The sequence below is a fragment of the Oncorhynchus nerka genome, linkage group LG21, assembly GCF_034236695.1.
Source record: "Oncorhynchus nerka isolate Pitt River linkage group LG21, Oner_Uvic_2.0, whole genome shotgun sequence".
NCBI classification, from domain to species: Eukaryota; Metazoa; Chordata; class Actinopteri; order Salmoniformes; family Salmonidae; genus Oncorhynchus; species Oncorhynchus nerka.
The window spans coordinates 30,028,911-30,100,999 of record NC_088416.1 but is presented as its reverse complement, the minus strand read 5'-3'; the positions used below and the strand labels follow the sequence as shown (position 1 = coordinate 30,100,999).

The 72,089-nt window shown below is 42.8% G+C and overlaps 3 protein-coding genes and 1 pseudogene across 4 annotated transcripts in view; 1 reads left to right on the top strand and 3 right to left on the bottom strand.

Moving 5' to 3' along the window:
• Window positions 1-12,506: 12,506 nt before the first annotated feature.
• Window positions 12,507-18,545, top strand: LOC115103509 (epithelial membrane protein 2-like). The gene is made up of 5 exons (XM_065006562.1): window positions 12,507-12,614; window positions 15,215-15,297; window positions 15,836-15,938; window positions 16,762-16,902; window positions 16,995-18,545. Exons 2-5 carry the CDS (start codon window positions 15,220-15,222, stop codon window positions 17,156-17,158), a joined length of 486 nt encoding a protein of 161 aa, XP_064862634.1. The 5' UTR covers window positions 12,507-12,614; window positions 15,215-15,219; the 3' UTR covers window positions 17,159-18,545.
• Window positions 18,546-18,816: 271 nt separating this feature from the next.
• Window positions 18,817-22,076, bottom strand: LOC115103508 (germ cell-specific gene 1-like protein; annotated as a pseudogene).
• Window positions 22,077-28,594: 6,518 nt separating this feature from the next.
• LOC115104275 (transcription factor 20-like) lies at window positions 28,595-55,415 on the bottom strand. Of its 2 annotated transcripts, none has more exons than XM_029625638.2 (6): window positions 54,921-55,415; window positions 33,681-42,178; window positions 33,422-33,515; window positions 33,176-33,239; window positions 32,851-32,951; window positions 28,595-31,129 (listed from the first exon to the last, which is right to left on the bottom strand). In XM_029625638.2, exons 2-6 carry the CDS (start codon window positions 41,043-41,045, stop codon window positions 31,113-31,115), a joined length of 7,641 nt encoding a protein of 2,546 aa, XP_029481498.2. In that variant the 5' UTR covers window positions 41,046-42,178; window positions 54,921-55,415; the 3' UTR covers window positions 28,595-31,112. The 2 variants fall into 2 exon arrangements, with proteins under 2 accessions (XP_029481498.2, XP_029481499.2); XM_029625639.2 differs by having other exon boundaries at window positions 33,190-33,239.
• Window positions 55,416-68,019: 12,604 nt separating this feature from the next.
• Window positions 68,020-72,089, bottom strand: part of LOC115103507 (glutamate receptor ionotropic, NMDA 2B-like) — a 73,771-nt gene continuing 69,701 nt past the window's right edge. The window contains 2 exon segments of the mRNA XM_065006561.1: window positions 68,020-70,811; window positions 70,814-72,089. The exon segment at window positions 70,814-72,089 is cut by the window's right edge and continues 381 nt beyond it. Coding sequence (XP_064862633.1) covers window positions 70,141-70,811; window positions 70,814-72,089 — 1,947 coding nt within the window. The 3' untranslated portion in view covers window positions 68,020-70,140.

The following is a 72,089-nucleotide window of genomic DNA, read 5'->3' as shown; positions in this document are numbered from 1 at the left end:
CTGGATGGCCAGATGCTGGAGTAGAGGTTGAAGAGGATGCAGGCGGAGCAGTGGGGAGGACAGTAACAGGGTTTTGTTCTTGTTGAGGGTTGCTGATGGGTGATTTGAGATGGAGGTAGTACAACGGGGGGAAGTTTAGAAAGAGAAGAGGTTGGGTTGCAGCACGGGCAACAGAGGTTGAACTGGTAGACAGACTCTGGGCTGTGTGTGAATTGGAGGGCTGTTGTTGTGGAGGCCATTTCAGGTGACCATGAGGGTGTGACTTTCCACTTTGATCAGGAGACGACGCAGGGGGAGATGGGACAACTGGAGGTTGTTCGTCCATGGGTCTAGAGGGATTGTTGGTCTGGAGACCGATTCTGTGTTTCTGGATCAGTGGAGGCTTGTAAGGAAAATTAAGAGTGTATTGGTAGAATGGGATCTCTGTTAAGGTGGGAGATGTGTTAGGGGAAGTGATAGGTTTCAAAGGTTGAAGATGAATAAAAGGGTCATTCACAGGGTGATGGGATCTCTTGACTTCACCACTGGGTGTTTGTGGGGTGTAGTAGTGAGGATAGGGTGGAGGGTGAGGCACATGAGGAACAGGAGTTCTACGGTGTGTTTGTGAACTGCTAACAGGGAGAGTAGAGTCAGAGGCAGGGCTATCAGGCTGAGGAAGTTGGGTGGGTTATAGGGAGGCACTTTGGGGTGGTCAGGTAGTAGTGTGGAAACACAGGGTGAGGGGTGTGAGGGGCAGGTGGTTCAACCTGAGGACCATTGGTGGAAGTACCCATCTTGGCACCAGGACTGGGCCCTTGAGGTGGCTCAAGCTTTTGGTGGTGGACCATCCTTGATACACTCAGGAAACATTAGAGTATGAAAACCCCAGCAGCGTTGCAGTTCTTTTTTTAATTTCACCTTTATTTAACCAGGTAGGCCAGTTGAGAACAAGTTCTCATTTACAACTGCGACCTGGCCAAGATAAAGGAAAGCAGTGCAACACAAACAACAGAGTTACACATGGAATAAACAAAAGTACAGTCAACAATAGAGAAAAGTCTATATACGGTGTCTGGCAATAAATAGGCCATAGTAGCGAAGTAATTACAATTTAGCAAATTAACACTGGAGTGATCGATGTGCACATGATGTGCATCTTGACCAACCGGTGCGCTTGGCACCTACTACCATACCCCGTTCAAAGGCACTGCAATCTTTTGTCTTGCCCATTCAACCCTCTGAACGGCACACATACACAATCCATGTCTCAAGGCCTAAAAGGGAGCTTTCACCTGGTCAGTCTCATGGAAAGAGCAGGTGTTCCTAATGTTTTGTTCACTCAGTGTAAAACACAACCTTATTAAGCAAAGAAATTGGTTTAGCAAATTTGATGTAAAAGCAAAAAGGACAGTCAAGTAGCCCCGAGTCATCATTTCCATCCCACGTCATAGCGCAATAGGAGTGCCACGGCTCACCTTTGATGTGATCCCACAGGCAGTGAAGGGTGCAGATATGAGCAGCTCTCCATGTTGCCTGTCAATACTGTAGCCACACTGCAGGGCCAGGGAAAGCAGTGGCGTCCATTTTCCTCGAACTGCAGGGGGAAACCAACACAGCTCACATACAGACCTGACAGTATCCCTATAGACTCATGATAGCATTAGAAATATAGTTACAGAAACATTGGATTCAGTCCAAATTATGCCTCTAAATCTGTCTGTTCAGCAGCCATAGTGTGCAGGCGGATTACAATTGTGATAAATTATACTATATAACTCCACACTTACCCTGGACTCTGAGCTCCTCTTTGGCTCCATGAACTTGCAGTCTGACAGTCATTCCCTGAGACGAGCAGCAGAGTGAGGAGGGGGCCAGGGCCTGAGACACTGGGCAGGACATCTTCACAGGGGTCCCTCTCCAGATCAGAGGCAACACATAACTACCATCCTGTCAGCAGCACCGCAGGCCATAGGTAAGGAGTGAATAACGGTGTGTGAAGAACAATAGAAAAAGCTTTTATGTTGACAGAGTGACAGTCACAGAACAGTTTTCGGAGAATGGATTGCGACTATGGACATCAAGTTACTTTTAAGGGGAGAGGGGGGTGAGTGCTACTTTACCTCTTCTTGCTTGATGTGACAGGCATTATAAGGTACCACAAACATCAGGTCTCGCCATGTCGACTCGACAGAGTAGCCACATGCAGAGGGTAGTTGGGCCAAGGTGACAGCAGAGGCATTCGCTAAAGGCAAGAGGACAAATGAATAGAATAGCCTAGTTATGCATCATTCACACCCACACACCTTGTGGTCAGACTTAGGCTCCTTTTAGTCCATTATTGGGCTAACTTTACTCCTTATAGTCCAAGGACCTTACATGTTTTGTTAAAGGCGAATTGGCTCTGGAAGCCAAAATAGTCAAATACTCCATCTAAAAAGTGAATCAATTCTCAATTGCAGTATGTTTCTAGAAACATAAATCCCTCTACTTTCATATCACATCAAAAATCATTTCACAAATGAAATGACTGTACACTGTTTTTAACACAGTTGCAGCCAATAGTATTTTTTTAGTGACGACTCAAGTTTGTGGCGTCCGTTTTCCATTTACACAAAGGTGTTCAGAGACGCAGATAGCTAATTAGCTAAATAGTCCACTGTCTTCCGTGTGATTCTGTACGTAAATCCGCGACACTCCATGTAATATGATATGCTACGTTTCGTATGGTGTGTATTCATTTGTATAAAAAAAATGGCTAATTTCAGCTAGTCTAGGGATTAAGGTTAAAGTTAAGTAACCTTCTGTCTTGTGTAACCATACCAAACTAATTTGAGTGTCCCAGATTTACTCTTACTATGTCACGTCTAGGCTGGGGAACCCTAACGCTATAAAAAGGTGTGTATCAATTTAAGTTTTTGTTTTTATAAATGATGTCTTGCTGATATGAAAGATAAGGAAGGTCCTTATGCTTATAATACCCTAACCCAAGCGATGTGTGTTACTGTTCAGACCGAGCGTCAGGGCTCTTTAAAAAAACTCCGCTGTACAGAAGACACCTTTATCCAATGACTAATGTGTAACGGAACTGAGAGTCATGATCAACGGGATAGGTCACTGTCCGAATTACATCTGTCTACTAGCAGATGTAGGGCTCTTCTCCCTCTGAAAGTGAGGGTCATAGTCTCATCTCCACATTCTACCTCTGGCTCCGTTCTCAACCAGCTCTCTGCTTTCGCTATCTCACCTCGAACTCGGATCTTTCCTGTACGCACTCCTAAAACAGACATAACATTAGCCTATTATGCATACTTTGAGAAAGGAAATACGTGGCTAGTCAAACTAAACGGGATAGGTTGAATGGTAGAATAGCCTACATGACAAACAGAGCCCACTTATAGCTTACCTGGAGTTACTGAATCTGAGTGGTTCTCATCGTTTCCTGTGATGGAAAACTTTTCACGATGTAAATTCTGAATTTTTCCTTGATTGCAATCGCTATTACTGTATGATTTAAATGGCAAATCTTCCGAATGCTTCTCCTCGTGTTGTTTGGCATGGTACTTGCCGTTCTTATCGTTGAATACCACCATTCTAGGTTGAAAACGCATCCGTTTTCTACCCGAAACTCGTGAGAATGTAAAGTAGGAGGATACCGTACACTTTTTGTTTAAAATACATTGCCAATATGATTGTTTCTCAACGTGCATCAACACACTGGGACGAGGCAAACGGGAAATGTATATACCACATGTATTCACGTATTCAAGTAGTCTTAATTGGCAATTATTCTCAACAATGGCATGCCGATTCCAATTATGCTTGTCAGTTCTACATGGATATATAATTTCAGGCTTGCTATATAATTTACCATAATACAAATCAAGTTGACACTTAATCACAATTACGTTAGAGATGACACGCTCTCTTCTCTCCACAAGAGGGTGGCATTGTCATATGCAAGTCAAAGCACACATTGAATTATCAAATCCCCCCGAGGAGCCTCTGACCATTCTACCTTTACCCTGGTATGGCCAAGTAACCTTACGCAGTTCCTAGAACTTTGCTTTGTTATTATGGTAGGAAAATAAACCATAATCTGCTGTAGCACAAGAACATCAGCAATTGTTGAGAGGTGAACCTGACCCTAACCAAGTTTCACTTTTGAATGTATGGGTTAGGGAACCTGCTTTTGTACCAACCCACATGATGTAATACTATAGTATACTATGGTATGAATAATGTAGTATTACTATATTTATACACTATAGTATTCACCGTAGTGTTTTAGCAGAGTAGTGTATTATTTACTGTACTGTATTGTTTTTGTATCTTTGACATACAAGTGGGGTCTTTGTATATATATAGTAAGCACTACACAATCGAAGGATACTACAGTGTGAGGTGTAGTATACAAGACAATTATATAGTAAGTACTACATATGATCAAGGGATACTACAGTGTGGAGTATATTATTCTACAGTATACTATAACATTCTATAGTAAGCACTACACGATTGAGGGATACTACAGTGTGGAAAATAGTGTTCTATAGAATTGTATAGTAAGTACTATAGTAAACTGTAGTCTTTTTTTGTGTGGGAACTGCCCTGAAATCTTTTGTATTGAATGTAAACAGTTGTTGGAACAACCAAAACAACGAGTCGCTACATTTCTTATCGGTTTTCTGTTACTACATTGGGCTTCATGTCCCTTAAAGCTATGCCATCTAGCAAATGTGTGCATCATAGGGATTTTATTTAGCGTTTCCTTTGTAATATCATCACTATAACCATTGCTATTATTGTCATAGTGACACTGTGTCACCACATGACAACATCAATGTTGATCATTATCAACCGAACAGGACAGTGGCATGAATTGTACAGACAGCAGTAGGCCTAAGAGTGACTGAAAAACAAAAACACTGTACTTTCCTCTTTTATCAGGCATACTAACTATTGTAATATTCAAGGACCCGTAAGTAACAGGGAATTCATTGAAACTGAGCATAATGTACACTAACTGAACCACACTATTCAATAGGCTACATGAAGAGGAGTGTACAGGGGAGGAGAGGGGGTTGATGGGCGAGGCAGAGTGATGACTCATATTGTGAGTTGCCTAGCTACCAACAGTCAGGAGTTGTTTTCTTTTCAACGTTTCAAAGCAAAAAATATGTATGTCTGGATTTCATTGAGAGAAAAGAGGGAGCGGGGTGGTAAACGAGGGCCGAGCAGGAAAAGGAGGAGGGACTAAACAGTCAGAGAAGGAGGAGGAGGAGGGACTAAACAGTCAGAGAAGGAGGAGGAGGAGGGACTAAACAGTCAGAGAAGGAGGAGGAGGGACTAAACAGTCAGAGAAGGAGGAGGAGGGACTAAACAGTCAGAGAAGGAGGAGGAGGGACTAAACAGTCAGAGAAGGAGGAGGAGGGACTAAACAGTCAGAGAAGGAGGAGGAGGAGGGACTAAACAGTCAGAGAAGGAGGAGGAGGAGGGACTAAACAGTCAGAGAAGGAGGAGGAGGGACTAAACAGTCAGAGAAGGAGGAGGAGAAGGGACTAAACAGTCAGAGAAGGAGGAGGAGAAGGGACTAAACAGTCAGAGAAGGAGGAGGAGGGACTAAACAGTCAGAGAAGGAGGAGGAGAAGGGACTAAACAGTCAGAGAAGGAGGAGGAGGGACTAAACAGTCAGAGAAGGAGGAGGAGAAGGGACTAAACAGTCAGAGAAGGAGGAGGAGGAGGGACTAAACAGTCAGAGAATGAGGAGGAGGAGGGACTAAACAGTCAGAGAAGGAGGAGGAGGAGGGACTAAACAGTCAGAGAAGGAGGAGGAGGAGGGACTAAACAGTCAGAGAAGGAGGAAAAGGAGGGACTAAACAGTCAGAGAAGGAGGAGGAGGAGGGACTAAACAGTCAGAGAAGGAGGAGGAGGAGGGACTAAACAGTCAGAGAAGGAGGAAAAGGAGGGACTAAACAGTCAGAGAACTAGGAAAAGGAGGGACTAAACAGTCAGAGAAGGAGGAAAAGGAGGGACTAAACAGTCAGAGAAGGAGGAAAAGGAGGGACTAAACAGTCAGAGAAGGAGGAAAAGGAGGGACTAAACAGTCAGAGAAGGAGGAAAAGGAGGGACTAAACAGTCAGAGGAGGAAAAGGAGGGACTAAACAGTCAGAGAAGGAGGAGGAGGAGGGACTAAACAGTCAGAGAAGGAGGAGGAGAAGGGACTAAACAGTCAGAGAAGGAGGAAAAGGAGGGACTAAACAGTCAGAGAAGGAGAAGGGACTAAACAGTCAGAGAAGGAGGAGGAGGGACTAAACAGTCAGAGAAGGAGGAGGAGAAGGGACTAAACAGTCAGAGAAGGAGGAGGAGGGACTAAACAGTCAGAGAAGGAGGAGGAGAAGGGACTAAACAGTCAGAGAAGGAGGAGGAGGGACTAAACAGTCAGAGAAGGAGGAGGAGAAGGGACTAAACAGTCAGAGAAGGAGGAGGAGGGACTAAACAGTCAGAGAAGGAGGAGGAGAAGGGACTAAACAGTCAGAGAAGGAGGAGGAGGAAGGACTAAACAGTCAGAGAAGGAGGAGGAGAAGGGACTAAACAGTCAGAGAAGGAGGAGAGGAAGGGACTAAACAGTCAGAGAAGGAGGAGGAGAAGGGACTAAACAGTCAGAGAAGGAGGAGGAGGAGGGACTAAACAGTCAGAGAAGGAGGAGGAGAAGGGACTAAACAGTCAGAGAAGGAGGAGGAGGAGGGACTAAACAGTCAGAGAAGGAGGAGGAGAAGGGACTAAACAGTCAGAGAAGGAGGAAAAGGAGGGACTAAACAGTCAGAGAAGGAGGAGGAGAAGGGACTAAACAGTCAGAGAAGGAGGAGGAGGGACTAAACAATCAGAGAAGGAGGAGGAGAAGGGACTAAACAGTCAGAGAAGGAGGAGGAGGGACTAAACAGTCAGAGAAGGAGGAGGAGAAGGGACTAAACAGTCAGAGAAGGAGGAGGAGGGACTAAACAGTCAGAGAAGGAGGAGGAGAAGGGACTAAACAGTCAGAGAAGGAGGAGGAGGAGGGACTAAACAGTCAGAGAAGGAGGAGAGGAAGGGACTAAACAGTCAGAGAAGGAGGAGGAGGAGGGACTAAACAGTCAGAGAAGGAGGAGGAGGAGGGACTAAACAGTCAGAGGAGGAAAAGGAGGGACTAAACAGTCAGAGAAGGAGGAGGAGGAGGGACTAAACAGTCAGAGAAGGAGGAAAAGGAGGGACTAAACAGTCAGAGAAGGAGGAGGAGAAGGCACTAAACAGTCAGAGAAGGAGGAGGAGAAGGGACTAAACAGTCAGAGAAGGAGGAGGAGAAGGGACTAAACAGTCAGAGAAGGAGGAAAAGGAGGGACTAAACAGTCAGAGAAGGAGGAGGAGAAGGGACTAAACAGTCAGAGAAGGAGGAGGAGGGACTAAACAGTCAGAGAAGGAGGAGGAGAAGGGACTAAACAGTCAGAGAAGGAGGAGGAGAAGGGACTAAACAGTCAGAGAAGGAGGAGGAGGAGGGACTAAACAGTCAGAGAAGGAGGAGGAGGAGGGACTAAACAGTCAGAGAAGGAGGAGGAGGAGGGACTAAACAGTCAGAGAAGGAGGAGGAGGAGGGACTAAACAGTCAGAGAAGGAGGAGGAGAAGGGTAGATCATGTGCAAACTAAGTGAAATGTAGCAATGTGAAATCTAAAAAAAGAAGTGACAGAGAGGGAGTGGATCAAGAATAAAACCCTGACCAGTCACCACGGAAACGGGCGGCTCCACAAAATATCAGGATTTCTTTTGTATTGAATGTAAACAGTTGTTGGAACAACCAAAACAACTAGTCGCTACATTTCTTATCTGTTTTCTGTTACTACATTGTGCTTCATGTCCCTTAAAGCTATGCCTGACAGTTTACTTTTTCTTCTTAAAAAACAACAACAACAGACTGCTTTAAGACCTGTTGGAATTCGCCTTGCAGGGACCCACGTGAAAAAAATACTATAGTATTCTATCGTATAAATACTATAATATTCACTGTAGTGTTTTTGCAGACTTTACTGTAGTATTCACTGTAGTGTACCTTTATTTAACAAAGTAAGCCAGTTAAGAACAAATACTGATTTACAACGACGGCCTACTGGGGAACAGTGGGTTAACTGCCTTGTTCGGGGGCAGAACGACAGATTTTTACCTTGTCAGCTCGAGGAATCGATCCAGTTAACTATAGTATAAATACTGTAGTTAAAGAAAATGGTAGTATAAACTATGGTTATTTATGTAGTGCTTTTGTGGATTGTAGTATACAGTAGTATTTACTGTAGTGTTTTTGCGGACTGTGGTATACTGTAGTATTTACTGTAGTGTTTTTGCGGACTGTGGTATACTGTAGTATTTACTGTAGTGTTTTTGCGGACTGTGGTATACTGTAGTATTTACTGTAGTGTTTTGCGGACTGTGGTATACTGTAGTATTTACTGTAGTGTTTTTGCGGACTGTGGTATACTGTAGTATTTACTGTAGTGTTTTGCGGACTGTGGTATACTGTAGTATTTACTGTAGTGTTTTTGCGGACTGTGGTATACTGTAGTATTTACTGTAGTGTTTTTGCGGACTGTGGTATACTGTAGTATTTACTGTAGTGTTTTTGCGGACTGTGGTATACTGTAGTATTTACTGTAGTGTTTTTGCGGACTGTGGTATACTGTAGTATTTACTGTAGTGTTTTTGCGGACTGTGGTATACTGTAGTATTTACTGTAGTGTTTTTGCGGATTGTAGTATGTATTGTAGTGTTTTTGCGGACTGTGGTATACTGTAGTATTTACTGTAGTGTTTTTGCGGACTGTGGTATACTGTAGTATTTACTGTAGTGTTTTTGCGGACTGTGGTATACTGTAGTATTTACTGTAGTGTTTTTGCAGACATTACTGTAGTATTTAGCTTACTATAGTGTTTTTGTTTTATTATCTTAGACGTGGAGGCTTTTTCCTTCAGGAAACCTACTGGAGAAATACTAAAAGATCACATTTTCCATAACCTTTAAATAGTAGGACTGGGGTCTGAACGGATAGCTCAGAACTTCTACTCTTTTATATAACCTGTAGGTAACACAATACTGTATGTGGTCTAAATGTAAAAATGTAATGTAATACTTGGCATGTAGGTTTCTCACTTATTTTTTTGCGGGCATTACTGTAATATATACTACAGTGTTTTTTTGGGGGGGATAATATTGAGTATTTACTATAGTATTCTACAGTATACTTCAACATTATATAGTAAGTACTACACATTATCGAGGGATACTACAGTTATAGTATTGTATTCTACAGTAAAATACAGTTTACTATCATTCTATAGAAGGTACTGTAGTATTCTATAGGAAAATGTAGTATTTTTTTAAACGTGGGGAGCATTGAGAAACCCCAGACGAATCTAAAGGAACCACAGACTGCCACAGTTTTGCCATTACAGGCCTCAACTGATCACTGTCCCCATCATCCCCAGGGAAATCAGAGTGTTATGCAAAAGTAGATATAATCTCATGAAACCAAAATGATAATGACAGAGCAAATCAAATGTCATTCTCATTCTGGTCACGTAAAGGGTAACACAAATCACAGGATGTCCATGTACTCTGCATAATGATATCATTTAGTTTCGAGGCTTACATAAAATCACATTGATGTGTATGTCCTAGGACCTAGTCCAACTCCACCTGTTTCTGGCTGACCTATGACGGCACCTGGCTGACCTGAATGTTGCTCCACCTTAATTAGGCTCATACGTCTCTTACTTTGGCTGGCTTTCCAGTGGCTTACCAGGTTTTACCACATAATCACAGACCCCTACTACTTTACACTTTCCTCTTGAATCTCTCTGCCCAAATATTGTCCCTGGGATCTCTAATGGAGGGAGTGACCAGATTTAGCAGCCCTCACTACACTAATATGGGTGGTAGCTGCACCTGGGCAGTTTCAAGGGGCTTGATCTTGCTTGTGAATTACTTGTGCATTACAGAGAATAATGTATGTGGAAGGAGCATGCCACAACATGGAGATCATGGGAGTAGTATCCTTCAACTGGCAGCAATGTTCCCTCTAAGCTGTGAGCGCGTGTGCGGGCGTGCAGCTCCCCGGGACTGCCATGCAGAAGAAATATCAGCGTGCAGAGAAGCACGAGATTAAACTTCCCTCAACTTTCTAGAGTTTCCCCCCTTAGTTAACACTATAACACTATACATTAGCTGCTACTGTAGGCTGAACAACAGAACACCCATTACCATGTTAAAATGTTATGTGATGCCTTTTCTCCATTGTTTTTGATGGTAGGCTACTTTGGTAGGCCTACATTATGATCAAATAGCCACAGTAGCCTACTTGACCACTGTTAGTTCTAACTTAAAGCGGGTACATCCTCGGTGTTCACAGTAAACGCACCCGGGAGTGGCACAGAATTTTCACAAATTTCAAGTTTGCGTTCAACAGATCTGAAATTTGCTCAGTGATGAAAAAACATGAGAGGGAACATTGACTGGCAGGCATAGAATTAGACAGTCCATTTGCCCCTTTGATCCAGGTGCTATTCCCTGTAGGATAGGGAGCTCCTTTCACCTCCCACTGTGTGTGTGTGTGTGTGGCATTAATCTGAGGGCCAGAAGGGTGTGATCGTGTGTGTGTGTGTTACAACGGCACCATGACATCAGTGTGTACCTTACCTGTATAGGAAACCAGTCAAGCGACAAGTGGGAGTGAAGGGATGAGTGAGATCCCAATAGCCTCATCCCAATTAGTCAACACTGGGTAGGGAGAGAGTTTCAACACACTGTTTTTGATACAGGCTATTATCTGTTCTGACTCATTAAACAGTTTTCTTTAAAAATTACCCAGCAAATCCCCTACATAGCCTAGCTGTCTTTCTAAATGTAAACCTAGCAATCAGACCTCCAGGACAGTCATGTTGCCGTAGACAGACTCAGACAGGCAGAGACCGGGGAGAATGACACAGTTAACCACAGCAGATCATTTGACCATTGTAAAGCGACGTGCTTATGGTCTTACTCCCTTTGGCACGTGGACACTGGAACTGTTTCACACGGCCGTGTGGAAATACTCTGTCAGTGAGCGGCCCTGGGAGCTCCTCCGCGTTGAGTCACAAGCGGCGTGGTCTTTCTCAACACTCCCAGAAGTACCGGCAGACACTCAGCCCTCCATGGAATGAGTTTGACACCCCTGCTTTAAGGGCTCTGGTTTTTCCAGTTTTGATTAAGGAAGGGAAACGAAGGGCTGATTGTTGATGAAACGATCCCATTGGTCCTCTCAAAAGCTACACAGGCAAGTTAGTTGTTCATTTCACTGGGGTCCCGCCCAGCTCGGGACCAGCTTCCATAGGCAGGCAGAGGCAGCAGAGATATATAGTAGGCCACACTGTACCCAAGCTAGCTTACCTCACCTGTCAGGTAGGTGGGGCCGATACACCCTGGAAAGAGGCAGGCTAGACAACATTTCTAAATTCCCTCTCTGCCTTTTTCTATATTTGAGGCCCAGTATTTGAGTTGCCTGTCTCCCTAGGGGCTAGGGTGTATCCTATTGGATTTGTGACAGTCACAGCCATAGTGTTAGGTGTGGGGAGTCCCCAGTACATCTTTAGAGGTTACTCCGCATTCCATGACTTTGACCCAAGTGAGGAATCGGGTTTGTGGAATCGTATCCACCAATAACCCAGTATGTGACGTGCCCATTGGATAATACTTTGAGGTCTGAGAGTCACTTGGCCAAACATGTCTGAAACCCCATCATTACCCTGTGACATCACCTGAGGCTGCTGAAGCACTCTGTATGTAGCACATTACCTCAGCAGAGGTCATCAGAAGTAGGTTTCTTTCACCCTACGTATATTGTCAGACTATGGTCCTAGATAGTGCACTATATCTATCAATCAAGTGTGAATATGAGTTGTAGTTGTGGGAAACTGGTTTCTCTCACTCAGGCTATGACTTGCACTTGTTACCTCCTCCTCTCCCTCCCTCCCTTCCAACCAACTACATTCCTTCATTCTGACTATCCTCCCGGAGAGAGAGCTTTGGAGGGGGAATGGAGAGAGGGGGTGGGGATCAGGCAGAAACACTACACCCACCACGTCAGTGTGTGGAGATACAACAGCAACAATGTGGTCGCTCTGGCTACTACTGAGTCTCCATGGCAGCAGGGATTTGAATTCATGACAATATTTTGGGAGTTCCCCAAACATCAGTGGGTGAGTCAGTGTGCTTCCTCTGAGTACTCATGGATATAATGGCCTAAATAGACAGAGTGACAAAGACATAGCTAGAACATTAAAAACAAATACTCCACCACAAAGTTGTTGAAATAGTGGCTTTTGGGTAATTGCATGCATGTGAGACAGAGAGGGGAGGGGGGGAGAGACACAGAGAGAGAGCGAGAGAGAGAGAGACAGAGAGAGGGGAGAGAGAGAGACAGAGAGAGAGGGGTGTGGACTCGAGGAAAAGAGGGAGGGAAGTGGGTGGAGGTGTGGTTGTGAGTGTTTGTGCGTTCCTTGGCGGCGAGGGCTGAGTCTGACATTTGGAACGTAGAGAGCAGAAGGAATTGGGCTTCAACAGAAAGGCTACCATCAAAAAGTAAGTTGAAAATGTGTGTTCTCCTTCAGAACTCTCAACTCTTTGACGTTCTCTTCATGTGTTTTTTAAATGATAATAGCCTACATAATAGCCTATATGCCTGCCTTCTATTTTATTACTCTCAAGACTAATACAATTGCACACAGTCAGTAGAGGAGTGAATTAATTAGAATTGTAGCTAGCACGTCTTTTGTAATGCAAGTGATACTGGTAGTTTATTCCTTTGCCAGGTAAGTTCAGTGTGGGTGTGTTCAGGTAATTGATCAGGTAGTTGGTTCTGAAACAAACATTACAAGGTGGAAATTGAAATGCACTGCAATTCTGAAACTTTAAGTATACATTTAATTAAAGTTCCTAATGCACACGCTTTAGCCCATGAAACCTGTCCTGTCATTTCTGGTAGGTAGCTGAGTGCATGATGGAACTATGCTCCATCCTAGAAGGTAGCTGAGTGCATGATGGAACTATGCTCCATCCTAGAAGGTAGCTGAGTGCATGATGGAACTATGCTCCATCCTAGAAGGTAGCTGAGTGCATGATGGAACTATGCGCCATCCTAGAAGGTAGCTGAGTGCATGATGGAACTATGCTCCATCCTAGAAGGCAGGGAGTTTGTCATGAATTCAGTGTTTACTCTCTGTGACTCTGGCAAACTGCTGAGGTTAGATAGGGTGTACTTTGTATTTCCTTCACATAACAGAACAGCAGCTGTCAGCTCAGACAGTCAGAGGTTTAATTGTCTAAGACTAGCTTGAGTTCCCTCTTCATTTGTCCCTTCAGCACTTAGATGAGAAGCTCTCGTATGAGAAATTACACAGACCATATTTTGTGTTCTCAAATATTTACACACAGTTGAGCTAACTAAGAAGTACTTGTTCCCAATTACAGTCATTTTGATGTGTACGTGGGCGGGAAACAACTAGGGGTGGGTCGGTGTGGATGTAGATCACATGTCTGGACCCAACCCAGACCAGCCCTTTATCCCAGAGAGGTTCCCTGCATTCCAGATGGCCTCTCGCCTCACTCTGTCCACACCCACCAGATCCCGAGCCGCTCTATTGCCAGTAGTAGGGGTGGGAAGGAACTCGAAAGTGTATCCGTGAGTTGTTCTCACAATATGATTGTATTTAGGAAAAACAAGCATCAAGCAATCTCGCCTTCTCTCTACTGAGAATGGCCATTCAAAAAGTCATTCATTTTTTTTTTATTGTTTATGGTCTTTACTGAATAAATAAATCAAATAATGGCCATTGTAATTGGTGAATTGAGATTGTTTATGAATATTTTGAGTTGAGCTGCCTAGCTAATCTGAACTGGTTAAGGCAGGTGTTCTCAAAGTGGGGTCATTCAAACCCACTAGCAATGGATTGCAGTGGGTTCGCAACCACATCTCAAAATATATATATTTAAAACATAAATTGTATGATATGAATATTACTAACAACAACAGATGTAAAAAATAAAACAATGTCCAAGGGATCTGTGGAGTAAGTTTAGGGGTTGTAATAAAACACAATGCAATATTATTAATCTACAATATGTTCTTAACTCCGGGTGACATGGGCCTGGGAAGCTCACAGGGATATTGGTATCCACAATAGTTTTACATAAATGCAGTGTAATTCAATCTTTAAAACTGCAAAGTTCTCTCTCTGCCACATGACAAAATCTGTAGAACTGCAGGAAATTAGCTTGGAAACGGCAACATTTTCTCTCAGATGGCAAGAGACGAGCCTTTAAAATGTTCCTTCCAAGGGCCCAAAACTTGGTTTGGGCCCTAGGAAGGGCCACACACTGCCGTAGTCATGGCAATACTCCTTGTATGCTATTATTATCTAACTTGAGTTGTGTTCTGATTATGGGGGGGGGGGGGGGGGTTACATGATGAATTTACTATCACAAAAGGGGTCCCCGGCCCCATAAAGTTTAAGAACCCCTGGGTTAAGGTGTGTGTTTATTTGGGGGAGGTGGGGCAGGCAGGGGAGTAGGTATTTTGTGCAGTTATTTTAAGGAGTGGCGGTTTGTTGCAAGCTACAAACAAGTTACAACTCGTCTCCTGCCGACACTTCCCCCTTTATCCCTCTGATTTTCTCGCTCTCTGTTTCCCAGGCCTATCACTACCTCACTTGACCAATCACTATGTCCTATCTCAAATCTCTTCCTCTGAATCCTTTAGATTCATTTTTTATCACGCCTCCCTCCATTTCTGTTAGTGTGTGTGGCTATAACCCATCAAGAGTTATGAAGCCGCGCCCTGGAGGGGTGCAGACTCAGGCCTTCCATCATTAATGACTGCCTGGTTCAAAGTGCTGAAGCCAAGCCTCACAGTGCAGCCTTTGTCAACATCCATATCTAATAGTATTTAATGAGAAAAATACATGAGATTTAAAGCAACTTTCAATAAACCAAAGGACACTGTACAGCAAGAGTACAAAACAATAGAGTATCTGATTCCTGTCACTCATGTTAAGCCCTGTGACAGTGTCTGTGTCCCTCAGTCTCCCTTTATTTGATATGGTATAGAACAGGGAAGTGTTTGACCAACTTTTAACCAAAAATATATATATTTTCTCCCCTCCCTTGTTCTGTCTTTCTCTCAGTCATCATGTTGGTTCTTCTAGCCGGAATCTTCCTCCTTCACCTCACCAGCATCATCCTCCTCCTAGTGGCAACTATCGACAATGTAAGTAATCCCCTACTGCTCATCCTCCACTTAGTTCTCTTCATGTTGACATAGCCCTGTGGAGCTACACATGAGTGCATGTCTCTTTCACTATGTCTGTGGAGTGTTGAATCAAAAGATGAAAGCATGCTATGTTAGCCCTCATCGGCTCAGGCCTTTGGTGCTGTTCTGTCAGTGTTCCACTTTGGTATTCTGGACTACATTTCTGAGCTCACTCTCACCCCTGAAAGAAGATGGGTGACAAACAGGTTGGCCAGTGTTTCATCACTCTGAGTGTGTGTGTGTACCTGTGTGTTATCGTCAACATTGAGGCTGCATAACCATGCACTTTCTCCTGTGTGGGATTCCAGTGAGTGTTTAAAGGCCTGTTGTAGTGAGAGGCACATACCTGGCTGCTGTGGTATGCTGCTATGTTCTACCGATGTACCTTCAACCCATTGACTGTTATCCCTGTTCCTGGACTTCCAAATGCATGTGACCACACAACACATGAACCTGTGGATGTCCATTGACTATCTCTCCTCTCTGTCCTGTCCAGGCCTGGTGGATGACAAAAACGGTGTCCACTGATGTGTGGGCCAGGTGGATACTGACCAATGGAACCTGGAGCTCCAACGATCTCCCCGGCCAGTACCCTCAAGGTAAGCCTGGGCCATACTGAACCGCTGGGCTAAAATGTAAGGAAACATTCTCTGTGGAAAAAAAACAGCACTGCAGGAAATTAGCATTGCTCCTGGATATACAGTATATGTAAATATCATCCTACATGTGAATTAAATGTTTTCTTTATGTCTCAATTCACCCCAAGATATACATTTTTGCAGCACAGAAACAGGAACAGTGTAGTTTATCCAGGATGTGGGTTTACTGCGCTGGAGGTTTGGTTGAATTCAGGGTAGAGCTCCATAACAACTGTCAGACTAAGCCTGCCATCTAACCTGTCTCTGTGTGTCTGTCAGTGTGAAGCATGATTGATCAGTAAAGCACTCTATTGCCCAACGAGGGAGAACAATGCCATTTTCTCATAGAGGAAACTGAACAGGGTGTGGCAGGATCAGAGACATGGTTGGGGCTGGTGGGGAGGTTCAGATTTGCTTGAGTACATACACTGAAAGTGCATTACAAATACATTGAGTCTGTGTGTAGACCTTTAGTGAATGTGTGGTCAAAAGTATGTATGTAGCAATATTGTAACTCTCATAAAGTGTTTTATTTGATTGCTGAGAAACCCTTTTACAACCTATGAAATGAACTCGTCTTAAATCCTCTCATAAATATTCTTTAGCACACAATGTTCCACATTAAAATACTTTCATTGTGTCTCTAAAAAAACAGAACTGCCCCTTTCACCTCTGCATTCCAGAGCGTGACACAACACTGTTTTGTTAATATGGTGTTGATTTCTGGGTGTGTCTGTTCTGTAAATAGTCCTTACTCAGTGTCTGTCTCTGTCTCCCTCTACAGAATACCTCCAGGCAGTGCAGGCTAGCTCCATTCTGGCCTGCATATTCTCTTCCCTTGGCCTGTTTGTGTTTGTGGGACAGCTCTTCACTCTGTCAAAGGGACAGAGATTCACCTTCTCTGGCATCTTCCAGCTCCTAGCCTGTACGTATTGCCCTAAACACTTTCAATCTTCAACCTGTTAAACAACTAGTTCTGTCTTTGCTTGATGTTTGTCCCTCCCTGCCTCCCTCCAGGCCTGTGCATCATGATCGCTGCCTCCATCTACACAGACATCTTTCACAAGAATGAATCGGATGGTTGGTATGGCCACTCCTTCATTCTGGCCTGGATCTCCTTTGCGTTCACCTTCATCTCCAGTATAATCTACTTTGTCCTGCGAAAGAAGACCGCAAACTAGAAGCAGAAGACTAGCCCAAACCCAAGGGACAGGCTCAATATCTTACGATCTGATTGTTTTTTGTACAATTAGGTATGGATATGAGTGTGGGATACAAAAGGGGAGAGTTATCCACAGATTTCTGGCTTGAATTTTGATTCATGTATCTCTTTTGGTTCCCTGAAGTGTGTCTAAACATATTGTAATAACTTACCTGTCCTGCCCACAGTTATAACTTACCTGTCCTGCCCACAGTTATAACTTACCTGTTCTGCCCACAGTTATAACTTACCTGTCATGCCCACAGTTATAACTTACCTGTCCTGCCCACAGTTATAACTTACCTGTCCTGCCCACATAGTAATAACCTACCTGTCCTGCCCACATAGTAATAACCTACCTGTCCTGGCCACATAGTAATAACCTACCTGTCCTGGCCACATAGTAATAACCTACCTGTCCTGCCAACATAGTAATAACCTACCTGTCCTGCCCACATAGTAATAACCTACCTGTCCTGCCCACATAGTAATAACCTACCTGTCCTGCCCACATATTAATAACATACCTGTCCTGCCCACATAGTAATAACCTACCTGTCCTGGCCACATAGTAATAACCTACCTGTCCTGCCAACATAGTAATAACCTACCTGTCCTGGCCACATAGTAATAACCTACCTGTCCTGCCCACAAGTCCATGTTTAGTTTTCAATATAAAGTGGGACAACATTTTCAAAGTGAATGAAACTTTTACATCCCTCATATTTGTTGAAGGTATAGGGGAGTCAGAGAGTATAGACTGACAGTATCTCATTATTTCAGAATCATAGTCCTGAACTATTCTTGCTTACATTTGATTTATTTCTCAATTAGGCTCATAATAAAACAAGGCCAAAACTCTCAAAACCAGAAGAATGAATTGACTAGTGCCGCAAACAGAATCCAATTTGAGAAACTGTCAACGATCATTACCCCATTTGACTTACAGCCCTACTGTAGTGTGCTGAATAAGACAAAAATATGATGTATTTGCCAATGTCCATACATTGAATGGAACATTAGTACTAACCTCACTGCTAAATGGACCACTCCCCTTTTTAGTTATGTCATTATTTTTGCCAATTATTTTATGCTTTGTACCATTAGTCTTATTGTGTAGGTTAACTTCCGTCTGTCTGAATCAACCCCCCCCCCCCAGACACACCCATGGACTGACAGACAGACAGACGGATAGATCTTGAGTGCCTTGAAATCTGACAGAGCACATTTGCTCGTTGCACATTGAGATATGTGTAAATATGAACATGTTTGGTTACACATTGTGCTTTGTATGTCTAATGCAATTTTATTTTTGTTACTATTATCAGTATGATAATAATTTGTATTAAAACCTGATTTAAATCTCATTTCTCCTGTCAATGCTAAACAATTCAATATTAATCATATAATTGGCGAAGGAGGACAGATTGCAGGAAGATGAATGATACCTAGTCACTGGTAGAGGGGCACCACAGTGAAACTGACAGAAGGCAAACTAGTCTGTGAATGAAATCATTTTTCACATTTTCACAAAGTTTTATTTACAGCATGGATACAAGTTTGGACAGAGAGCTTCAGACTACACAGAGAGCTTCAGACTACACAGAGAGCTTCAGACTACACAGAGAGCTTCAGACTACTTCACACTGATTTGCTCTGTCAAAATCCAAATGCATGTTGGCTCATAGGTAAGTATCACACACATACAGTCAAAGTGGGCTGTACTCCTCATCTGAGTACTCCCTCCCCTCTTCCTCCATCTCTCTGCCCCTGTCCTCTGAGTAGTACTGGGGTGTGTAACTGTGGACGGACAGGGGTAGAGTGATGGAGGGAGAGGGGAGGGAGTGGCGGTGATAGGGGGACAGGGGAGCAGGGTGGGACGGGGGAGGTGGGAAGTATTCAGGGTGGGGGAGTGTGTAGCAGTGGGGAGGGAGAGGGAGTGGATGAGTGGACGGGGTGATGAGGTTGGGGGTGGCGAAGGGGAGTCATAGTAGGGTGACAGGGGTGAGAGTTCTGGGGATGGTGGGGACATACAGGGGTGAGGGGGCGGAGGGCAGTAGTAGGGGGCCGGGGCTAGCAGGGGCTCTATGTCAGGGAATCGAGGGGGGTACAGGCGGGCTTTGCGCCTACGCTCCATTACAGTCTTCTTGGTGTAGTTGTTGAGGGTGGAGACTCCTGACAACATGCAGCAGGTAAAGGCCAGCCATGCCACACTAAGACAGAAACAGAGTAGAGAGACAGAAGCAGCAAGGAGGATTGTGTTAATCTGAACCCATGTGTGGAAGCCTACAAACATATTTCATACCCTTATCTTACTAAAACACAACTGCTACAAGGCATATGTGATATTGCAATATATTTGAGATGGACAGAGGTCTTTAACAGGAGCCCAGGCCTCATGAGAGTCATTGAGATATCTCTCTTATTTAAAGGGGAAAATGTAAACACTTTGAGACCAAAGAATCAAGAGAGCACACTGAAGATCAGAGAATAAGTAGTGGTACAGTAGTAAACAGTGTGTGTGTGCAGACTCACTAAAAGCCCCAGGAGTAGCCATAGCTGTGTGGTTTGAAGTCCTCTGGACCCATAGAGGCAGTAGTCTGAAACACCTGCATGAACATCATGTGAGCCACCATTCCCAGTAACCCTAAGAGAATTAAACAGACATTGAAAGCTTTTATGTGGATTCCATCAGAGGGACATTTTTATTTCTCATACAAGCACTGATTTCATTAATAGCTTTATTAAAGATAGTTTTACTTGCAATGACTGTGATGTGTGGTTGTCTTACCTACGTTAGTTGGGACGCACTGGTTGTAAGTTGCTCTGCATAAGAGCTTCTGTTATAACAGGTTTTCCCAAACTCGGTTCTGGGGCCATCCCCCGGGTGCACGTTTTGGTGTTTGCACTACACTGATGACTCAAATCATTAAAGCTCGATGACTAGTCGGTTACTTGAATCAGCTGTAGTGACGACGACTCAGAACCGAGTTTGGGAAACCCTACGCTAATTGATTAAAAAAAGATAGAATCTAAATTCAAATGTGTACCTCCTAATATAGTGAAGACTGCAGAGTAGGCATTGAGGAGCTGTCCCCAGATCTGTGAGGGCCAAAAGGCATCCAGACACAACTGAAGAGACAGCAGCACACAGCTGATACACAGCAGCCCAACATACATGAGCTCCATTGACACCGACAACCACAACATTCCTGCAGGGAGAGAGAGGACGATTACAGTACAACTGTGTCATGACTGTACAATGTGTACCAACATACAATCTTGACACTGCAGAATCATTTACCTTTTTCACCCCCTGGAGTTAAAGAAAGAAAACTGCGACACTTTTCCTCTAAAAAAGAAAATACATGATTATTTCATGAATAAAACCATGATCATCTATCAGACAAGGTACATTTATGTGTGGGACAGATTACACACATAGTATCAGGAATAGTGGTCCTTGAGAAAACCTTTCTACCCAATGGGCACACATCATTTCAACTTGGGTAATATTTGGTTTAGACAGTTGTTCCAATGTGTTATCACTGTGCTTTCAACCATCTAAAAGCACAATCAAATGTCTGATCTTTGGTTCATTTGTACTACAGTTTGTGTTATCACTGTGTTTCATCTAACAGCAGAACCAAATAATCTGGATTGCAGTTAAATAACATTAAAAAGGTAGATTTAACAGAGAAAGTGAAATGTAACCATACTTTATAAGTCATATCATCACTAATACTATTTAGGCCTGTATAGCATCTGCAATTCAACCAAAATATAGACAACACATACAGTAGAGGCTTAGGGTTTCAAGCTTTGGTTGATTTGAAATGTAATCTTCAAGTTAATCATTAACATGTTGGATTCACGTCTCCATCTAAACCAAACATCTAAGTTAAAGAACAGGACTAAATAAGTGCATTTAAAGTTTGATTGAATTAGATTTAGTCCTGTTCTTTCATTTAGATTTTTGGTTTAGATGGAGACTTGAATCCAACATATGAATGATTAATTTGGAGACAAATTGGCTCTATCAAGTCTTCTCCAGCCCCAGCTTTAGGGTGTTGAGTTCAGTCAAGGCGGGGGGTTGAATAATATAAACCTTTCTCTCTACCTGGTCATAATCCATAATTAAGTCATGCTGTTAGAATCTAAATCCCCCTGAACAGAGCACCGATAATAATCCTCTTTATAGAGTGCAAGAGCTCACACACACACACACACACACACACACACACACACACACACTCGTACCCAGACTCTCATTGCGTTTAATCTCACCAGCGATATTCATTTTGATCCTCGCTTCCCATTGTTACATCACTGTGTGACTGCAACTCCCCCACTTTGAACCCACTATATTCAACTCCCCCACTTTGAACCCACTATATTCAACTCTTGGGCACAATCCTAGAGGTATTAAAGTTCCAACCATTTTCACCCCCCAAAGTCTCACCCCAGGCGTCAGTGTAGATGTTCTCCTCACAGCTCATCCACATGCCTGCATGGAAGGCAGGGAAGACGAAGCGGTCGTCCCCCGTCTCCCAGGAGAACTGGATGGAGGTGGAGTTATGCGAGACCCCAGGCACAGGTATGCATTTGGTCAGTTTGTTGGCCGAGCAGAGGGGCTTGGGGACCTTCTGACTGCCCTCACACCAGTAGGACGACAAGAGGGCCATGGCCCCCAGGACCAGAGACACTAGCGTCTGGAAGAAGGTGAGCTTGGGGGACCGCACCCAGGACAGAAACGACATGATGAAGGGAGAGAGAGGGAACCTGGGGTGGGAGGAGGTGTTGGAGAGGGGGAGAAGAGAGAAGTTGTATTTTAACAGCTGGTCAAACACTCCCTCAGTCTATACTATATAATGACAAAGGTAGACGGGCCCACTTCAGACACAGACTCTGTCAGAGCACTTAACATGACAGGAATCAGATATGGACGTTGACAAAGTCCATCACTGTGAGGCTCGACTCCAGCTCTGTTTTAAACAGTATTAAGATAGTTGAGAGAGAGCATATGGAAAAGGAAAACAAAGTATTCAGAGGAATTGCCAACCCAACTGAAAGAAAACAATCTAATCCCTCAAAGTCTTTCCTTGCTTGGACACCCCTCACCCCACTTTATTTTGACCTCCACACATAATTGGAAGAGGAAGTGTAAACTCTAACATAGCCTATTAGCTACAAAGGTAACTCCGAACACATTTTCAATAAGAGCAGCTGTTTAACAAAAGTTAGACATGTGTTGGGAAACACTTATGTCTAAGTTAAGAAAGCTTACCAGCAGCCAGAGGCACTTTCCGTACTGGTAGCTTATTCGTAGGTGCTTTTTCAAAGCCTGTGAGAGACTCCAGTAAGTGTAATACCAAATACACTACAAACTCTGTTTACAGTGCATCCAGAAACTATTCAGACACCTTGACTTTTCCCACATTTTGTTACATTACAGCCTTATTCTAAAATGTGGGTAGCCTAGTGGTTAGAGCAGGTAGCCTAGTGGTTAGAGCAGGTAGCCTAGTGGTTAGAGCAGGTAGCCTAGTGGTTAGAGCAGGTAGCCTAGTGGTTAGAGCAGGTAGCCTAGTGGTTAGAGCAGGTAGTCTAGTGGTTAGAGCAGGTAGCCTAGTGGTTAGAGCAGGTAGCCTAGTGGTTAGAGCAGGTAGCCTAGTGGTTAGAGCAGGTAGCCTAGTGGTTAGAGCAGGTAGCCTAGTGGTTAGAGCAGGTAGCCTATTGGTTAGAGCAGGTAGCCTAGTGGTTAGAGCAGGTAGCCTATTGGTTAGAGCAGGTAGCCTATTGGTTAGAGAGTTGGGCCAGTAACCGAAAGGTTGCTGGACAAAAAAACATTTTTTTTAAATAAAAAAATCTATTTCACCTTTATTTAACCAGGTTGGCCAGTTGAGAACAAGTTCTCATTTACAACTGCGACCTGGCCAAGATAAAGAAAAAAACAGTGCGACACAAACAACACAGAGTTACACATGGAATAAACAAAAGTACAGTCAGTTACACACTAGAAAAAATCTATGTATAGTGTGTGCAAATGAGGTAAGATTAGGAAATAAATAGGCCGTAGTGGCAAAATAATTACAATTTAGCAATTAAACACTGGAGTGATAGATGTGCAAAAGATGAATGTGCAAGTAGAGATACTGGGATGCAAAGGAGCCAAAAATGTAATAAAATAAATAACAATATGGGGATGAGGTAGATGAATCCTCAAGCTGACAAAGTAAAAATCTCTCGTTCTGCCCCTGAACAAGGCACTTCACCCACTGTTCTCCGGTAGGCCATTATTGTAAATAAGAATTTGTTTTCAACTGACTTTCCTAGTTAAATAAAGGCAAAAAATAATAATTCAATACCCCAAAATGACAAAGCGAAAACAGGTTCGCAAATGTATAAAACGTAAAAAACAGAAATACCTTATTTACATAAGTATTCAGCCCCTTTGCTATGAGACTCGAAATTGAGCTCAGGTGAGCTCCTTGAGATGTTTCTACAACTTGATTGGAGTCCACCTGTGGTAAATGCAATTGATTGGACATGATTTGGAAAGGCACACACCGATCTACAGTATATAAGGTCCCATAGTTGACAGTGCAAGTAGAGAAAAAACCAAGCCATGAGGTTGAAGGAATTGTTCGTAGAACTCCATGACAGGATTGTGTTGAGGCACAGATCTGGGGAAGGGTACCAAAAAATGTCTGCAGCATTGAAGGTCCCCAAGAACAAAGTGGCCTCCAACATTCTTAAATGGAAGAAAGTTTTTGAACCACCAAGACTCTTACTAGAGCTAGCCGCCCGGCCAAACTGAGCAATCGGGGGAGAAGGGCCTTGGTCAGGGAGGTGACCAAGAACCCGATGGTCACTCAGAGAGCTCCAGAGTTCCTCTGTGGAGATGGGAGAACCTTCCAGAAGGACAACCATCTCTGCAGCCCTCCACCAATCAGGCCTTTATGGTAGTGGCCAGACGGAGGCCACTCCTCAGTAAAAGGCACATGACAGCGTCCCTGGAGTTTGCCAAAAGGCACCTAAAGGACTCTCAGACCCTGAGAAGCAACATTCTCTGGTCTGATGAAACCAAGATTGAACTCTTTGTCCTGAATGCCAAGAGTCACGTCTGGAGGAAACCTGGCACCATCCCTTCGGTAAAGTATGGTGGTGGCATGTCCTTGAGTGGCCCAACCAGAGCCCGGACTTGAACCCGATAGAATATCCTTGGAGAGACTCGAATATAGCTGTGCAGAGACGCACCCCATCCAACCTGACAGCTTGAGAGGATCTGCATAGAAGAATGGGAGAAACTCCCCAAATACAGTTGTGCCAAGCTTGTAGCGTCAGACCCAAGAAGATTCGAGGTTGTAATCGCTGCCAAAGGTGCTTCAACAAAGTACTGCCTAAAGGGTCTGAATACTTACGAAAATGTATATTTGGGGTTTTACCCCTGTGCAAGAGGGCGGGTGTAGTTTGAGACGGATTACATCCCTAATTATATAACTGAATGACAAAGAATGGGAGAATACAAATCGAAACGGTAGGAAGACCAGCAGGACTAGAAAATGTCAGCAATTACAGGAGAAAAAAGCTTTTCTGTTAATCCTATAGAACAAATAATGGCTCAAATGTTCAGAAGCATTGACGTCAGACAGTAAGGATCATTTGAAAGAGAAAGGACCCACCTTCTTCAACCTGTCTTATTTCCTCTTTATCTTCAGTTCTTCATGTAGTGAGTGTAGATTGTGGTAGTATTTAATGGACTCCTATTCCTCTACCCGTCTCCTCTCTCTCTTCTCTTCCTCTCCATCAGATAGCATGTCAGTGATTCAGTGTGTTGACCCTCACACTAACCTATGTGGAGTGTGTGGCTGTCACTCTTCATGATACCGCTTGGTCAGTAAGTCAGGGTGCTCAACCGAGCCTTAAGCTCCCCTCTTCTTTAATCTATTGATACAACTCTAAATCCACAGTGGACAACTCCATTCAATCTGTTCTCATTTTCCTCCATTTCATCCACTCTTTTACTCCTCCTGTCTTCCTGCTTTCTCTCGAACTGGCCACACTCTCCTAATACCACCAGTTTGAATATAGTGTACCAGATATAGTGTGCTAGAACCACAGCAACTTTCAAAGTAAAATGTATGACTTCACATCACTTGAACATTAATTACACCGTATGATGTATTTCATCTCACAAATAAGAAACTCCTGGACAAATTCTATTCCCACACAGACATGCTCCTGGTAGTTAGTCTCAGAGACTTTCCATAGAACTTTACCAGAATGGTAAATCTCCCATCTGTTTTTCCTCAGAACATCCTGAATAAATAGCATATTTTAACTATTTTATTTCTTGTAAGGTCTTGATTCAATCCGTAGTGCTGAAGATCTGCGCTGTAGCGCAATTGAAATGTAAAGGCCCAGCGTAGTCAAAATTCTGTTTTGCCTGTGTCTTATATCATATTGTACAACAGCTGTAAAAGCCTGAAAAATTTGACCTGTGTTATTTCCTTATAGTCAGTCTGGTTGAAAATACACTGGAAAAAAACATGTAACCGCAACATGCAACATTTTTCAAAGATTTTACATAGTTACAGTTCATATAAAGAAATCAGTCAATTTAAATAAATTCTAATCTATGGCTTTCACATGACTGGGGCGAGGATCAGAAAAACAGTCAGTAACTGGTTTGACCACCATTTGCCTCATGCAATGCGACACATTTCCTTCAAATAGAGTTGATCAGGCTGTTGATTGTGACCTGTGGAATGTTGTCTCACTCCTCTTCAATGGCTGGGGGAAGTTGCTGGATATTGGCGGGAACTGGAACACGCTGTCGTACACGTCGATCCAGAGCATCCCAAACTTGCTCAATGGGTGACATGTCTAGTGAGTATGTAGGTCATTGAAGAACTGGGACATTTTCAGCTTCCGGGAATTGAGTACAGATCCTTGTGACATGAGGCCGTGTATTATAATGCTGAAACATGATGTGATAGCGGGGGATGAATGGCACGACAATGGGCCTCAGGATCTCGTCACGGTATCTCTGTGCATTCAAATTGCCATCGATAAAATGGAATTGTGTTCATTGTCCGTAGCTTATGCCTGCCCATACCATAACCCCACCGCCACCATGGATCACTCTGTTCACATTGACATCAGCAAACCGCTCGCCCACACAACGCCATACACACCGCCTGCCCGGTAGAGTTTAAACCGGGATTCATTTGTGAAGAGCACACTTCTCCAGCGTGCCAATGGCCAACAAAGTCAGTTACGATGCAGAACTGCACCCTGGTGAGGACGACGAGCATGCAGATGAGCTTCCCTGAGACGGTTTCTGACAATTTGTGCATAAATTATTTTCATCAGATGTCTGGGTGGCTGGTCTCAGACGATCCCACAGGTGAAGCCAGATGTGGAGGTCCTGGGCTGGCGTGGTTACACGTGGTCTGTAGTTGTGAGGCTGGTTGGACGTACTGCCAAATTCTCTAAAACGACATATGGTAGAGAAATTAAGGCAAAATTATATGGCAACAGCTCTGGTGGACATTCCTGCAGTCAGCAATCCAATTGCACGCTCCCTGAAGACATCTCTGGCAATGTTACAACTGTTACAGACCTATATCCATCCTGCCCTGCCTATCTAAGGTCTTCGAAAGCAAAGTCAACAAACAGGTCACTGACCATCTCGAATCCCACCGTACCTTCTCCGCTGTGCAATCTGGATTCCGAGCCGGTCACGGGTGCACCTCAGCCACGCTCAAGGTACTAAACGATATCATAACCGCCATCGATAAAAGACAATACTGTGCAGCCGTCTTCATCGACCTGGCCAAGGCTTTCGACTCTGTCAATCACCATATTCTTATCGGCAGACTCAGTAGCCTCGGTTTTTCTAATGACTGCCTTGCCTGGTTCACCAACTACTTTGCAGACAGAGTTCAGTGTGTAAAATCGGAGGGCATGTTGTCCGGACCTCTGGCAGTCTCTATGGGGGTGCCACAGGGTTCAATTCTCGGGCCGACTCTTTTCTCTGTATATATCAGTGATGTTGCTCTTGCTGCGGGCGATTCCCTGATCCACCTCTACGCAGACGACACCATTCTGTATACTTCCGGCCCTTCCTTGGACACTGTGCTATCTAACCTCCAAACGAGCTTCAATGCCATACAACACTCCTTCCGTGGCCTCCAACTGCTCTTAAATGCTTGTACAACCAAATGCATGCTTTTCAACCGTTCGCTGCCTGCACCCGCACGCCCGACTAGCATCACCACCCTGGATGGTTCCGACCTAGAATATGTGGACATCTATAAGTACCTAGGTGTCTGGCTAGACTGTAAACTCTCCTTCCAGACTCATATCAAACATCTCCAATCTAAAATCAAATCTAGAGTCGGCTTTCTATTCCGCAACAAAGCCTCCTTCACTCACGCCGCCAAACTTACCCTAGTAAAACTGACTATCCTACCGATCCTCGACTTTGGCGATGTCATCTACAAAATAGCTTCCAATACTCTACTCAGCAAGCTGGATGCAGTTTATCACAGTGCCATCCGTTTTGTTACTAAAGCACCTTATACCACCCACCACTGCGACCTGTATGCTCTAGTCGGCTGGCCCTCGCTACATATTCGTCGCCAGACCCACTGGCTCCAGGTCATCTACAAGTCCATGCTAGGTAAAGCTCAGCCTTATCTCAGTTCACGATGGCAACACCCACCCGTAGCACGTGCTCCAGCAGGTGTATCTCACTGCTCATCCCTAAACCCAACACCTAATTTGGCCGCCTTTCGTTCCTGTTCTCTGCTGCCTGTGACTGGAACGAATTGCAAAAATCACTGAAGTTGGAGAATTTATCTCCCTCACCAACTTCAAACATCTGCTATCTGAGCAGCTAACCGATCGCTGCAGCTGTACATAGTCTATCGGCAAATAGCCCACCCAATTTACCTACCTCATCCCCATACTGTTTATATTTATTTACTTTTCTGCTCTTTTGCACACCAGTATCTCTACCTGTACATGACCATCTGATCATTTATCACTCCAGTGTTAATCTGCAAAATTGTAATTATTCGCCTACCTCCTCATGCCTTTTGCACACAATGTATATAGACTCTCTTTTTTTTCCTACTGTGTTATTGACTTGTTAATTGTTTACATGTGTAACTCTGTGTTGTCTGTTCACACCGCTATGCTTTATCTTGGCCAGGTCGCAGTTGTAAATGAGAACTTGTTCTCAACTAGCCTACCTGGTTAAATAAAGGTGAAATAATAAAAAATAAATAAAAAGTGTTGTATGATAAAACTGCACATTTTAGAGTGGCCTTTTGTCCCCAGCACAAGGTGCACCTGTGTAATGAGCATGCTGTTAAATATCTTGGCAAAGGAGAAATGCTAACAGGGATGTATTTAAAATATATATATATATCTTTATTTAACTAGGCAATTTAGTTAAAAACAAATTCTTATTTACAATGACGGCCTACCCTGGCCAAACCCTAACCAAGACAATGCTGGGCCAATTGTGCGCCGCCCTATGGGACTCCCAATCACGGCCAGATGTGATACAGCCTGAAATCGAACCAGGGTCTGTAGTGACGCCTCTAGCACTGAGATGCAGTGCCTTAGACTGCTGCACCACTCGGGAGCCCCGTAAACATGTTGTGCCAAACATTTTAGAGAAATAAGCTTTTTGTGTTTATGTGCATTGAGCCTTTAAAAAAGCCATTTCCGTTTGAGCTGACATATGCAGTGTTCACCGTGAATGCAGTCTCCGTGAACACAGGAACATTGCCTTTAAATTTCAATCATGCTGTAGTGCGGATCTTCAGCGCAATGGACTGAATCGAGCCCTTGGGGTTTTCAGGAAAGTGGGGAGCTGGCTCCAACCACAAGAAGGAGCTCTTCATCAACATTAAGGAAAAAACAGAATTACACAACACACATCCATGATGGAACATACAGTACAGTACTCAAAACACCACAATGATGTCAAAACACAGACTAGCATCCCTACTAAACTTCAAGGAGACATGCAGAGGGACGGACACTCATAACTCAAAAAGGTGTTTCTGCTAAGACAATATGGCGACCATGCTTCAACCAAAATGTAGCTGCAGGGCACAGTTCTCAGCGCATTTCTGACATTTGGGTTCTGAATGACATTTGTGACTGAATGACATTTGTGACTGAACGCATCACTCACACTTGGGTCTGATATGTGGGGCCAGATTTAATCCTCACCTGGAATATAAAGTGAATCTGAGGCTCACTGTCAGCGGTACACAATTTAAAACACAGCAGGAGTGAGAACAGTGTGTGGGTGTGAGAGAGAAAGAGACTGAGAAGAAAAGGAGTGACAGAATGAAAGGAGAGACTATTTGGCTGAGAGAACTGAGAAAGGATCTTCCTCTCCAATAAAAACAAATTAAGAAATGAAAAAAATGAATGGCTTAAAAGGACAACAGTACAATGTGAAATATTCAAAAGGATAGCATTCTTTGAAGCATTTAGTAAGTAGTTCATATACATATTGACAGGTTTCTAATACAGCATGTTTTCAATATCATACTTTTTTTCCTTTCAATTCAACATTTTTTTTTTTTTTTTTACAAGTACAATAATAAAAAATGATAGACAACACCACGTACGACTCACTTGTTAAGTTTATGGCAACGCTTCTTTTGAATGCATTTAGCATTTCTTGATCCATATCTTAAGTGTCATTGAGAAATGAACCTATTAAAGTACTCAGTATATACTGACTCCTCGTTCCACAGTAAAGGTGGGGACTCCCAGTCCCAGTCATTCCAAAAACCCTCTAGATTCCAAAAGGTTTTGGTAATGCTCGTTAGAATTTTGTCAGCCAAATGTGACTTTCTTTTCACATAAAACCCCACCCATATACTGAACAAGGTCCACCACAACGTCAACACTTGGTTTACCTGTCAAGTGACGTCTTCTCCCAATCGACATGGTCAAAGATGGCAGGCATGCATTAGTCTCCTCCTGTCAGGGTTCAATTGTTCTCTCAGCACATTATGAATATTTAGTTTGAAAAATAAGATCATGTCCATTTTGATTTTCATGACTACCATCTGTACCGTAAAAACCCCAAGGATGAAAAATAAGAACACTTTTCAAAGGACCAAAAATGGACACTCAAATCCACATTTTCACACACATTCACTCTTATACATTCGCACTTTGAAAGGCAACAAATGTCCATTCTCCAAGGCAATAATGTCTTTGTGGCAACTCGGCCTTGACATTCCAAATGATGTCATTCTGGCACCTCCCTCTCCAGGAATGATAAAATATCCCATGTTTGATAAATGTTAACAAAAATATAAATGGCGATAAATCTATTTCAGTAAATACTGATGCAGATACAAAATAATAATGATAACTAAAATAATGATTATGAAGATTATGATAAAATACTACATGAATTAGATACATTGCCTCTCCTTTCCAACTATAATGTCAACTTTTCACCCCAACCCTCTCTTATAGTCCTCTGGGTGGGTTGTTCCCAATACTCTGATTCATAACATTTGGACAAAAAAACATGATAGAGAAAATGACTAGAGCCATGATGGAAAGAAGAGTTTGAGAGTATTTCCAGAAATGCAAAGTTTGCCTAGAGAGGCTGTTTGTTTCTTTTAAGAGGAAGTTCCTTTCTGTTCCGTCACTCGCAATGTCTCGTTCTGTCCCACTTTGGTCTTCCTTTTTAGTCTTCCTCAGCGTTGCTTTGATCTGTTTTTCTTTTTAAAGTAAGGAGTTTTTCTTTTTCTTAAATGTTTTAAAGTTAATTCCTGTTCAGAAATGTTACAATCCTCTTTTTTCTCCGTCATCATAGTCCACCCGTCAAAAGATGCACGTCCCATCCTGTTTAGGGCTGTTTGCTTCACTGACAATCCTCATCGTCCAAACATACCTAGGAAAGGATACAAGAAGCAAGTGTGTATTGACACCAGGGATTACACAACCCTGTGTGTGGTGGAAACAGTGGGCATCTCCAAATATATGATGAGCAGAATACTTTTAAAAAACGTTGTGTTACCTTGAAGCTTATGATATAAACAAAAATAATAAGCAGCCCTGGGCTAATAAATATTGGGCTTCATTTTTGACAGACACTTTTTTTGGTTTAACAATTTGCTAATTTGAGGATAATTTGATATGAACACAAACAAATAGAACAGGGTGCTCAGTCTCATACCAAACAAATAGAACAGGGTGCTCAGTCTCATACCAAACAAATAGAACAGGGTGCTCAGTCTCATACCAAACAAATAGAACAGGGTGCTCAGTCTCATACCAAACAAATAGAACAGGGTGCTCAGTCTCATACCAAACAAATAGAACAGGGTGCTCAGTCTCATACCAAACAAATAGAACAGGGTGCTTAGTCTCATACCAAACAAATAGAACAGGGTGCTCAGTCTCATACCAAACAAATAGAACAGGGTGCTCAGTCTCATACCAAACAAACAAATAGAACAGGGTGCTCAGTCTCATACCAAACAAATAGAACAGGGTGCTTAGTCTCATACCAAACAAATAGAACAGGGTGCTCAGTCTCATACCAAACAAATAGAACAGGGTGCTCAGTCTCATACCAAACAAATAGAACAGGGTGCTCAGTCTCATACCAAACAAATAGAACAGGGTGCTCAGTCTCATACCAAACAAATAGAACAGGGTGCTTAGTCTCATACCAAACAAATAGAACAGGGTGCTCAGTCTCATACCAAACAAATAGAACAGGGTGCTCAGTCTCATACCAAACAAATAGAACAGGGTGCTCAGTCTCATACCAAACAAATAGAACAGGGTGCTCAGTCTCATACCAAACAAATAGAACAGGGTGCTCAGTCTCATACCAAACAAATAGAACAGGGTGCTCAGTCTCATACCAAACAAATAGAACAGGGTGCTCAGTCTCATACCAAACAAATAGAACAGGGTGCTCAGTCTCATACCAAACAAATAGAACAGGGTGCTCAGTCTCATACCAAACAAATAGAACAGGGTGCTCAGTCTCATACCAAACAAATAGAACAGGGTGCTTAGTCTCATACCAAACAAATAGAACAGGGTGCTCAGTCTCATACCAAACAAATAGAACAGGGTGCTCAGTCTCATACCAAACAAATAGAACAGGGTGCTCAGTCTCATCTCATACCAAACAAATAGAACAAGCAAATAGAACAGGGTGCTCAGTCTCATACCAAACAAATAGAACAGGGTGCTCAGTCTCATACCAAACAAATAGAACAGGGTGCTCAGTCTCATACCAAACAAATAGAACAGGGTGCTCAGTCTCATACCAAACAAATAGAACAGGGTGCTCAGTCTCATACCAAACAAATAGAACAGGGTGCTCAGTCTCATACCAAACAAATAGAACAGGGTGCTCAGTCTCATACCAAACAAATAGAACAGGGTGCTCAGTCTCATACCAAACAAATAGAACAGGGTGCTCAGTCTCATACCAAACAAATAGAACAGGGTGCTCAGTCTCATACCAAACAAATAGAACAGGGTGCTCAGTCTCATACCAAACAAATATTAGTCTTTTCAAATCCTTCAGAGTTGTAACATTCATTTTGGAGCCCTCTCGCACGGTCGCACCATTGCCTTTTAAAAACGTACCGATCCTATACTCCTGCGTCTCCTCCTCCTCAGTGTCTCTCTCAGCCTCTCTCAGACTGCTCAAGGTACACAGATTTAGCTGGCTGGCTGCTCTGGGGAAACTGCAGAATATAAGAGGGGGTGAGGGAGGTGCAAAGGAGAGAAGGTAATTCAAGTGGTAATTTGTTTCTTAACTATAGTGGCAGAATTGAGTTTCTGAACTATAGTTGCAGAATTGAGTTTCTTAATAACTATAGTGGCACATGAGATAAAGGACTTTAAAATATATTAACACAATGAAGAGTCACAAATATTTGGTTTCCCTAAGAATGATATAATAACCAACCTCTCCTTTTTTACCTTGTGCTTCGGACATCGTAGTGAAAAGTTATCTTCATTCAGAGAGCAGTCTGAGGAGAGGTGAAGGAAAAGTGATACAAATGACATAACCATCAACTCAGAAAATTATAACACTTAAAATAATTGGGTACTATTGTAGTTACAGTGGGCAGCAGTAGGTAAGGTTTAGGACACAGCATATGAGTAATGAGATTTAACATTCGGTATTAAGGAAATGTTTTGATGCTCTTACCTGCATCCATGGCACACGGGTAGTGATATCTCAGTGTGCAGCCTTTGCTGTAACAGCCGAGGGTTGAGCCAACCATTTCACAATATGAACAGACCTGAAGACAGACAGACATAACATAGAAAAAAAATAATTAAACATATAACTGTGGACATCTGAGAACTGCTTTAGGTATATTGAGCTGAAAAGAATATCTATATATAGTAACTAATATCAGTACATTGTAAACTGTATAGACGTCAACAACAAAAAGATTACTCACTGTGTCTCTGGCACCATCTAGTGCCTCCTGTAGGCCATACAGTCTTCCATTGACCAGGTAAACCCCACTGGTCCAGACCATGCATGCCTCATGCACCCACAGCTCCTCTGGGTCCATAGGCATCTGAGGAAGTTGGGCCAGCTGTGCCAAAGGCCCAAGGGAGTCTAAGGTTGGGGGAGGGGGCTGGAATGGCAATGAGGCTTTGCTGTTGGATGGCACCATTCTTGGGGAATTCTCACTGGATTTCTGTCTCCTTTTAAATCTCGGGTGCGACGTCAGCTTTCTGTGTTGTGGCCTTTGTTGAGTGTCTTCTGTCTGCTGTTGCTGGCATGGTTGGTTTTGCTGACTGTAAGTGGGCTCATTCTGAAGTTCAGGTTGTTTCCTTAGCTCAGTAATTGGTTTTAACTCTGGAGGCATGTCCCAATTAAGAACTGTTGTCTTGTTGGTGGTGGTTTTAGCAAGTTTGCTGGCCAGATAAAGCATCTCCCCTCCACCTGCTGGAGAGGCAGTGCCAACAGCAGTGGCAGGGGAAGTTGTATTTGTCTCTTGATTGAACATGCAATCACTATAAGTTGAGGATTTGATAATTGGCACATCTTGCAGTTCAGGGCCCTGGGTGGTCAACACATTTGAAATGGTGTCGAGATTTTGCACATTTCTACTCATCCCAGTAGTTACAAGACTCTGTCGAATCTGGGGTTGATTCTTGGGAAGCCTCGTAGCATATTCAGGAGGGTAGTAAGGTCCATAGAGATCCCCAAGGTTTTTGTAATTGGCCCATTTCTGGCACAGGCAGCAGAGAAGACGGCCAGAATGAATGGATTCAGTAATCACAGGGCCTGGTAGAAGGTACTCAGATGAAGGTAGAACCTTTCCTGCCTGGAGGGCAGAGTCTACATCCAGTTCCCTCTTCTCTTTGACCCTCTCAATTTCTCCGTCTCTCCTAGGCAGTTGAGACAAAAGAGCTGAGGTCAAAAGAGCTTCAATACCACTACTGCTTGCTTTCCCTCCAACCGCTCCACGCTCTCCCTTCATCTTTTCCTCTTCACCATTCACAATTGTGCACACGGCTCCTATCTCAGCTACTTTCCTCTCCACATGTATGTATGGAGCAAAGGCACACTTGCTATTATCAGGAAAAACTCTGCTGTTATCAAAATGTTCCCCTGCTCTTGTAGCCGCTTCCAGGTCATCTTTGGCCGCCGCTGCTGCTACTCCTCTTCTTCTCCTCCTCTGCCTGCCTCTTGATCCCACTACCTCATTCTCGTCTTTCACCCCCCCTTGTTCCTGGCAGACTGATATCACCTCCGGCTCTGGCTGAGTGTCCTCACTTTCAGCATCCACTTTTACTGCTTGGGTCAAGACTGGTGGAATCTCAGGAAGAGTCATTTTCTGATCAGTTGGAGGAGTGACTGATGGGGCAGAGGCTGTAGTGCTAGGGCTTGGGGCTACCTGTGGGCTAACAGTTGCAGGAGAATGAATGGGTGGGCCAGACAGAGCACTTGGGCTTGCATTCTGTGCCTGGGCCTGGGAGGCTTGAGCACGTTTTTGCTTATTCACACTTCCAACAGGCCTTCCCTTCTTCTTGCCTGATGGGAAATAGCCTTTGGGTACAGAACTGTCTGATTGTTTGGAATCTTGTGGTGACCCTGTCATTGCCAAAGATGACCTTGGAGAAGTTTGATGCGGCTGTCTTAGTAAGTGCCCTTGAGCCTGACTGTGGTGTGGTGGGGTGGTTCCATAATAGTCACTGCTACTGTAATCATCAAATCCAATCCCAGTTTCTTCAAGTTTTTGTCTCAGAAGGTTAGCAGCAGATTGTTCACCTCTTCGAGTCTCAAGTTGCTGGTAAGTATTAGTGAAATGTTGAATATCAGACAAGGCAGATGAAGAAGGTGGGGGGGAGCCCTGTACTGGACAAGGTAGTGGTGGAGGTGGGGGTAAGGGCCCTAACAAGGTGAAGTCAGCGGGCATCTCTTTATCTCTATCACCAGTACTAGATGCTGCAGTCCCTAACCCAAAGTCAAAGTCTGGCTGCAAAGGTCTTGTAACAGTTCCTGTGGTGCCGCGTTTAAGAACTTGTGATGTCTGGTGAGGATCACAGGGGTATGCGGTGGGAGGTAACGGTCCAGTCTCATCAACCCCTCTGTAGGGCATAATGTCACTTAATGAGAGACTTTCATCGAGATAAGGTAAACATTCCTCTTCGTCCTGTGTGTCAGTAAACTGTGACATTTCAGTGTGAGAAAATCCAGCAAAATCATTTGAGTCAACATCGGTATGGCCGCTGTTAGTAGATTTCTTCACATTTGGTGTAATTTTCTGAACAATAGCCTCCAGTTTCAAACCTCTCCCTTTTCTTGGAGGCAGACTCTTCTTACCCTGAACAGGTGAGGAGGATTGTGAATAAGTGCTTTGTCCAGGTGTGGGACAAGGAGTGTTAGGTGAACCAAGTGTAGTTATATCTGAACTGGATGAGTCATCGTCATTTTGGAGGCTGGATTCAGAGTAGGTCAAAGGTGAGTGATATGAACTAGGGGCACTCCTTTGCTGTGATACATCCTGATGCTGCCTCTTGGCTGGGATAGGGGAAATGAAAGAACGAACTCTCCTCCTCAACATTAATGGATTAGTGTCCCCAGAACCCCCAGTTTTATTTGATCGATGGCTCTGTGGCATCACGGAATTGACATTGCCACCAATACTGGGACCAACTGTTTTCATGGAATTAGGTGTTGGATGGAGTGATTTAAAGATTTCTTCTGTAACCACTTGGGAGACAGGTGATTCAAGAATGTTGGAGACTGGTGGAGCTGTTGGAACCAATTGGGGGGCAACAGACCCAAGAGGAGCAGCAGGAGGTGGCTGTTGACTTCTCTGGTAAGGATCCCCCTCCAACATCCCCACACTCTCTCTACCAGAGTGTGTTGACTCCCACATTTTCATGTCATAGTAAGTGTTCTGATGAGGAACTTGCTGTTTAGCAAACGGTTGGCGATTGTGCAAAATGTCAGTTGGAGACTGCATCCTTTGTCTCTGCTCTGAATGACTGAGTTTATGTCTACCTGGAGAAGTACTGGACTGCATCAGATCCTTGGTGGGTCTATTAATGGTAGCTGCCCAATCAAGCCTGTCATCCAAGTCATGAGCATGGAGGTGAGTATACATTTGTAATTTGTTTGCGGATTGTGGGTTTTGTAAATGAACTTGGGGTGAGTGGTAGGGATTGTGAAAATGGGGGTTACGTGGCATCATATTGCCCTCTCTTGTATCACCAAACCTGGAACCAGGAAAGCCACTGGCATGCCCTGCAGATAAATCTACACCATGTGGGTATGACTGATGTCTTGATGGTGGAGACAGAGGGTTGGTGGTAGAGGGATAGTGAGAGGTTTGCTGCAGATGTTGAGAGGGCATGGTGGTGGTCAAATCAATCTTACATCTTCTAAGAGGCTCTGCATTCTTAACTACAGATGGGTGTAAAGCCTTTTTATGATGCTCAACATCAGTTTCCTTGGTTGTAAGACCACTATGATGGACAGCCTCTGCAGTCTCCTTTGATGCTACCTTCACTCCAACCTCTTTTTTATCTCCTAACTCCTTACTGTTCCCTAGATCATTTGTTGATGGCAGTTGGATCACAGAGGCACCAATTGGACTTTTTTCCCGCTCTCTTTCAGGTGTACAGCGGCGATTGGGACAAACATCACATATGACAGAGCGGCGCTCTTTAGATGGAGGTAAAAGGGAAGACGTCAACATTTGAGACTCAATTTGACCTATGGTTCCAACACTGCCCGCTAGCGGCTCTGTTTTCTGCAATAGGAGTTCCTGTACAGCTGATGATGAGCTGGGCAGACCTGAAGGGGGTTTCCTGTGAGGTAACGAGTAGTCGGCTAAATTGATGTGTTTTGGTGGAGGTCCAGACAAAAACTCTGTAGACTGTGGCATATGGCTCAGGTGACGCTGCGGTGTTGCCATTTTATTTTTCTCTGAAGAAGCACTGTGAGATCCCTTAGTATCTACTCCTTCAGACCTCAATGAGGATTGAGGTGATTCTGGTACAAAATCCGATCCAGGCCCCTGGCGCTGATTTAGTTGAAGAGGCTTTCCAGGGCTTGTCATTCGGGAGGGGTGGGACGTGACCTCTCCAACTCCAGTTTGGGTTCTCATACTTTCAGCCATGCCATAAGGATGCCTGGTTTGGTACTGTTGCCGAGTCATATTTTGAGCCTGGAGATGGGCAGTTAGTGCCTGTTCAGATCGCCCATAGCGCCGGTCTAAGTGATAACCCTGTAGAACCTCCTGCAAGAGGCTTGGAAATGGATGCTGGAGTTGAGAATTATCATCATGTCCTCTTGCTCCTGATCCTTCTCTTCTCCTCACTGATCCCTCAACTGTAGTACCCGCGACATCCTTGGTGTGTTCAGGGGCATAACTGGGCTTTGGCTGATGGAAGCCTTGATACCTTGAATTTGATCCTGTTACACTCCCTGGACTAGGTCTCCCTCGGTTCTTCAAACCCATGGCAGCACCATGTGGTGACTCTTGGTAACCATATTTTTGAGGACCTGAGGGGGGATGATTTTGAGGGACAGACCGCCCAAAGTTAGATTTCTGGGGAACTTCATGATGAGAGGAATATAGACTCAAATCCATTCCTTCCTCCCCATTATGACGACTAGACTCTCTAAAGAAGCTGTCTGAATGTTTCTCCTCTATGCAGTTGTCTTGTGCACATGTAGCTTTTTCTGGATGATTTACCTCACAACGAGTTGACACAATAACACCCACTCCACCAGCATTAGTCTGTTCCTCAATATTTTGATCTTGATTGGAGTTGTCCAAATCTCGTGTCTTACATCGTTTTCCGTCCTTCTCATCCCCCTTTTTGTTACGGAAGGAAGATCGATCCAATTTATTTTCTTTGTCCTGCCCATCTTGTCGCATGTGTCCCTCTCTGGTCTGCTCTCTCGGGTCTGCACCATGGGTGCCTTTTTCAATCATCCCTCCACTTTCTTCTTTAATTCCTTCATATTTAATTTCCCTTGTTTTCCTAAGCCCATTTTTAGTATTCACATCAGTGGCACCAGGCTCAGAAACACAGTTTGCGTGGAACTGAGGAGCAGGAGAGGGAATGGGGCATGAGGGAGTAGAGGAAACAGGAGGGCGAGAATGTACGCTTGGACCAGGCTCAGCAGATTGAGGAGCAGAGGAGGGAGATGACAATGAAGGTGTCCGGGTTTCAGTTGTCTTTCTTTCAGAAACATCTGATGGATTCAGAGATTGTTTTGTAGAAGATTCCGTGAACATCCTCTTCCCTTGTGAACCCTGATCACTCTTTCCAGTATGGGATTGGTTTTTACTTGAACCGATGCATATCTGACTCTGAGATGGAGGAGGATAGTAGCCAGTTGGTTCTGATCCACTGCTTGTGCCACTCATCTGCCGCATTCTAGATTCCCCCCCCTCAGAAATCTGCTCATCGCGTTCCTCTTTGGCCCTTGATGATACTCTTTCGGACACCAGAAAGGAATCTTCATCACCTCCAGCCTCCGAGCTAGCACCTTCACCACCACCAATCCCACTGCTTGAGGCAGCACTGACACTTCGACTCCTTGGTTGAGTAGAAGGAATGGCTTGTAATGCCTGCAGCATTTGACTTTGTCCATCTTTCCCCCTTCTATGTGACATTAATGTGTCAGTGAGAAGCATATGTTGCACTGTATTGGGTAAATTCGCTACCTGTGATGTCAACGCATTTAGACTGTTCAAGCCAGGATCTTGCATGAGTTTGTCAAGAGGAGAAGATGAATAGACAGACGAGGATGACCCTTCTTCATGTGATCCTTTTCCTGTACCTGCAGCCATTCTGCTTCGGTTTGAGACTAAGTGACCACCTCCAGCGCTTGTATTCAGACCAGTAGCTTTGTTACTGCCACTGCTGCCACAACTACTGATGCTGCTGTTGGAGTTGGGTGTGGGACTCAACTGAGGCAAAGTCTGCAATAAGCGACCACGGCAACTACGAGGATTTGGGGGAGGAGGATGTGATGGAACATGTGGGGGACATAAAGGGTTCCCATGACCTTCTGAGACACCCATCAACGGGGAAGGTGAGGAGCTACAACTGGGAGACTGCACTGCAGAGGCAGCTGGAGAGGGGTTCGATATAGGGCTGAAGTTTTGGTTAATCTGGCCCTGTTGGGGTTGAGAGTGCATTGGCGATTTGGAGATTTCTTGACACGGTTGTTGAGGCATTCCGGGATTGGTGGATTGGTGATGTTTAGAGTATACAGAACCTGGTGGAGGGGCATGATGCTGCATTTTGAGAGAATTGTCGTAACCTACTCCTAAATTGTGCTGAGAATTGCGGTCCTGGAGGGTGGCTTGTTTGTGGAGTGGATGAGTTTGTGGGGAGTATGAGGGGTAACTTGAAGAGTGGTAACTCTGTGTAACATTCTCCAGTGATCCAACATTGTTTGTTGTAGCTGAACTTGAAATTGAGTTTGAATTAGAGTTCATATTTGGAGAGCTGTTGACTTTAGGTTCAAATCCACCACCACTGCTGGCCCCATCATGATATCTCTGTGGTGGGGAGCTGTACATTCCTGATGACCCTGTGGATGCACTACCCTGTGGGGAGTAGTGTGAGAACTGTGGAGGCATTCTGTGTCCAGAGATGGGATAAGTCCTATGCTGCTGTCCATGTTGCAGAGCTTGATGGGCGGGGTAATTCTGTCCATGTTGGCGGTGCTGCATCTGAGGCCCTGATGCTGGCTGCATTGCAGGGTTCTGACCCATTTTGTACTGATGGGAGGGGGAAAATGCTCCAGCACCACTGCTGCCACTGCTACTACCACCTGAGCCGGCCGTCGAACCATAGTCCAAAGGATAGGGAGACATCATCCCGGAGGAGCTAGTTCCAGCTTGTCTGTACTGCTGAGGTATATGTCCATCCATATTTGAGTACCCAAAACCTGCCCCATATGCCATACCTCCTCTTCTATGTCTGTCCTTTCCACCCATTGCAAAATAATAATCCATTGTTTCCTTTTGGTAAGGGTTGCTACTACTGCCACTGTGAATATTACCGTGTGATGATTCCCCAGCTCTGTTTCTTGCATCATAAGCAAGCATATGGCCAGCTTGACTATGGTGGTGGTGCCCTCGATGGAGTAGGTGTCGACTGTGACTTTGAGGGTTTAGGGGTGTTTGCTGTTGCATCCCAGTGTAGTCGTCTGTCATCCTTGGGGATATCTGGGGATCTGTTGATGGTGGTGGGTAAGAGGGGCCACCTCCACCCCTACTAGTAAATCCAGGAGGAAGAGCTGGAGGTGCTGGACTGTTGGGGAAATTCTGCATGTTTTGATGAATTTTTACAAATTGTTTAAGGGAATGTTTTTTGTTCTGTAATGGCAGTTACTGTGTCCGTTGACTTCGTAGGCTTGCAGTTAAAGGATGGTGGAGAGTCCAACAAAGTCCAGCAGAGTTGAAGCAAGTGACTTTATCACAAATGTTTTATCACACTTGTAGCAGCAATCGAAGATGAAGCAAATACTGAGGCTTGAGCAGAAAATGACCAGTAATTTTCAATTAGATGCGACTAAAGAACTTCTGAAATCTGCTGATAATGTAAAGTAACTCCATTATAGGTGTAATAGTTGGAGAGTTGAGTTCAAATTACAACTAAAGATCCGTTTTTCTGTACTAAATGTAGTAGCGATTTCAAAGTTAAAAGGATATGATACAGATGTTGCAGTTTGGCACTAAATGTGAATATATCAAGTGCAAGAGAGACAACAGCACTTGAAATAATAGGCAACAGCACTTTCCACTGTATAAGAGCACAGGCAAAACAGAGTTAAGATAAAATTGCAGTGGGATTCAATGGTGTCCCATGTGCAAAAACTTTTCAAGAGTAACCGAGTCACTGCCTTTTAGACTGCTGGACTGCCATTGCAGAAATTATTCAGTTCTGGCAGGAGTAGCATATGTGAAACAAGAATTCTTCCCTCGTGTAGGTTTGCATGTATTTGACTAGTACCTGTGTAGAAACATCCTTAGAAATGCTCGCCTGTACTTTCATCCAATAAATGTCTCAAACCAAAAGGGGGGAAAAAATCCACTGACATTTGTGTGTTCTTGTTGAGATTAATACTTTTTGAAATTCTCTTTTTTTTTGTCATTCCCTTAGATTTGTTGACGTATGTAGTTGGATTGTAGAAAAGTCTTTGGTCTCCAGTTTCCCCCAACTTTAGTTCTTCTTCACCAGTGTTTATCTTGGTGCTCTTCTATATCTCCAACATGTTTCTGTCTTACCTTATTTCCTTTTTCTTTCAATCATTATGCAAATTGAACGTCTCCCACACCAATGTCCAAAAATAAGGTTTCCATTTAATCAGCTTCTTCTTGTTTTTCTTTTGCAGTTTCTCTCCAGTATTTCCATCCATGCGAGTCCATCTCTCTTCAGTTGTTTACAGGAGCTCTGTGGAAATCTGAAAGAACAGAAAAATAAACTAAAATAACTGTGTGTGCCACAACGACCACATAGCCTATACTGTACATAGGATATTACATCCAAAGATTCTGTGTGGGTTTTTGCTGACAAAGTAAGTATAGTGTGTTTGTTGTTAACCATTGCATAACCCCTTACTCTTTCTCACAGTGTTCCTTAACTTATACCACATGTTCTATTTTAGTATTGTACTAACTGTAGGTCTTACTGTACAAATAGTCACATACAGTGGGGCAAAAAAGTATTTAGTCAGCCACCAATTGTGCAAGTTCTCCCACTTAAAAAGATGAGAGGCCTGTAATTTTAATCATAGGTACACTTCAACTATGACAGACAAAATGAGAAAAGAAAAAAAAAAATCATTTATTTGCAAATTATGGTGGAAAATAAGTATTTGGTCAATAACAAAAGTTTATCTCGATACTTTGTTATATACCCTTTGCTGGCAATGACAGAGGTCAAACGTTTTCTGTAAGTCTTCACAAGGTTTTCACACACTGTTGCTGGTATTTTGGCCCATTCCTCCATGCAGATCTCCTCTAGAGCAGTGATGTTTTGGGGCTGTTGCTGGGCAACACGGACTTTCAACTTCCTCCAAAGATTTTCTATGGGGTTGAGATCTGGAGACTGGCTAGGCCACTCCAGGACCTTGAAATGCTTCTTGCGAAGCCACTCCTTCGTTGCCCGGGCGGTGTGTTTGGGATCATTGTCATGCTGAAAGACCCAGCCACGTTTCATCTTCAATGCCCTTGCTGATGGAAGGAGGTTTTCACTCAAAATCTCACAATACATGGCCCCATTCATTCTTTCCTTTACACGGATCAGTCGTCCTGGTCCCTTTGCAGAAAAACAGCCCCAAAGCATGATGTTTCCACCCCCATGCTTCACAGTAGGTATGGTGGTCTTTGGATGCAACTCAGCATTATTTGTCCTCCAAACACAACGAGTTGAGTTTTTACCAAAAAGTTATATTTTGGTTTCATCTGACCATATGACATTCTCCCAATCTTCTTCTGGATCATCCAAATGCTCTCTAGCAAACTTCAGACGGGCCTGGACATGTACTGGCTTAAGCAGGGGGACACGTCTGGCACTGCAGGATTTGAGTCCCTGGCGGCGTAGTGTGTTACTGATGGTAGGCTTTGTTACTTTGGTCCCAGCTCTCTGCAGGTCATTCACTAGGTCCCCCCGTGTGGTTCTGGGACTTTTGCTCACCGTTCTTGTGATCATTTTGACCCCACGGGGTGAGATCTTGCGTGGAGCCCCAGATCGAGGGAGATTATCAGTGGTCTTGTATGTCTTCCATTTCCTAATAATTGCTCCCACAGTTGATTTCTTCAAACCAAGCTGCTTACCTATTGCAGATTCAGTCTTCCCAGCCTGGTGCAGGTCTACAATTTTGTTTCTGGTGTCCTTTGACAGCTCTTTGGTCTTGGCCATAGTGGAGTTTGGAGTGTGACTGATTGAGGTTGGGGACAGGTGTCTTTTATACTGATAACAAGTTCAAACAGGTGCCATTAACACAGGTAACGAGTGGAGGACAGAGGAGCCTCTAAAAGAAGAAGTTACAGGTCTGTGAGAGCCAGAAATCTTGCTTGTTTGTAGGTGACCAAATACTTATTTTCCACCATAATTTGCAAATAAATGTATAAAAAAATCCTACAATGTGATTTTCTGGATTTCTTTTCTCATTTTGTCTGTCATAGTTTAAGTGTACCTATGATGACAATCACAGGCCTCTCTCATCTTTTTAAGTGGGAGAACTTGCACAATTGGTGGCTGACTAAATACTTTTTTGCCCCACTGTATAATCTGCAATACAATGAATCAGGAGTCAACGTGTCCAACTTTATAACATCATACTGTAATTACACTATAGGCCCACCTGCCGATGTAACTACCATGTAAATAAATACACAGGTATTAGGGCACTTGCTGTAAAGTGGTATCAAACTAAAATGTGCAAAACCACAACTATATGATTTTGAGGGGCAACATTTGTCCAGACGTCAACGGCGACAATATAGCGTATTTGTATTGTGTGTGTCAACTGCCTCTGCTGCGTTTGTTCAATTCCTGATAACACATTTAACTCAAACATCCATCCAACGAAAGGCACTAGAGTAGAGGGTAAATCACTTTTTGACCGCATCCTTTTTGATTTAAAGAAAACTTTCCATACATGTTTGCCCATGGAATAAGTGGTCATAAAGTTACTTTTTGGACCTGAATGCCAAAACATTCAGGAGATAGAGGTGATCAAATTTGACCCATTTTGCATCACCCACCACACCAAGAGACATTAGGTTAGGGACGATACCAGTTTGTTAGTACCGCAGCAAGGGGAAAAAAAACACAAAGTGGATTCAACAGCTCTAATGTTGGAAACAAACATCCTTATGTTGTCATCCAGAGTCACATGTTTTTATTTTCCAAGCTATAGCACACAATATTTGACATACAACAGGTTTTTAAAGGAGCGAAGAGTTTTGCAATATTGCGATACTGGTATCGTCCCGGCCCTATGAGACATCCATGTCTTTATCACTGGAAATGATCAACGGTTGAGTTTGATATCATTTTAAAAGCTTACTAACAGGGTTGTCTAACTATTTTATAATTTCTTGGAGAAAGAAAAACTAAATTAATTATTATTTGTTGATGCTTAGACCCCACTTTACATCATCTGAAGTTTGTGTGTTGTGCCCGCCAATGGTTGAGACACAACATGCTATTGAATACAGAGTGGGTGTCATTTAAAGCATAGAAATGTAATTCATAGAATGACTTATCCCTTCAAGACCACTGTAATTTAACTGGTACACCATTGAAATTGAAATTACATTTGTACTTCTAATTACTACCACAAAGATGGCCACTAGTCCACCCACCGGCAAATGTCAACTTAACTGGTCATGTATATTCTATTATCTATATTTCTATGCTTTTAATAGGTTTCCTACGGAGGATTGACAGTGTTATTTAAACCAACTTATATTCCCATTCAAGTCAACATTCTCTAATGTGTGGACCTCCAACCATGTTTGTGGTACCATTTGAAAGTCAAAATGTCTATTTTTTTAAATACATTTATCAGACAAAACATGACACCCACCCTGTATTCAAGAGCATGTTGCGTCTCAACAGATGGTGGGCACAACACCAAAACCTCAGATGATAATTAGATAAATCAATCAATTATTTTAAAAACTGTTTGACAACCCTGTTCGTAAGCTTTTAAATATCAATCTCAAAACATTTATCGTTTCCAGTGAAAGCAAAATAGGTCAACTTTGACCACATTTAATGACATTTTATTTAACCTTTATTTACCTTTGACCACATTTATCTCTTGAATGTTTTGGAATTCAGGTCTAAAATGTCACTTTCTGAGCAGTTCTACAATTGGCAAATATGTATGAAAGGTTTCGTTCAAATCAAAAGGGGTGCTGTCAAAAAGTGATTGAATTCAAATGTATTTACCCAGAGGCCTAGCAGCATGAAGTCAAAACAATGGCACAATAATGTCAAGATCACAATGAATCCATGTAGGCCTACATGGATTGTACATGATTACAAATCATCTTATAAAGCTGTGGTAAACCAGCCATGTGGTTTCTTATCACATCACTAAAATAATAAAACAGGTGAGGTATAGCTCAACGTAAATGTATTTAACAGCTTTCTAAGGAATTCAATCAACAGGGACTCTAATTATGCGGTGACGCCACTTTGATGGGGTCATCATTCATGAGGGGCCAATGTAACACGTCTATTGTCTGTTTTAAATACACACTGTAAAAAGTGCTTAATTGACCAATTGCTTGCAGCCAACTTCTGTAGTCTTTTGTAAAAGTGTCATTTGTATAGCCAAGGCCTTGAACCTTAGTCACTGTTCTAGCCATCTACCACCTGGTACTCTACCCTGCAACTTAGAGACTGCTGCCCTATGTACAGTCATTGAACACTGGTCACTTTAATAATGTTTACATACTGTTTTACACACTTTATATGTACAGTGCCTTCAGAAAGTATTCACACCCTTTGACTTTTTCCACATTTTGTTGTGTTACAGACTGAATTTCAAATTGATTAAATTGAGATTGGCCTACACACAACACCCCATAATGTCAAAGTGGAATTATGTTTTTAGAGATTTTTTACAAATGAATTTGAGGGTATAAAAATAAACGGAATAGAGATAGGACAGGTAAAATTCTAGAAGAAAACCTGGTTCAGTCTGCTTTCCAACAGACACTGGGAGACAAATTCACCTTTCAGCAGGACAATAACCTAAAACACAAGGCCAAATATACACTGGAGTTGCTTACCAAGACAACATTGAATGTTTCTGAGTGGCCAAGTCGCAGTTTTGACTTAAATCGGCTTGAAAATCTATGGCAAGACTTGTAAATTGCTGTCTAGCAATGATCAACAACCAACTTGACAGAGCTTGAAGAATTTTTTAAAGAACAATGTGCAAATATTGTACAATCCAGGTGTGCAAAGCTCTTAGAGACATACGTAGAAAGAGTCACAGCTGTAATCGCTGCCAAAAGGTGGTTCTAACATGTATTGATTCAGGGGTGTGAATACTTGTGTAATGGAAATAATGTATTTAATTTTCAAAACATTTGAAACATTTCTAAAAACATGTTTTCACTTTGTCATCATAGGTTAGTGTGTGTAGATGGCTGTACCAACTACATGTGGAATAAGTATCAACTAAATGTGGAATAAATCAAGGGGTATGAATACTTTCTGAAGGATCTGTACATACTGTATTCTAGTCATGGCTCATCCTATATAACTACTGCTGTACACACCTTTTCTATTCATATACTGTCTTTACACACCATTATATATAAACAGTTGAAGTCGGCAGTTTACAAACACTTAGGTTGGAGTCATTCAAACTTAAAACTTCTCAACCACTCCACAAATGTCTTGTTAACAAACTATAGTTTTGGCAAGTCAGTTAGGACATCTACTTTGTGCATGACAAGTAATATTTCCAACAATTGTTTACAGACAGATTATATCACTTATAATTCACTGCATCTCCAGTGAGTCAGAAGTTAACACACACTAAGTTGACTGTGCCTTTAAACTGCTTGGAAAAATACAGAAAATGATGTCATGGCTTTAGAAGCATCTGATAGGCTATTAACATCATTTGAGTCAATTGGAGGTGTACCTGTGGATGCATTTCAAGGCCAACCTTCAAACTCAGTACCTCTTTGCTTGACATCATGGGAAAATCAAAAGAAATCAGCCAAGACCTCAGGAAAATAAAATGTAGACCTTCACAAGTCTGGTTCATCCTTGGGAGCCATTTCCAAATGCCTGAAGATACCACGTTCATCTGTACAAACAACGGAAGTATAGCGACCACGTGGCCATCATACAACTCAGGAAGGAGACGCATTCTGTCTCCTAGAGATGAACGTACTTTGGTGCGAAAAGTGCAAATCAATCCCAGTACAACAGCAAAAGACCGTGTGAAGATGCTGGTGGAAACAGGTACAAAAGTATCTATATTGACAGTAAAACAAGTCCTAATATTGACATAACCTGAAAGGCCGCTCAGCATGGAAGAAGCCACTGCTCCAAAACCGCCGTAAAAAAGCCTAAATATGGTTTGCAACTGCACAAGGGGACAAAGATCGTACTTTTTGGAGAAATGTCCTCTGGTCTGATGAAATAAAAATAGAACTGTTTGGCCATAATGACCATCGTTATGTTTGGAGGAAAAAGGGGGATGCTTGCAAGCCGAAGAGCACCATCCCAACCTTGAAGCAAGGCGGTGGCACCATCATGTTGTGGGGGTGCTTTGCTGCAGGAGGGACTCGTGCACGTCACAAAATAGATGGCATCATGAGGCAGGAAAATTATGTGGATACATTGAAGCAACATCTCAAGACATCAGTCAGGAAGTTCAAGTTTGGTCGCAAATGGGTCTTCCAAATGGACAATGACCCCAAGCATACTTCCAAAGTTGTGGCAAAATGGCTTAAGGACAACAAAGTCAAGGTATTGGAGTGGCCAGAACTGAAAAAGCGCATGCGAGCAAGGTGGCCTACAAACCTGACTCAGTTACACCAGCTCTGTCAGGAGGAATGGGCCAAAATTCGCACAACTTATTGTGGGAAGCTTGTGGAAGGCTATCTGAAATGTTTGACCCAAGTTAAACAATTTAAAGGCAATGTCAACAAATACTAATTGAGTGTATGTAAACTTCTGACCCACAGGGAATGTGATGAAAGATATAAAAGCTGAAATAAATAATTCTCTCTACTATTATTCTGACATTTCACATTCTTAAAATAAAGTGATGATCCTAACTGACCTAAAACAGGGATTTTTTTACTCGGATTAAATGTCAGGAATTGTGAAAAACTGGGTTTAAATGTATTTGGCTAAGGTGTATGTAAAGTTCAACTGTGTAATATATATATATATATATATATATATATATATATATATATATATATACACACACAGTGCTGTGAAAAGGTATTTGCCTCCTTCCTGATTTCTTTGCACATTTATCACACTTAAATGTTTCAGATCATCAAAACAAATTTTAATATTACACAAAGATAACCCAAGTAAACACAAAATGCCGTTTTTAAGTGATAATTTTATTTATTAAGGGAAAAAAAGCTATCCGAACCTTCATGTGACAAAGTAATTGCCCCCCCCTTGTTAATTAAATTAAAAATAAATAAATAAATGTTTTACCATTATTTAACTAGGCAAGTCAGTTAAGAACAAATTCTTATTTTCAATGACGGCCTAGGAACAGTGGGTTAACTGCCTGTTCAGGGGCAGAACAACAGATTTGTACCTTGTCAGCTGGGGGATTTGAACTTGCAACCTTTCGGTTACTAGTCCATTGCTCTAACCACTAGGCTACCCTGCAGCCCCAATCATGAATTAACTGTGGTTAATCACATTTTTTGGAAAGCTGAGTTCAATTTCACTAGCCACACCTAGGCCTGATTACTTCCAGACCTATTGAATCAAGAAATCACTTAAATAGAACCTGTCTGACAAAGTGAAGTAGGCCAAAAGATCATGCCGCGATCCAAAGAAATTCAGGAACAGATGTGAAACAAAGTAATTGACATCTATCAGTCTGGAAAGGGTTACAAAGCCATTTCTAAAGCTTTGGGACTCCAGCGAACCACGGTGAGAGCCATTATCCACAAATGGAGAACATTTGGAACACTGGTGAACCTTCCCAGGAGTGGCCAGCCTACCAAAATTACTCCAAGAGGGCAGCGACGACTCATCCAAGAGGTCACAAAAGAACCCACAACCACATCTAAAGAACTGCAGGCCTCACTTGCCTCAATTAAGGTCAGTGTTCATGACTCAACCATAAGAAAGAGATTGGGCAAAAATGTCATCCATGGCAGAGTTCCAAGGCGAAAACCACTGCTGACCAAAAATAACAAAGGCTCGTCTCACTTTTGGCAACAAAAAAAAACATCTTGATGATCCCCAAGACTTTTGGTAAAATATTCTGTGGACTGACGAGACAAAAGTTGAACTCTTTGGAAGGTGTGCGTCCCGCTACATCTGGCGTAAAAGTAACACAGCATTTCAGAAAAAGAACATCATACCAACAGTCAAATATGGTGGTGGTAGTGTGATGGTCTGGGGCTGCTTTGCTGCTTCAGGACCTGGGCGACTTACTGTGATTGATGGCATCAGGAATTCTGCTACCAAAAAAAATCCTGAAGGAGAATGTCCGGCCATCAGTTTGTGACCTCAAGCTGAAGCGCACCTGGGTTCTGAAGCAGGACAATGATCCAAAACACACCAGCCACCTCTGAATGGCTTAAAAAAAAAAAGAAGGTTTGAGTGGCCTAGTCAAAGTCAGGCCTTGAATCCGATTGAGATGCTGTGGCGTGACCTTAAAGGTGGTTCATGCTCGAAAACCCTCCAATGTGGCTGAATTAAAACAATTCTGCAAAGAAGAGTGGGCCAAAATTCCTCCACAGCGATGTGAACGACTCATTGCCAGTTATCGCAAACTCTTGCGATTGCAAACGATTGCAGTTGTTGCTGCTGAGTGTAGCACAACCAGTTATTAGGTTTAGGGGGCAATTACTTATTCACACAGGGCCATGAAGGTTCGGATAGCTTTTTTCCCTTAATAAATAAAATCATCACTTAACTGCATTTTGTGTTTACTTGGGTTATCTTTGTGTAATATTTACATTTGTTTGATCATCTGAAACATTTAAGTGTGACAAATGTGCAAAAAAGTTCATCAGGAAGGAGGTAAATACTTTTTCACAGCACTGTATATGCTGGAAACGGCAGATTTTTAATGGAATATCTACATAGGCGTACAGAGGCCCATTATGAGCAACCATCACTCCTGTGTTCCAGTGGCACGTTGTGTTAGCTAATCAAAGTTGATCATTTTAAAAGGCTAATTGATCATTAGAAAACCCTTTGCAATTATGTTAGCACAGCTGAAAACTGTGGTTCTGATTAAAGAAGCAATAAAACTGGCCTTCTTTAGACTAGTTGAGCATCTGGAGCATCAGCATTTGTGGGATCGATCGCAGGCTCAAAATGGCAAGAAACAAAGACCATTCTTCTGGAACTCGTCTGTCTATTCTTGTTCTGAGAAATGAAGGCTATTCCATGCGAGAAATTGCCAAGAATGCGAGAAATTGCCCTTCACAGAACAGCAAAAACGGTCTCTAACCAGAATAGAAAGAGGAGTGGGAGGCCCCAGTGCACAACTGAGCAAGAGGACAAGTACATTAGTGTCTAGTTTGAGAAACAGACACCTCACAAGTCCTCAACTGGCAGCTTCATTAAATAGTACCCGCAAAACACCAATCTCAACAGTGAAGAGGCGACTCCGGGATGCTGACCTTCTAGGCAGAGTTGCAAAGAAAAAGCCATATCTCAGACTGGCCAATAAAAAGAAAAGATTAAGATGGGCAAAATAGCAGACACTGGACAAAGGAACTCTGGTCAGGGACACATTATTCCATTTCTGTAAGTCACATGTCTGTTGAACTTATTCAGCTTATGTCTCAGTTGTTGAATCTTGTTATGTTCATACAAATAGTTAAGTTTGCTGGAAATAAACGCAGTTGACAGTGAGAGGACATTTCTTTTTTTGCTGAGTTTATGTACAGTACAAGTCAAAGGTTTGGACATACCTACTCATTAAAGGGTTTTCCTTTATTTTTTCTATTTTCTACATTGTAGAATAACATTGAAGACATCAAAACTATGAAATAACAATCATGTAGTAACCAAAAAAGTGTTAAGCAAGTCCAAATATTTTTTATGAGATTCTTTAAAGTAGCCACCCTTTGCCTTGATGACGGCCTTGCACACACTTGGTATTCTCTCAACCAGCTACATGAGGTAGTCACCTGGAAGGCATTTCAATTAACAGGTGTGCCTTGTTAAAAGTACAATTATGGAATTTCAAATCAAATCAAATTTTATTTGTCACATACACATGGTTAGCAGATGTTAGTGCGAGTGTAGCGAAATGCTTGTGCTTCTAGTTCCGACAATGCAGTAATAACCAACAAGTAATCTAGCTAACAATTCCAAAACTACTACCTTATAGACACAAGTGTAAGGGGATAAAGAATATGTACATAAAGATATATGAATGAGTGATGGTACAGAGCGGCATAGGCAAGATACAGTAGATGGTATTGAGTGCAGTATATACATATGAGATGAGTATGTAAGAAAAGTGGCATAGTTAAAGTGGCTAGTGATACATGTATTACATAAGGATGCAGTAGATGATATAGAGTACAGTATATACGTATACATATGAGATGGATAATGTAGGGTATGTAAACATTATATTAGGTAGCATTGTTTAAAGTGGCTAGTGATATATTTTACATCATTTCCCATCAATTCCCATTATTAAAGTGGCTGGAGTTCAGTCAGTGTGTTGGCAGCAGCCACTCAATGTTAGTGGTGGCTGTTTAACAGTCTGATGGCCTTGAGATAGAAGCTGTTTTTCAGTCTCTCGGTCCCAGCTTTGATGCACTTGTACTGACCTCGCCTTCTGGATGATAGCGGGGTGAACAGGCAGTGGCTCGGGTGGTTGTTGTCCTTGATGATCTTTATGGCCTTCCTGTGACATCGGGTGGTGTAGGTGTCCTGGAGGGCAGGTAGTTTGCCCCCGGTGATGCGTTGTGCAGACCTCACTACCCTCTGGAGAGCCTTACGGTTGTGGGCGGAGCAGTTGCCGTACCAGGCGGTGATACAGCCCGACAGGATGCTCTCGATTGTGCATCTGTAGAAATTTGTGAGTGCTTTTGGTGACAAGCCAAATTTCTTCAGCCTCCTGAGGTTGAAGAGGCGCTGCTGCGCCTTCTTCACGATGCTGTCTGTGTGAGTGGACCAATTCAGTTTGTCTGTGATGTGTACGCCGATGAACTTAAAACTTACTACCCTCTCCACTACTGTTCCATCGATGTGGATAGGGGGGTGTTCCCTCTGCTGTTTCCTGAAGTCCACAATCATCTCCTTAGTTTTGTTGACGTTGAGTGTGAGGTTATTTTCCTGACACCACCAATTTCTTTCCTTCTTAATGCGTTTGAGCCAATCAATTGTGTTGTGACAAGGTAGGGGTGGTATACAGAAGACAGCCCTATTTGGTAAAAGTCCATATTATGGCAAGAACAGCTCAAATAAGCAAAGAGAAACGACAATCCATCATTACTTTAAGACATGAAGGTCAGTCAATACGTAACATTTCAATAACTTTTAAAGTTATTGTGCAGTGCAGTCGCAAATGCAGTCGCAAAAACAATCAAGTGCTATGATGAAACTGGCTCTCATGAGGACCGCCACAGGAAAGGAAGACCCAGAGTTACCTCTGCTGCAGAGGACAAGTTCATTTGAGTTACCAGCCTCAGAAATTGCAGCCCAAATAAATGCTTCACAGAGTTCAAGTAACCATCCCATCTAGTTTGTGCTTAGTGGAACTATCATTTGTTTTCCAACAGGACAATGACCCAACACACCCCCAGACTGTGCAAGGGCTATTTGACCAAGAAGGAGAGTGATGGAGTGCCGCATCAGATGACCTGGCCTCCACAATCACTCGACCTCAACCCAATTGAGATGGTTTGGGATAAGTTGGACCCCAGAGTGAAGGAAAAGCAGCCAACAAGTGCTCAGCATATGTGGGAACACAGTTGGGAAAGCATTCCAGGTGAAGCTGGTTAAGAGAATGCCAAGAGTATGCAAAGCTGTCATCAAGGCAAAGGTTGGCTACTTTGAAGAATCTAATATATATTTTGATTTGTTGAACACTTTTTTGGTTACTACATGATTCCATGTGTTATTTCATAGTTTTGATGTCCTCACTATTATTCTACAATGTAGAAAATAGTAAAAAATAAAGAAAAACCCTTGAATGAGTAGGTGTCCAAACTTTTGACTGGTACTGTATATGTATTTATATTCCATTCTCTGACATTGCTCCTTCTGATATTTCTGAATTTCTTTATTTGTGTTTTTCTGGATTTTGTGTGCATTTTTATAGATTTTTTTTTTTACTGCTATATATTAAAACACTGCTGGATTTCTCTGCACCTGCAAATCTGTTAATATGACCAATAATATTTTATTTGAATGATAATTGGCAGGTTTCAATCGTGACAGTTAAATGATATCGTTACACATTTTGTCAGTTTCGTTTTCCATGTCAGTTTATTACTACATCCAGTAGCCTAATAGGTTTGGGGTTGAATACTTTTGGACCAATATTACTCCGTTTTATTGACTGTAATTAAAATGTTGATGGTGGGGACGTGATAATAAATTAATTATGGTATAAAATGTTGTCATTAATTGAATGCTAGCTACAACATGACAGTTTATGAAGAAACAACAGCCGATTCAATTAGAGACAAATGACGCTTTTATTGACACCACAGTGCTGTCACACCAGGTGTTAAACGTAACCACTGGCCTCACGCACTGTAAACAAGTTGTCTGTAGAGTTATAGGCCAGGACAGAAGTAGGTTGATGAACCACGTCCTCTACTAAACCAATGCCATCCATGGCACATAGCTAGATATGATGAAGCTAGCAAAAACTGTGGATAGTGAATAACATTGAATAGGACGCTAAATGTTTAATATCAGCTAGCCATTTGAGCACACACTGTATTTTATTTCGTTAGCTACGTTAGTTGCAGACCAAACTATGCGCGAGCATACTAGAATCTAGATAGTAGTTTCATGTTGACGTTAGTTGTAGCTAATATTAGCTAGCTAGCACGTTTAACGTTAGCTTCATGCATCACAATTAGTGGGTGCTGCTGGACTAGCTAGGCTATTAGAACCCCATTTGCGTCATTGCAAATTGTGTTAGAGTTATTTTGCTGCAATTGAGCTACGTTAGCTATCCTGATAAAATAGATTTGTGCACAACGAACACAATTAGCTAGCTAACTAGCAATGTTATCTACCTGGTCTGTCCAATAATCATAATAGGACGAGGAGGCAAGCAGCTTACAAAAAGAGGGTGATTAGGTGCAGATGTTAGATATACAGCAGTGGTAGGTGGGTAAGCATATATATATAACGCTGAATAAAGCGGATGCTGCTGAAGACACTATTCCCCCCAACATGTAATTTCCCCTTACTAAACGCAGAGAAAAACAAAACAGAGACACTTTCAATGCATACGTTACCTGGGAACGCTTAAGGCCCCTCGAAGAGTAAAAGGTTGTTTTGTGACACTCCCGCTGCTCTGGCAGGAAACCCCGGTCTTGAGTCGACTGCTCCGCCGCTTTTCCCTCACCCTCTTGTCGTCTTGACAACCCCGACCAGCGGCGGTGAGTCGGGGGCCCCGTCACAATCAAATCCCGGGCCTTTCCTCCAATTTTCCCTTTCTTTTGTCCTTACCTCCACAAATTATGAGAGCACAATCGGGGTGCCTGTAGGTCCCTTAACCAGTGAGGTCCATACACCCCCTCCCCTCTTGTTCCCTCTCCTTTCCCTCTTTCACACACTGTTTAGGTGAAGCCACCTAGCTCGAGCTCAAATTAAACGCATTGCCAGTGTCACCGCACTAACTGTACAACTAATAACTATAAATCTCAAGTGCCTATTTCCATGATACGTACATCGTATAAAAGCATGCATCTATCCGTAGACCTATTCGTTTTCCTGTTACTGTTTTTTTTGCTACTGAAAGACCGCCTTGAAAATGCATACACTCATATTCCTGCACCCCCTCCATCCTCTCTTCTCATCTCTTCACATCACATCTCTCCATCTCCCCTGCTTTCCCAATATTTTCTACTTAATTATTTTTTTTATATATATATATATATATATATATATATATATATACACTGAGCGCAAAAGATGACTGTTTTGAATCACTGCATTTTGTTATCTTTGCTCTGGGGTTGAGTCTTTCAATCAGTCTCTTTGTTCTTATTTCATCCAAGTGCATGATTACTGAATTCACTACAAAGGAACCCATAAAGAGACGTGACAGTGGTTGAACGGTGTTAAGAAAATGGCTTTAATAAAGATACAGACAGCATACTGGTTGATGTGGTCTTTAAAATCTCTGATGTTTAGGGATAACGCCTGACATTCAGTAGCTGCAGCCTACCTTAGCTGCAGCACACTGACACCCAACACATAACATAGAGCCCTTCTCAACTGACTCCTGACTTGTGAAATGTCTCATTAAATTACCCTACTGCAAGGAATACCATGCACTGAAATTAAAGCAATGAAAGCCTAGGCTATCGAATAGCCTACCTGATTAGATGTATCACATTGTGATTAGGAAACCATGTTATCATGTACAATGACAGAGGTTCTAAACAATATTGTTTCCCTATTTAATTTGTGTTGTCGCTGAGTGCTTATCTCCTCTCAAGCACAGGCAGTGAATGCAGTGCAGACCCACTCACTCTCTCCTAGTCATAATGGCTTGGCCTATGGCCCCCATCCACACTGCTGCACTTTTAATGTACTGCAGTGTACACACACTCATTCACCGATCTGTTATTTTCTGTCTCTATTTCTAAACAACACCGTTCAAGTATTTTGTTCCCATGCAGATACCCGTCTATTTCTATCACGGTTACCATAGCAACTGCATCACAGAACCCTAACTATGGAAAATGTGTCTATGCCGGTTACACATGCACACACTTACCAGTAAATGTAGGCCTATACATACCTACATACACAGTATGAACACGCATACACTCACAAATACAGTAGCAGTAGTCCTGACATGCATAGAAGCAGCGTAGCACTCAAACATGCTCTATGCTTAGTCACACTGAGAGAATTTAGAGGTGAAAAGAGCGGCATCAACAAGGACCAATATCCATCCAATACAGGAAACATAGGCACTGATATAAGTGAATGTAAGATAATGTATCACAGGCAATGTTATTGTTGTGTCCCTGTTCGACTGTGCTGTCTTTGTCCATTCTCTGTAACATTGTTGACTCTAAAACAAATGATTATCAAATCCTTTGCTGGTATATATATACAGTATATATATATTGTATATTTATTTATTTTATATAGCACTTTTCCTTATAAAGATCATCTCAAAGACGCTTAAAAACAAAAAAGTACATGTCCTACAAGAGTCAGAGCCTGGCACGTCCAGGTCACATCCAACTTCGGTGGGCTGCACCGAACAGCACCTACAGTACATCTGTCTCCAAGTCAGTCAAGAGCCTTCACTCTCTCTTAGAACTCTCCTTGAACATGCTGTTCTCAGCTCCTCTGATACCCTGAGCAGGCTTGAGTAGGGGGAAATCAGTGGTCACATCCAGTAAGATGGGGGCTCACTGCACATCCATTATTGGGATAGTCCACCTTGGAGTGAAAGATCCACTCAAAACTATAGGCCTCTGTATGATGTCCAAGCTTGTGCCATCTCCAGTTAAATAAATAAAAGGAAGGCTAAACATTGTCACAAGACCGGGAAGTCAGTTAGTTTTGTCAAGATAACCCAGAGGCTAGCAAGCTAGCTACCTGGCCTTTGGGTTAACTTGACAAAACGAATTGAATTGCCGGTCTTATGACACTGTTGAATTGATAAGTTAACTAAATAAAAAGTTGACAAAAAACACATAAAATCAGTAAAATATTTACAAATTTACAGGACTTCTCTGCCTAGGCCATGGAAAAAATATAAATATATTGTTGTCAATAAAGTATTCCATTATCTATAAAGAAATATATTATTTTTACATACTCAAGTCACGTATTGAGCTTTTCTGGTGTCGAATGTGTTTTCAATTTTCAATCCTTCTTTTATTATTCAGGCGAGGTCATAAAATAATTAGAATTTAAATTTAGAGTCTACAGTTTGAATGCATGTTTTAATGATCTACCTCTTCTGTGAATTAACCCTCACCTGATATGTCATATACCTTAGGGAGCACAAAGCTGACAATGTTGCTTGGAGAAGGAACTCAATATCCACCTTAAAGGGGCAATCTGCAATTGAAACAATAACAACATTAAATCCCCAACATTTTATCTGTAAAAAGCTGAGGGATGGGGCTGGAGAAATCAAACCACTCTCAAATTCATAGACAGAGCTATGGATGCAAGGACTGACCATCCATGGTATCAACATTATAGTTTTAACCGTGTTTTGAGGCTATACAGTGTTTATTTATAATTACACTGTTTACAAACATTGGATTAAAACAAGTTTATATTGTGGGTTCTGATGGGGCACGACAGTTGAATTAAGGTCTTGAGGCATTTCTAAATTATGTTCTTCAAGAATCAATGGGTACATATCATTGATTTAGAAGTAAAAACAATGCATGTAGCAACTGCAGATTGCCCCTTTCAACAGAACAGTGATCTAATCATAGTCTGTAGATTTAGCTCATCTTCAGATTATCAAAGTGAGGAGGGTCAACAATATGCATAATCTCAAGAAAAACGACGATAGCCCTTTCATACATTAAGTTGCATCTATGCCCGTGTAGGAACACTTGAATTGCTCCAGTAACAGCAAAGACTCAAGACATGCACTCGACCGACCTGAGGTGGTTTTGTCGAAAAGGTCTAATATATGAAAAGCAAGTGTTCAGGATGCCAATCAAATCACTGAATGAGCCATTAACAACCCAGTTGGAGCACAGTTCTAAACCCTGAACTCACGCAGGGAGGAACACTGGCTAAGTACCTGTACTGGATGCCTTTCTTTATACTGTAGCCTACACATTTCAATAGACCTCTTTTAACCATCACATTTCCCAATGTATTCAAATGTATAATATTACTAGAATCACATCATCAACTATAAAGCGCCACTTATTTTTGATCAGAAAAACAGAAAACTCAAATCCAACCAAAGAGTGAAAGGTCCAGGCACTCAGGCAAATGTTGAAGTTACAAAAGGCCTTGATATACTGGGCATGTATCATGTAAAAAAAGCTATGTGTTTCAGCATAGAGTCTTCATTAAGGTACCACACAGGGTATTTATTTATACCTGCAGGGCTCCCGAAACTTTTCACCAATGACTTCTGCTTTTTGTACTTTCTCTGGGACGATATTGTAGTCTGGTCAAAGGTTGTCACTGTCCAGTAGAATGATCTCTCTGTATAGAAATGCTGTAGGCAGGTGGGTGTAGTTCACAGCACTGGAGGCTGCTGAGGGGAGGACGGCTCATAATAACGGAACGGAGAAAATGGAATGGCACCAAACACATGGAAACCATGTGTTTGATGTTGTTGATACCTTTCCACTTATTCCTCTCCCGCCTCTCCCACGTGCCCATCCTCCCCAATTAAGGCTCCAGACGTTTATCTTCACAAATGAAGTAGTTTAAAGGAATGCATCAGAAGAGACATGTAAGACACCACCTTCCAGCTTGTCTGATGACATCCGATTGCTATGGCAACCAACTATCAGTGCACCGCACGCATGGCCTGCAATGTGCAATTTCTATGATGACCACATGGAGTCAGAGTTATACCAGAAAAATGCAACGTGCTAATCAAAAAACACTAGAGCGTCACAGCGGCAGGCAAAATATGAGGAATTTGCAAGTGTTAACCCTTTTTAATATTAATCCAACAAGGCCTTTGACGTGTGTGCTTGTATGCCATGCATCTACAGTTCTACATATATCTACAGTTTACTGGCGTTTGCTCTTTACTGGTGTAGTGTCTGTGTCCTACAATATTACAATTGGTGCAATTATAATAGACATTGAATCATTAGAACGGGTTGATCTGATACCTTTCTATGGAAAACAAATGTCCTAGTCTAGCACAGCATCTGGAGTAGCTTTGGCTGCATTCATCCCTCCATCTTTCCGTTCCTCCTGTCCTTGAGAAAAGAGAGGAGGCACTTTACAGTAATGGAGACAGCAAACAAGACTGTCCGTTGGCAGTCTAAAAATGATTCCAAGGCAGTCTAATTTCACTGCAAATATCTGTCATTTAATAGAGAGAATTCTTAGCATCTGAAATGCTTTACGCTAAGGAGATGTCCTTTATCAGAGGATAATAACAGAGATAACTGCATTATGACTAATAGAGAGAGTGACTATGTGTATCCAGCAGGGTGCATCCTCTCCTAAAGGCCCACACAACATCCTCATGGCAGGTTCCCTCTCTCGCTGAGGCCGACTGCCACACTTTCCACATTTCCTAGCAACCGCAGAACCCTGCCTCAATCACTACGGATACCGGGAGGAAAGGAGGGGGGGGGGGCAGACAGGCATCGGCATCCCAGCAAGGCCTCCATACTTAGAGGAAGGAATGGCCTTCTCCAGCAGCAGTGACAGGCTGGATGCTGGTTAATGTGTTTGGGTGAGGGTTTACACAGGCCAGGGAACAGGGGCTAAGGGGACCAGAGAAGTCTGATGGACATATTGAGATCATATTTCAAAATCAGAGATATTACAGAATGAGAAGTGAGGAGATTGAAGACCCCAATTAAGCAGATTTGTCTTATGGCTACCCTTTGGTTACCCTCTCTAGATCCCCCACCCAGCGGCCATTACATTTGATAGTGCTATCATCTCGGCGCTGTCCCTGTGACTCATGGTGGGCCTCTGTGCTTTATTGCTTCTCTCTTCCAGGGGTCTGAGGTGTCCTTTCTCATGATGTATGGTTTCTACCTTCGATCCCCTGCTGTGACGTCACCGTGACCTTACAGCCCTCCTGTGGTTGTCAGGGAAGTGTCGCTAAGCCACAAGGTTGACAGCGTTTGGTGCCATACCATCCTGCTTGTATTACCTTGGTGGGTGCAGAGGCTATGTACAATGAGAGAAAGGTGAAGGCTATATGCAAATGTTAATTACTTTCAAGTCCTGGCCCTTGCTGGAGTATTGTATAAAACCAAACACAGGATTATGTACCCCCTCTTGCTGTTATTTCAACTACAACTAATTGATGTTTTATGAAAGAATCTCATAATGATGAAATGCAGGTTTCTCTTCATGAAGGTTAAGTCATGTTAATCATGTATATTGAAATGTTGTCAGCGGTTCTTAGAAAGGACATGCTCTGTAATGATAACACATCTACCAGGGCTAGGAGGTCAATCCATATAAATTCTATTCAATTTAATCATCAAGTAAAAGAGATTCTCCGGTACTTTCGTATATACTTTGTATACTTTTGTATACCAGTAATTCTGAAAGTAGCACTCGCGAGCCTAAAGTGGTCCTCGAAAATTGCGTACTACGTCACATACTGTATGTGCAGATATGTGCACCACATCATTGCTCTCTCGCTAGCGCAAATTGCTAGGGGGTTGGCCCACGTGGGAGAAAATGTAGGGAAAAGGGTGCCAGTAAACAGGAAACAGTAGCTTTCAAGCTAGGGATTTCGTGGCTAATTGAGGTAAAACGGTAATTCTGCTCTTAGATTATGCATGTATGAACTACACATTGACACATCCAGCCCAAAGCGGGAGGTTTAAAAAATACTTACAAGTCGCAACTGTTCCAGAGCAGGTTTTTAATTGAAACACTCCTGATTGATTTGATTAGTTAAGATACAGTAGTCGTTATAGTGTGCTTCCCGAACCTGACGTAGAGCATGTATCTTTTAACCCCTTATGGCACACGATGGCACTCTGTCATCTCCACCATCAAAACTTTTACACTCAGCAATGGAAATGCTGGCTCCTGTTGCCGCGGCAACCATGTCATTCCCCTCTCCTCCTTAACCCTTTCTCCCTAGTGCTTCCTTTCACCTTCTGTCCTTCACCCTCCCAGTGTTCTGTCACTTGTAAATGTCCTTTCACTCCATCTGTTACTCGCTCTCCACATCCCTTCCCGCTCTCTCCCTCTTTCTCACCCCGATACTAAATCTTCAACCCTATTTACGCCTGTTATTATAACCATAAACTGTTATGACATCCACGCCTATACCTCATCTATCATCGAACCTATTATGTCTACATGCATCTACTGCTATCTACTGTATATCCCACCTTGACTCGCCCTCAGCTCTGAGCAAACAACTGTTTTGCAAATATCAACAAATATTTTGTAAAGGATTAACTGTCATAGCAACAGTCATAAGTTCTTAGGTGTGAATTTGTTTTATTCTTCTCTCTGTATTACCAGTAAAACAGACATCTGCAACAGTATTTTTGTTTGTTTTATGAACCTTTATTTAACTAGGCAAGTCAGTTAAGATCACATTTTTATTTACAATGACAGCCTAGGAACAGTGGGTTAACTACCTTGTTCATAACGACCGATTTTGACCTTGTCAGGTTGGGGATTTGATCTAACAACCTTTCAGTTACTGGCCCAACGCTCTAATCACTAGGCTACCTGCCACCCCCAGTATATTACACACCCAACTGTTATCTTTGTCTGAATCCTTTCTCTATGTATGTGTTTCTGTATTTAGTGTGTGTCCATGTGTGTGATTTGATCCTCTCTCTCCCTGCAGGAATGTTGTGGTTGTCGGTGTCAATGGAGCTCATGTATGTTGGGCTGCTGTGTATCAGCTGTGTGCTGCTGTCTCTTCAGTTGTGTCTGGATGCCTTTTGGCCCTCACAGATCTGGGGACAGCTCCTCAATGCCTACTCTGCAGTCTTCACTATATTAGGAGGTACACACTATGTAGAGACACTGCATCACCTGTCCTGGAGCATCGTCCAGACAAATTCTCTCCCAGTTCCTATCCAGTGTTAAGTGCTTGTGTGGGTGCATACAGTATACAGTATGTGTGATGTAAGCAACCTCAAAACATCTGCCATTTTGCCCAATGCTCATGTACTAAATTGAGCAAATTCACATTCTCTTAATTCATATAATACATGTATGTTTGATCTTTTATTGTATAAGAAAATGATTTTAACAGTACTATAAAGAATTACTTCTCTTTACGGCCTAAAACCTTTCTCCCTATATTTCTTTCACTCACACTGTTGCTAGGTAACAGTTAATTGTTAAAAAGTAGGTACTTGTATTGTAGTGCATTCTGGGATTGTGGGGGTGAGATGTAGTGGAAGGGAGGACAGGCATTGAGAGAAAGAGAAAATAGGGCAACACGTATTGGGGGAGGAAGAAATAAAGGCATATTCTATATTAATAAACAGAGTCTGAGACCGACATGTGTTTACAGGATAAACTAAGAGTTGACATTGAAAAAGCAGCCTGCATTATGGACTTAGAGAGATAGTATCTTCACCGCTGTCACCTGTCCTCCTTACCTCTCGTCCCATTTATATTTTCTCTTTCCCTTTCTCGTGCTCCTCTCATTCTCCATAATCCAGTGGACTCTCATCCGTAACTCACAGGTCTCCCTCCATTTTATTCCACCCCACCCCCCCCATCCTAATAACTCAAGGTGACACACTATATGGGGGCCTTGGAGAGAGAGAGAGGGAAAGAGCGATAAGGAGGAGAAAGAGAGAAAAAAAGAGAGAGCGAGAACGAGAGAGGGTGAAAGAGGGCAAGAGAGAGCTTTGCCAGTTAGATGGGGTTAAATTAGAGTCCCTGAAAGCTTGGCCTTCAAACAAGCCCTGAATGGGGATTTGCTCTGACTGGATCATTGGCCTCTGCCTTGGCCTCCCAGCCTGTCCACCTCTGTGTTCCCTCTCCTATATTAACCTCTCCAATCTCTCCCCCTCACTCTCCTCCCTTCTACCGTTCTCCCGTCACCTCTGCCTCCCAGACGTCTGAGGGCTTCAAAAAAGTCCTGCTTTTCTCTTGCGCCTTTTTTTCTCATGCCTCGCCCCCGCTATCAATCATTTAATAAGTCTTGCTTTCCAACTTGACTGAGAGATTTATAAGAGGGGGGAGAGGGAGACATGCTAGAGGAAGCTGATACATGGGGAGATGAGTGTCATGGTGGCTGTATGGAGGGATGTGTAAACTGACAGACGGAGGGACAGATACTGAGAATCATGAGTAAGGTGTACATTCACAGGCATGTGCTTTTGCTCCAAAATAATTATTTGGCTATCCTCATAGGATAACCTTTTTGGTTCCAGGTAGAACACTTTGGTGTTCTATGTAGAACCCTGTATGAAAAGGGTTCTACATGGAACTCAAAAAGGTTCTACCTGGAACCAAAAGGGTTCTACCCAGAATCGAAAAGGGTTCTTCAAATAGTTCTCATATGAGGACAATTGAATAACCCTTCTAGGTTCTAGATATACACTCTTAGAAAAAAAGGTGCTATCTCCCATGTTCATTCCCACAACTATTTCCTAACCATAGTATAATAGAATAATGTCCCTGACAGACTGTCTAGGTTGACTCCATTGGTCCTACTGGGCCCGGGCAAAATTACATCTTGAGGTTAATGCATGGGAGACAATTTCTATATGAATAGAGCACAGTAACCTAGCTACAGATTCTCTGGGCTCACACCATGGAGGGCTGCGTGTCTCTCATAGAAAGTAAGGGCACCATGTGGTATTTAAATGGAGGAACGCAGGGTACCAGAACCGGTCACAGACTACTAGATCTGGTTGAGCACAGGAGCAACCGGAGCCCTGGGCCTAGACTGTGGTGCTGTGGTCTGTAAGGTGCTGAGGAGCGCCAGCAGTGTGGGTCACAGCGGAAACCCAGCCGCCCTGCAACTCAAGGTACCATGTGGCCCTGCTTCCTGGGCCGCCACCTCTCACCCACGGTCCTAGCTCTTTCCACATCTGCCGAGCTGAGCTCCCAGACAGAGAGAGAGAGGGAGAGGAAGAGGAGAGGGAGGAGGAGGAGACAGAGTGAGAGACGAGGAGACTGCAGCCCTGTCCAGTAGACTGAGCAGACAGACTCAGTATGTCTTGCCAGTAAAAGCGATTGAACGTGAGAGACATACACAAGCAGGGAGCAAGGCAGAACTTTACTGGAACATAAATATATCAGGGAAATGGAAAGCGAAAGATTGAGGGGGTACAGGGGAGATGACAAATCTTCAAAATGACAGGAGGGAGAGAAAGAAAGAGAGGGGGAGGGGTACAGAGCACACAAGGGCAGAGAAAGGAAGACTCATCCCCAAATTTGTGAGATTGGCATTTTTTTTTAAATTAATACTCAACACGTAATTTTTCTTCATGTACAAAGAGAAACAAGTCATATTTTAGCACTTCGTTGAAGATATCAGTATTATCCTTATTAGAGGTACCATGATGATTTTTTTGTGCAAATATCCAATGACTTTATTCATTTGTTATTGTGGTTAATTTAATAATTTCCATACAAAAAAAATGAAGGAATAAGTTTAAATGTTTTCTCAAATATTCATATTTACACAATCTGTACAATTCTTTATTTGTATATAATTTTCTGTTTGTATAATGGTGTAAAAATGGTGTAACATTTCAAAGAAAGGGCCACAAAAGGAGAAATAATGGCCTACAATAATATGTATACAGTTGATACTATTCATGTTACATTTCACCTACTCATGGTTAATTCAATCAGGATATTCATCTTCGGTAAAGAAAGACCACAAACTTGCCCTAAAACGCAGGCTGTCTGTACACACTCTCAGCAATTAATATTTTTTATAAAATACATTTTGCAACAACCCCTTAACCAAATGTTACCCACATTACTATAACATGTGTCCTGTTATGAATCTTAATCATGAAGACAAAAGGAAATCAAACCGTTGTACAGGTTATATGCTGAAATAAACACGCGCCCACAACTGACCAACCATTCGAGCATACACACAAAAACACACACAGTGCACCACTTTCATTCAATCTACAAGAAATGAGAGCGCAACAAAAAATGCATAAAGTTGCAATGTTAATCCTTAATAGGCCTGTAACCAATCACTGTGTTCACAATGTAAGAATTGTAATACGATTACTATCAACGTTTATATTGTTATACAAATTAAAGAGTTCAAAAACTGTAAGTCCTTTTCATCAATAGGAAAAATATTATAATAAAAACACAATGAAACCAGTGTTGTTTATTCAACTTTGAAATACAGGAATAAACCAGTGTTGTAGATGTAGTGATGTTTGTTATCATATTAGATCAATGTGTTCCAGCTGGAGTATCCACCCAATAGCATCGGCCTGTTCTGCAGTCCACTACCATGGCAGAGCATTTCCTTGCTTTGGCTGATGTGACATTGCATTTAGCTTCATACCCCATTTAAACAAATGTGTATGTGTACTGACATGCTTGTGCAGAGTGGAACTGGGACCACAAGGCCTTGGGGGGAAAAAACAGTGCTGGCTGTTTCTCACTTGCTGCACTTGCTGTCCGTAGAGTAGTTGTGGTAAAGGGTACGACAGTATCAGTTTATTCCACCCTGTCCAACCAGTGAAAAAAACTGTTAAGACCAGAGTGCCATTTTCAAGAGGAGTTCCTGACCATCCTTATCACAATGTTTGCCCGTACATTTAAAGGGATTCTTCCATTCAAGACTAATCAACACACCAGTAGATTCCAACACAAACACTCCAAGGGATCATGCAGTTTATTACGATGAGTAAAATCAACATGAGGAGTTGCATAAAAAATATGCAGACCCAAACAGAGTGCAGTGAAAACACATCTTTCAATTTTCAGAAAAAACCCTCTAGACATGAATCCATTTGAATGAGAAATGCCAAGCTAAAATGATTTCTTCCAAAAAGTTGGAAAATAAACAAATTGAAAGTTACTGAAAGCAATAATGCTCAGACAAAAAACTAGCAGATAAATAAAAAATGGCTTAGACAACATATATATCTCCTCACACATGCATACCAAACAGTTTGACACACCGTGGAGAATTGATCAAGGATAAATACATCACAAAGGATATCATTTTTTTTCTCTAACAAGAACCCAAATGAACATAATGATGTCAACTCATTGCCTTGAATGACTTGATTCACCCTTCATTTCTAACCATCTGCACATTATGTTTAGGTGACATGGATGAGAAACATTTCATCATTCTATAAAGGGTTGAAAAACGGCATTTTCCATTTCCTCTTGACCCCATCTGTACCACTATCCTCTGTTATTATGAGAGCAACACTGGGAAATGTCCAATGTGTTGTGCCCAGTGCTACTGACACGTATCACTGAAGATATAAGTATTATTCTTATTAAAGATACACAGAATGAGGAGGAAGAGTCAGTCCTGCGTAGTGTCGGCTCTATCAACACCAGTGCAGTCGGCATCAGATCCCAGTTGAATAAAGGGCAACATAACACAAATGATCTTGCACTCAATTACTTAATTAATGAGGATTGCTTAAATGAAGGATCACAATATACAGTCTCTATATGCAAAAGCCGTCTACTGGTATGTATACATGTAATACTGTATTACATAAACGTATAGATAATTGTGTGTGTCCCGTAAAGCATGAAGAGTAGCCTATCTTAAAAGAGAATCTAACACAATTCAAGGGAAACTTAGCAAAGACTCTTAAACTAAACTTTCCCCCTTATCACCAAACGTCTACACTAAATTATCCTCAATTTCCAACACTTTACTGAAAATAAGAAAAAGCATATTCTTAAAATAATTATTATATTTATTGGTGAACTTTTGTAATTAAGTAAATATGAGATTTAAAGCAAATAAAAGGTTCAATCATGTCACATTATTAATCATATTTGTCTTAACTATATTTTGCATATTTTTGTTTTTGTATTTTTATGTTTTTATGACCATTTTGTTTATTTCTTAAATTGTTGTAAAACATATTGAAATGTACATCCTGACTGTCTGCCTACTGTACAAAGGGAAAATAGTTTAAAAATATATTTACAGGGAAAAAAGAGAACATACTAACGCTGACGTTGATTGATAATAACATTTCTTCCTCTTCTGGTCCGTTGCTTCTTCAAACCTTCTGATACTGGACGACCATCCAGAATATGTGTATATAAAAAGTCCAAAGATACCCATCCATTTGTGAAGTAACTCACAGGGGGATGTTGACTCAGTTTGATTTAAGGCTAACTTGATGGGTTTCATCTTAATAGTATGGAGAGAGAAGTCGGTACTGAATAAATGAATAGGTTATCAACAGGTCTAGGAAAACAGCTGTTGTCACTCAATCATTTCCCCTCCATCTTCCATCTCCATATTACAGAGGTGCAGTCTGATCGTATTGGAAGTAGGAATGACTCAGCGCAATCTACTCCCTCAGCACCTTCAATCTCCATTCAGCACTGAAACACAATTTCCTGCAGCCCTTGAACTAATGACACCTCATACTAATTGAAGACAAACCTTTCAATAACTGAAAGGCTCATATGCTGTACAATATCTTGTGTCATCAGTCAGTTTCATATGATAAGGCATGTATTTCTGAAAGTCTGAACCCAGGAGGGGGGTTCAGTGCAATATAGAGGTCTCAGGCTAAAAGGACTGTCAACATCTGTCAAAGCATATAACGTGAGCATTCTCAAGACATCCTCCGTCTAACTGCCTCAGTCTGAGGAGGAATGTCCCATTTGGAGACATCCTCACGACTTACATTCAGCCGTTCATCAATACCATTACCATCTTCTGTGGGCAACAACATCTTTTAAGAGGATTTGAGTTCAATTTAGAATTACAGAGCATACGCCTATAATATACATTAAACACACTCTGACTGACGTGAAGTAAAACGGCATTCACAAATGCTTCTTCAACGTGTCTCATAAGCCTGTATGGACCTTCCTAACTTCAGAGAGTGGACGCAACGGGTTTTACGAGATAAGTGGTGTGTTAAAAAGTGAGCCTAGGAGGCGGCTGGCTGTTTTCTAAGAACCTGAATCCAAAAGGGTTGATCAAATGCTTGTTAGATGAGGCACAGCAGTCTGACAGTATGTGTGGTGTTCTTTAGTATGGACGTGTGACAGGTTTATGAAGCACTTCCGATGGTATTGTAATGTCTGTGTAATAACGTCCACATCAAGTTAAGTGTTAGTTATTCAAACATGTTGTTGTCTTGAAACACACCACAGTCTCACATCTGTAAATAATGACTTGGTTTCAGAGCAGCACGTTTCTTCCTTCGAGACAAGTGGATATTGTACACATCTTAACACCTTGTTCACTACGTATCGTGCTGTTACATCACGCCCTGCTGAGCTCTCTGGGGTGCACATCATCTGGAGTCCTTTAAGGCTCGTCCTTCAGTCAGTGTCTTCAGCCATCTGCTTCATGACAAGACACGTCTTTCACAGTTGTTGACCAACAAAAGTTCAGAAACAGGGTGTGAAATCTCTTGAAACTTCAAACAAAGAAGAACCGTTCAGTACTGTGCAAATGATGCCTTCCAGATCTTTCCGCAACAATTTTAAAAACAGCAAATGAATGAATGAGCATGGACTGTATATCATTAAAACAAAAACAAGAGACCTAATGACTTTTCACTCAGTCCTTCAGGCTTGTTAGTTGAATTAGATAACAAGCTTCCTGCCACCGTCGGGCAGACAAAGAAATAACGACAAATATTAAACAGTATTGAAATATCAAAGGAAAATAAAACAAACTTAATGTCATAAGCACTTCATAATATCACTTTTGTTAATCACAATGTTAATAACATTATTGTTGTTTTACCCTGTTATTTTCGGTAAGAATATCTTATTTTCATTTATGATTGAATTATCATAGCAAACAACAAGAGTCAAAGACAGTTGGTTGGGTGTAAGGGAGCAGAACAACTCACTTAGAAAAAAAAGGTGCTATCTAGAACCTTAAAAGATTCTTCGGGCTGTCCCCATAAAATAACTCTTTGAAGAATCGTTTTTGGTTACAGGTACAAAACCCTTTAGGATCCAGGTAGAACCTGTTCTACAGAGGGTTCTACATGGAACCATAAAGGATTCTACCTGGAAACAAAAAGGGTTCTCCTATGGTGACAGCCACATAACCCTTTTGGAACCCTTTTCTCTAAGAGTGTAGATGCAAAAAGAGGGAGAGTTAGTGCAGGGGGTCAACACGGCCATCGTCTTCCAAAAAACTCATTTTCGGACGCTATCATCAACATGAGTCATGACAACATCTCCTTTCTCTAATAACACTTGACCAGATGGACACTTCCCTACTCACTCACATTCCCTTCTCATAATCACTCTGGAGGTGTGACTCTAAGCCATTTGGCTCAAACTTGCAATATCACATTGAGGTGTCACTTTTGTGTTCTTTTTGAGTGTATTGATGGCAAGGGCCAAATAAATAATAGAGTTAACATAACCCTACCCACGTGTCACCTCTTGTATTCATTGTTTTGTAACAAAATAACAGGGCATGAATGTCCCCATCTTCTCTTCTAACTCAACCTGCTCTCTTCTGTCAAATATTTTCACCATTCTGTCGTTAATCTTCTCTTCCCTGACTGTTCTCCTTCCTAAAAGTGTTGCGGTTGCAATGTGGACAGTAGTGCCTCATCATCCCTGACTTCCCGGGACTAATGCCATGCCTCCCTCCCTCCATGCCTCCCCACCCAGTCTCCTCTCTCACACGTCTGACTCTATGCTGGAGAGTTTCTCGTACACGTGCCCGTTGCTGCCATTGAACGGGCGCTGTATTGGCCCCACACCCAGCGTGGAGCCGTGGAGGTTCCCTCCCAGACACAGGTCCATAGGGAACCTGGGGGCCACAGTGGACATGACCCCAGCAGTGGCAGTCGCTGGCAAGAAAGATGTCACACCCACGGAGCCCCGGAAGTCACTTCGGCTGTTTTTTGGGGGCATCTGCTGCTGCTGCTGTTGTTGCTTTTTCATGTAGTATTGTTTGGCGCCATGCAAGAGACACTGGTCGTCACCAAAGGTTGGAATAAAGGGGTTTTGGTTGACCCTATCCGGGTAGAGAGATTTGGATAAGGAGTAGGTTCCTCCTCCACCGCCCTCCATCATGGCTCTTTCTCTGCCCCTCATGTCCCTCTCCCCCACTGAGCGGCGGTGAAGGCCCTCACCACCTCGGAACAAGCCGAATGGCGACCCTGCTTCTTTGGCCATCTCACCACCATAGAACAGAGGGTCTCTGTCTCGCTCCTTCTCCCTCTCTGAGCCTCCATGCCTCTCAAATATGTGGGCGAAGGGGCTAACACCCTCCATATAGCGCTCCTTCTCTTTTAAGCTAACACTTCTGGGAGGAGGCAACATCCCGCTCATTCCTGCACCCCCATGCCCCCACCGCCCCCTCCTAGATCCCCCATGACCCCCCTGACTCCGACTGCCTCTTCTTTCTGAAGGTCTACGAAGGTGTCGCACGAGTGTTGCCGTCGGAGGGGCTTTCCAAAGCCGGCAGACTTCCTCCGCTGGGCTTGAGATTGAGGCTGGGCGCCTCCACTTAACCCCACAGCCCCCATGCCTCCGCCTTTCCCACCCCCCATCTGTTCCAAGAGGTGGTTGTTGTCCTCACTGATGTCGTACAGGTTGCCTGTCTTTTTGCAGCCCTCGCAGCGCATGCAGGTGGCAGAGCTGGGACGGCTGTTCCCTCCACCCACCGAGGATCCACAACTAACCCCTCCACCATATCCGCCTCCCCTCTCCCCCGCCCCGCTGCCATGCATCAACATCTGCTTGCCCCCTCCTCCGCTGGCACGGCAGTTTCGACACTCCCAGTCTCCTCCTGCCAACCCCGCCCCTGATGTGCCTCCCCCACTCTTAGACTCTGATTTCTTGGGTTTATTTTGTTTCAGGAAGTCGTCCACTGACACCAAACTTGTACAGTTCCCCCCGCCGCCTCCACCCCCCCCTCCAGGACCGTCTGTCAGATCCACATGTTCCCATTGCGGGACACCATCTTTGGGGCGGAACTGGTCCAAATAGAAATCCCTCACACTCTCTTTGTCACGGAACAGGTAGGATGTGCTCCCTGCATTGCCGCCTCCTCCTCTCTTGCGTTCGGAGGCCAGTAGGGGCGGGGAGGAGGCGCGATGGCCATGGTAGTGGTGGTAGCCTGTGTGGTAGGGCTTTCTCCGGTAGCCCAGCTCAATCTCATCCAGCTCTCGTCTCGACTTGGCCGAGGCGGGCCTCTTTTTCAGGCTGTCGAGATACTGCTTACGCTTTTTAGCGTTGCCCTCCAGGTTCCCGTAGGTGACAGTGTGAGTGGAGATGTCTGAAACATCTGAACGGATGTTTCCGTCATCCTCTCTGCCCCCTCCCCCACAGTACCTGTCGTGCCCGGGGATGTAACCTGAGCTAGAGGCCCCTCCCTTGAAGGAGAACTTTCCGTACAGGTCTGACAGTCCCGATTTGAAGCCCGGCCCGGAGGGTAGGTTCTGACTGGCAATCAGGTCAAACTTACTCATGTTCCTGTGGGTCAGGGCAGAGCGTGGCTGGGTGGTGAAGATGGGTGCCACTCCTCCACCTAAACTGTCACAGTCAAACATGCCCCCTTCCAGAGAGCTATTGCTGCCCAGGCTGTGGGGTCTGTTAAGTGGCGGGCCGCTGAGCCCCAG

What these genes read in the sequence shown, in the direction of transcription:
- LOC115103509 (XM_065006562.1), top strand. Translation starts at nt 15,220, where the DNA reads ATGTTGGTTCTTCTAGCCGGAATCTTCCTCCTTCACCTCACCAGCATC. An exon ending in TAGTGGCAACTATCGACAAT is followed by an intron (nt 15,298 to 15,835) that starts GTAAGTAATCCC and finishes TGTCCTGTCCAG; the next exon opens with GCCTGGTGGATGACAAAAAC. An exon ending in CATCTTCCAGCTCCTAGCCT is followed by an intron (nt 16,903 to 16,994) that starts GTACGTATTGCC and finishes GCCTCCCTCCAG; the next exon opens with GCCTGTGCATCATGATCGCT.
- LOC115104275 (XM_029625638.2), bottom strand. Translation starts at nt 41,045, where the DNA reads ATGCAGAATTTCCCCAACAGTCCAGCACCTCCAGCTCTTCCTCCTGGA. An exon ending in TAGATGGTGCCAGAGACACA is followed by an intron (nt 33,516 to 33,680) that starts GTGAGTAATCTT and finishes GTCTGTCTTCAG; the next exon opens with GTCTGTTCATATTGTGAAAT. An exon ending in CACAAGGTAAAAAAGGAGAG is followed by an intron (nt 32,952 to 33,175) that starts GTTGGTTATTAT and finishes TATATTCTGCAG; the next exon opens with TTTCCCCAGAGCAGCCAGCC.